General features: G+C 34.2%; 2 protein-coding genes across 2 annotated transcripts; both read left to right on the plus strand.

Annotated features, from left to right (window-relative positions):
* Positions 1-8,216: 8,216 nt before the first annotated feature.
* Positions 8,217-43,820, plus strand: LOC139841827 (uncharacterized). The gene is made up of 8 exons (XM_071832023.1): positions 8,217-8,327; positions 8,409-9,251; positions 27,216-27,306; positions 37,036-37,785; positions 37,875-38,119; positions 42,298-42,402; positions 42,911-43,005; positions 43,532-43,820. Exons 1-8 carry the CDS (start codon positions 8,217-8,219, stop codon positions 43,818-43,820), a joined length of 2,529 nt encoding a protein of 842 aa, XP_071688124.1.
* A 6,990-nt stretch (positions 43,821-50,810) lies between these two features.
* Positions 50,811-52,566, plus strand: LOC139877036 (uncharacterized). Its single transcript, XM_071864444.1, has 4 exons — positions 50,811-51,208; positions 51,311-51,589; positions 51,680-51,947; positions 52,102-52,566. Exons 1-4 carry the CDS (start codon positions 50,906-50,908, stop codon positions 52,290-52,292), a joined length of 1,041 nt encoding a protein of 346 aa, XP_071720545.1. The 5' UTR covers positions 50,811-50,905; the 3' UTR covers positions 52,293-52,566.
* Positions 52,567-72,089: the final 19,523 nt, after the last annotated feature.

Here is a 72,089-nt window from a genome sequence, read left to right on the forward strand (position 1 = left end):
TTTAAGGGTCAAGACCATCATTAATCACTTAAAAGCTAGTGATTAAGGTCCAACAACACTAACTGTTACATAATTAGGGTATTTCATACCCATATTTCCCAATTAGGTCAATCATTAGCCCTTTGACTAATTTAAAGTCAACACACCCATTTCGGGTTATCTACTAACCCATCTAACACCCATTTACTAATTAACTAGGTGTGCTAGTGATTAACTAACCAATTAGAACTCATAAACATCAATTAACATTTTGAAACCCTAGGTTAGTTACCATTGAGTCTTTATGACTCCATCTTACCCAAGAACACCCAAAATCACCAAATATGGGTTTTATGTTCTTTATTTACCCAAACCCTAACCCTTACACAAAATCAAAGTAAGGAAATCAAGATTAGAGCTTACCACTACAATCACAACGTAGCTAGTGATGAGACGAACAACTTTAAAGCACGCGATTTGACCCAAAAGCAACTTCTTCCTCTTGGATTTAAGCTTTCTCTCACTTAAAGGGTTTCTCACTCTAGAATTTAATGGGAGAGATGATAAGGTTGGTGGAGTGTTGAATATGCCTTCAACCACCATCCAAGCTGGCCTTTACAGCCCTAACTCGTCCCCATGTGAAAAGATAAGATTACCCCTCATTTAATCTTTTAAACAAAAGCTGGAATTCGTCAACAGTAGCAGTGTGCGGCGCGCACCACTACATGTGCGTGGCGCGCACAAAGAGCTGGGCAGAATCTGACTTTGGTTTAATTCCACAAAAGTGCCCATACTTTATGTAACATAATTACACTACTGTACAATACTGATTAGGGTCTTACAACTCTCCCCCACTTGAATCGGAGCGCGTCCTCGCGATCCAAGCCGCATGACAAGAGGGAAGATAAACTAACACGAATTCTTCGGGCTCCCAAGTAAACTTGGAACCTTTACTACGACGCCATTGAACTTTATAAGTTCTCACTTCTTTATTTCTCAACCTTTTGACCTTCTCATCAAGTATGGCAATCGGCTCCTCTATATATTCTAACTTATTGTTTAGCTCAATCTCGTCTAACGGCACCCAAGAAGAATCATCCGCAAGACACTTACGGAGATGAGAAACATGAAATGTATTATGGATCCCCGCAAGCTCTTCGGGTAATTCCAAACGATACGCGACTTCACCGACACGAGCTAAAACCTTAAATGGCCCAATAAACCGAGGAGCTAACTTTCCCCGCTTTCGAAACCGAATAATACCCTTCCATGGCGAAACCTTAAGCATCACCATGTCACCTTCTTGAAATTCGATCATTCGCCTACGTTTGTCGGCATACGACTTTTGTCTATCTTGCGCCTTTTTCAAAAGATCCCGAATCATGTCAATCTTACCATTCATTTCTAAGACCAAATCGGTACTCCCGATTTCTTTTTGACCAATCTCACACCAACAAATCGGAGTTCGACATCTTCGCCCATAAAGCATATCATAAGGTGGCATCCCGATACTAGTATGATAACTATTATTGTACGAGAATTCCACCAAAGGTAAGTGCTCATCCCAACTACCACCGAAATCAATAATACACGCCCGTAACATATCCTCCAAAGTTTGATTCGTACGTTCGATTTGACAGTCCGTTTGAGGATGATACGCCGTGCTCAATTTCAATTGTGTGCCCATATCTTCATGAAACTTTTCCCAAAACCGAGATGTAAAACGGGTATCTCGATCCGAAATAATAGATATAGGAACCCCATGTCGAGCGACTACCTCTTTGATAAACAACTTAGCCAAAGTCTCCGATGATATCGCTTCCCGAATGGGAAGAAACAAGGCACTTTTCGTCAATCGATCAACTATCACCCAAATCGAATCAAATTGGGTTCTCGCTGTCTTTGGTAATTTTGTAATGAAATCCATGGTAATGTGCTCCCATTTCCATTTCGGAATTTCCAACGGTTGTAACTTACCATACGGCTTTTGGTGCTCGGCCTTAACTTGCAAACACGTGACGCATTGCTCAACATACTTTACAACATCGTGTTTCATGCCCGGCCACCAATAATCTTTCCTTAAGTCAAGATACATTTTCGTCGCGCCCGGATGAATGGAATACTTTGACTTATGTGCTTCATCAAGTAGCACTTGTCGATAATCACCCATTTTAGGCACCCACACTCTTCCTTGAAAAGACAACAACCCACGCGAGCCCATAGTAATGAACTCCGATTGCCCCACAATTCGTTCCGCATGCTTGTTGTGAACGTAAGCTTCAATTTGAATCACACCAAGTTTTTCAAGAAAATCATTAGTAATAATCATACGTAACGATCCTACTCGTATCGCCGGATGTTGACTCTTTCGACTTAATGCATCCGCGACCACATTCGCCTTACCCGGATGATAAAGTATTTCACAATCGTAGTCTTTCACCACATCCATCCATCTACATTGACGATAATTCAAATCTCTTTGATCAAAAAGATGTTTCAAACTCTTGTGATCCGAATAAATCGTACACTTGACACCATACAAGTAATGGCGCCAAATTTTCAACGCATGAACAACCGTCGCCAACTCAAGATCATGAGTCGGATATCTCGTTTCATGTTCCTTTAATTGTCGAGAGGCATAAGCGATGACTTTACCTCTTTGCATTAGAACACACCCGAGCCCATTTAAAGAAGCATCACAATAAACCGTCATGTCTTCCACATCTTCCGGCAACACTAACACTGGAGCTTGACATAACTTCTCTTTTAACAATTGAAAAGCAATTTCTTGCTCGTTCTCCCAATTAAATCTCGCGTTCTTTCTTGTCAATTTCGTCAATGGAGAAGCGATCTTAGAAAAGTCTTGGATAAACCGACGATAATAACCGGCCAATCCGAGAAAACTTCGGATTTCTGTAGGCGCAGTCGGTCGTCCCCAACTCTTTACCGTCTCAATCTTCCCCGGGTCTACTTGAATACCATTTTCGTTCATGATATGGCCAAGGAATTGAACTTCCCTTAGCCAAAATTCACATTTGGAGAATTTAGCATACAACTTCTCCTTCCGCAATGTCTTTAACACACCCCTCAATTGATGTTCATGTTCCTTCATACTTTTCGAATAGACAAGTATGTCGTCAATGAACACAATCACCGACTTGTCCAACATAGGTTGGCACACTCGGTTCTTAAGATCCATGAATGCCGCCGGTGCATTCGTAAGACCAAAAGGCATAACTACGAATTTAAAATGCCCATAACGCGTTCGAAAAGCCGTTTTCTCGATGTCTTCCTCACGGACCCGCATTTGGTGATAGCCGGACCGTAGGTCAATTTAGAGAAATACGTTGCACCTTAGAGTTGGTCGAACAAATTGTCAATCCTAGGTAATGGATAACGATTCTTGATCGTCACTTTGTTCAACTCAAGATAATCGATGCACATCCGCATACTACCATCCTTCTTCTTCACGGAAAAAACCGGAGCGCCCCATGGCGAAGCACTCGGTTGGATAAAACCCTTTTCAAGTAGCTCTTGGGTTTGATTTAATAACTCTTGCATTTCCGTCGGCGCTAAACGATAAGGAGTTTTACCAATGGGGGTAGCCCCCGGAACCAACTCAATGCGAAATTCAACTTGTCTTTCCGCCGGAACACCCGGTAACTCATCCAGAAAAACGTCTTCAAATTCACTCACCACCAGAATTTCACGAATGGGTGGTGGCTCGTCACGAGTATCAACAACATGGGCAAGAAAAGCCATGCCACTGGCAACAAGAAAACGACGTGCCCGTGCAAAAGTGCATATCGGCACAAGTCTTCTTCGTTTATCGCCATGAATAATTAACTCTCCCCCACTAGGGGTCTTCACTCGAATAGATTTTTCATGGCATGCAATATCGGCTCTATTATGATCGAGCCAATCCATACCAACAATGATATCAAAATCACCCAAAGTCATCGGGATGAGATCGATTTTAAAGTTTTCGACACCAAACACAACATTACAATTTTTACACACATCAACCACTAGCACCATCTTGCCATCCGCTATTTCAACTTCTACCGGACGACTTAACTTAGCTAACAGTTTATTAAGTTTAGGCACAAATTTTGGTGACACAAACGACAAGTTTGCACCACTATCAAAGAGTATCCTTGCCGGATTGGAATTAACCATGAAAGTACCTGAGACAACTTCGCTAGATTGCTTGGCCTCCTCATTGGTCATCAAATAATTTCGACCCCTAGCCGTACCCACCGCCTTCTCTAATCGCTTAACATTATCGTTGCGCAATTCGGGACACTCCGGCCTCTTATGGCCCTCTTTGTTACAATTAAAACAAACAATTTTGTTGGAAGATGAGTTCGTACAATCACGGGCCAAGTGCCCTTGTCGACCACAATTGTAGCACGTGGGCCCAAAACTCTTAGAAGCCCCCTTTTTTTGCACTATCGACGCTCTCAGTCACACTCTTGTTCTTCTTGTTCGAGTGGCTAGTAGCTTCAAATTTTCGTTTGCCAAAGGTGAAGTCACTCTTTCTTGGAGCAAGTGACTCAAAACCCTTAGCGATATCAAATAGCTCATCAAAAGTCTTCGCCGAATTCCTACTAATCCTTTCTTGATAGTTATCATTCAAGGTTCGGTAGAAATCTTCTTTCAACATGTGATCGTTCCCGTCATACTCCGGGAAAAATTGGGTCTTTGATAAGAAAGTGGACTTGAGAGTGTTCAAATCCATTGACCCTTGCCTTAGTACGTAACTCGTCCTTAAGCTTTGAAAGATCGGCCGAAGTTCGGTACTCCTTGAAAAATTCTTCTTTAAACTCGTCCCACGTCAAACTCATACCTTGTTCTTCGCCATAAAGTCGGATTTTTGCGTCCCACCACAACTTGGCATCACCCCTCATCATGCTACTACCAAACCTCGTCTTTTTATAGAGAGGCCACTCACTAGTACGGAAAGCCCCTTCCATATCGGAGATCCATCGAGCACTCTTGAGTGGGTCTCGTTCACCTTCAAAGGTGGGAGGTTGAGCATCTTTGAAGTTTTTATAGTGGAAGTCTCGTCTTCCCGCGTTATCCTCTTTAAGAACAATCTTAACTTGTTCCTTGACTAGATTGGCTACTTGTTCGTCAATCGAATCTAAGAACATATTCTTAACATCCTCTAAGAAGGCCTCATGACGCCTTTGCATAATGGCCTCAACCTTAGCCGTAAACTCAACATCCTCACTCGAACCCCCTTCATTGGTCTCGGGTCCGTTTCTCGTCTTCATACTATAAAACGGAAATGGTTAAGCAACGAACGAGAAGACCTAACACATATGAATGTACATATACAACACACTACTCCATCTTGCTCAACAATCATCGTACATCACTTGTTTTGACACGATTTGAACCCGTAACAATGGTAGCTAATCATTGTTACGCGAGCACGTCGCATTAACTTGCTAGTACAACGTCTATCTTGCTTGATGCTTGCTAACACAACACAAAACAATTAGCGCAAGGTTAGTTCACATAAACCTAAGCACTAATCAACCCCCGGTCCGACCCGTCTCCTACAAGTCCTGCATGAAGCGCATATACAACTAAATCTAAGTCTAGGCACCTATCTCAAGTCGCCTAAATCCCTTAGACCATGCTCTGATACCACTTGTAACAACCCAACCCAATATACAATCGAACACGTGTAATAAATTTTTTTTTTACAGTGGAGTGCGCCACGCGCACACCTCAGGGTGCGCGGCGCGCACAGGCCCACATTCAGTTCTGTCCGATTTTGTCAATTTTCAATTAAAGATCTCCCACTTCCCGACATATTTAGACGAAACGCTTTTCACAATATGTTATAATGGTTAAAACTCACACGATTCAATAATAAAATGAGTTTTACAAAACGGGGCCCACATCGGCCGTTTTACGAGTTTCATACAAAAGTTCGAGTTTCGACCGCACTAGTTTAAATTCCAAATGACACTATGAGCATGGTGTTTGGGGTTAAACTACCCAATCTAGGTCAAACTCCAAAGCTATCACATCCCAAAAGCATCCCCCAAACAACAAGCGGGATCTCTAATCCAATCGAAGGCCCTTACCCTTGTCAACGCCGGAGCCTAAAAAAAGATAAACAACGAGAGGGTAAGCAAAGCTTAGTGAATGCAATAATTATACCCATATAAATATAACATACCTACTTGCAATCACTTACACATATACCGCATACACGCTAGCAATACAATTAGCATATCATCTCAAGTACAAAGCTAATAATCTCTAACAAACCGCTACTAGCGTAATCAATAACATATAATCGACATAATATAATATGCTACCAAAACAAAATACACAACCATGGTTAACCATTCTCGCGTCATGGTGCTACCGGCTCTTTGGTTCACACCATACGCATTTGTCATGATGCTACCGGCTCTTTGGTTCACATCACAACTCGAGTCATACTCACGCTAGAGTGCTACCGGCTCTTTGGTTCACACTCTAACAACGCTAAGGTGCTACCGGCTCTTTGGTTCACACCTTAACAAATCGTGCTATAGCGCTACCGGCTCTTTGGTTCACACTATAACACACGTACTATGACGCTACCTGCTCTTTGGTTCACATCATAGCACACTCGCACATACTATGGCACTACCGGCTCTTTAGTTCATACCATATCATACAAATAAATACATTACATACATATGCATATAATCATTCCACTCACCTTTAACGATTTGGTGACGGTTTTTATACTTCCGCAAGCTTCAAAGCAAAGTACCTAATATAATAAGTACTTCAATCAACCCACATAACTAGTTGGACTAAATACCAACAATTTCACTTATGTGCATTTAATGACTTAAATGCATTAAATGCCCCATTTTCACCAAAACCGCCCTTTAAGGGTCAAGACCATCATTAATCACTTAAAAGCTAGTGATTAAGGTCCAACAACACTAACCATTACACAATTAGGGTATTTCGTATCCATATTTCCCAATTAGGTTAATCATTAGCCCTTTGACTAATTTAAAGTCGACACACCCATTTCGGGTTATCTACTAACCCATATAACACCCATTTACTAATTAACTAGGTGTGCTAGTGATTAACTAACCAATTAGAACTCATAAACATCAATTAACATTTTGAAACCCTAGTTTAGTTACCATTGAGTCTTTATGACTCCATCTTACCCAAGAACACCCAAAATCACCAAACATGGGTTTTATGTTCTTCATTTACACAAACCCTAACCCTTACACAAAATCAAAGTAAGGAAATCAAGATTAGCGCTTACCACCACAATCACAACGTAGCTAGTGATGAGACGAACAACTTTAAAGCACGCGATTTGACCCGAAAGCAACTTCTTCCTCTTGGATTTAAGCTTTCTCTCACTTAAAGGGTTTCTCACTCTAGAATTTAATGGGAGAGATGATAAGGTTGGTGAAGTGTTGAATATGCCTTCAACCACCATCCAAGCTGGCCTTTACAGCCCTAACTCGTCCCCATGTGAAAACATAAGATTACCCCTCATTTAATCTTTTAAACAAAATCTGGAATTCGTCAGCAGTAGCAGTGCGCGGCGCGCACCACTACATGTGCGCGGCGCGCACAAAGAGCTGGGCAGAATCTGACTTTGGTTTAATTCCACAAAAGTGCCCATACTTTATGTAACATAATTACACTGCTGTACAATACTGATTAGGGTCTTACACGTTTTTGAATGTTTTGTAGATTTAAAACTTAATACTCTTGTTCGCGATTACTTAGATCACCTTCCTTTATTGCTTCAAGATTTAAAACACGACTTCGGTCCTACTCCTTTTAAGTGTTTTAATTCTTGGTTTCTTTACTCGGATTTTGATAGGATGGTGAAAGATGCAGCAGCTGAGATCATGGATAATAGAGAGGAGTCTTACCATGGAAAAATGAAACTTATGAAGAACAAGATAAAAAATTGGGTGAAATCAAAGAAAGCTGCCTCGGTTCCTAGAAAAGTGGTGGCGTCCAATAGAATTAATGAGATTGATTTGTTGTTTGAAACATGTAACGAGACAGAAGAGGACCGAATTGAAAGAAGAGAGCTTGTGTAAGAACTCGATAATTTAAATAGAGTGGACGATTTGGATATCATTCAGAAAAGTCGGGTGAAATGGGATGCGGAAGGTGACAAAAACTCCAAAAATTTTCATTGCTTGTTAAAATAACGGAGAAATGATCAAATGATTAAAGGCGTTACAGTTAATGGTGATTGGCTAACGGATCCGAACGTCATTAAACAAGCGTTTTATGAGTTTTCTGCTAACAAATTTGCAGCTCAACCGACGAGTCCAGTAGCTCATACCTAGACAGATGATCGAAGGCTTTCAGTTACGACATCAAATGACATTGAGAAAGATGTGAGCGAGGAAAAGGTTCGCTTAGCGGTTTGGGATTACGGTAGTGATAAAGCCCCCGGTCCCGATGGATTTAATTTCACTTTCATCAAAAGGTATTCGGATATTCTTAAAGAAGAGGTGGTTAAAACTGTCGTCGGTGCTTTTCAAAGCAAACAAATGCCGAGAGGTTCGGGTTCTACGTTCATTACTTTAATTCCTAAAGTAAAAAATCCCTCGTTTATTAAGGATTATCGTCCAATTTCTTTAATCGGGGTGATTTATAAATTCATCACAAAAATATTAACGAATAGACTGGCATCGGTGTTAGACGATATTATTAGTAATGAACAATCGGCTTTTGTGGCGGGAAGACAAATTTTAGATGGTCCTCTGATATTAAATGAAACGATTGAGTGGTATAAAAAGAAAAAGGAAAAACTCATGATCTTTAAAATTGACTTCGAAAAAGCTTATGATTGTGTTAGTTGGGAATTTCTTGATTTCATGTTGAAGATCACGGGTGTCGGTCACACATGGAGATCGTGGATTCGAATGGTTCTTACATCGGCTCGCACTTCGGTCCTAGTTAACGGGAGTCCTACAAATGAATTTGTGGTGCGTCGGGGGTTACGCCAAGGTGATCCATTAAGCCCCTTTATTTTCTTGATTGTTATGGAAGGTCTTCATATTCGCATCAAAGAAAAACTTCGTGTAGGTGCTCTTCACGGTGCTTCAGTGGGTAATCCCTCGTTTTCATTATCTCATTTATTTTATGCTGATGACGCGATTTTTGTTTGTAAATGGAAAAGAGATAATTTAGAAGCAATTCTTCATGCCCTTGATATCTTTCATTCGGTTTCCACCCTGGCTATTAACATGGTGATGTGCGTAGAGGTGTATACAAAATAGTTATATTTTTACTACAAAATGCTATTAAATACGATACAATTTTACACAAGTTATTTATTTATTTATAGAGTGGATATACCTAAACCTTGCTACAACACTTATAGGCAGTGTACCTAATCATACAGTAGTGTAGTTTTTAGTAAGTCCGGTTCATCCACAGGGAACTTGCCAAGTTTAACGCTATATTTTCAAAACTATATTTGTATAATATATATATATATATATATATATATATATATATATATATATATATATATATATATATATATATATATATATATATATATATATATATATATATATATATATATATATAAGTAGTATTATTATTATAAAAGGGGGATTTTACCGTTTAATGACCGGTTTGTTGATTTTAAAACTTTAGTCGCAGTTAAAACCTAATGTAAAATATTAAAAAAATAAATATAACTTAAATTAAAGCGTAAAGTAAATAACGAAAATAAAATTGCGATAATTAAAAAGTACAATAATTAAAAGTGCAATTAAATACAATGACAGTAAATAAAAGTGCGATAATTAAAAGTGCAATTAAATATGAAATAAAGAATATGAAATAAAGGAATTATGCTTATTTAAACTTTCGTAATCATGATGTTTGACGTGTTGATTTTAGGTTTATTACCATGGGTTAATTGTCCTTTGTCCTGGATTATTCGATATGTCCATACGGATTTGTCCATAATAGTCCATCAGTCATAAATATAAAGTGCGAGAGTCTTCATCAAATTATCCTTATACCCGAAGTCAAATATTCCAACTAATTGGGGATTCGAATTGTAACAAGGTGTTAATACTTTGTTTAATGAATACACCAGGTTATCGACTACGTGTAATCCAAGGTTTTATTACTTTGTTAACAATTACACCAATTACCCTTGAATGTAATCCACCCCTGTTTCAACTAGTCCATTAACTATTAATCTAGTTCCGTGTCCGGTAAAATGAACAATTATTGGTATTTATAGATATCCCGCCCACCGTACCCAGTCAAGCGTATGTGGTTATATATAAATACGTCAAATTATAAGTCTATATATTAAATTAACGAGGTATCATTTAGTTAATATAAAGCCCATTAATAGCCCATAGTCTAATTTCCACAAGTGTCGTTCTTTTATCCAAACCCCAATTATGGTACAAAGCCCAATTACCCAATTTTAATATTTAGCCCAAAATCACGATTACTTCGGCTTAAATAAGCATAATAATAACTTAGCTATGATACATTAATTTAAAAAGGTTGAACATAACTTACAATGATTAAAAATAGCGTAGCGTTACACGGACAGAATTTCGACTTACACCCTTACAACATTCGCTAACATACCCTTATTATTAAAACTAAAATTAAAATTAAAATTATAATTAATATATATATATATATATATATATATATATATATATATATATATATATATATATATATATATATATATATATATATATATATATGTTGATAGATGAAGAAGAAAAAGATGTGTTGATAATCGGCTAGAACAAGCAAAATTTATAGGAGTGTGGCCTGCTACAGGAGCCATGCGATCGCATGGAAATTACTCTTCTAGGCCATGCGATCGCATGGCCAGCTGGGAGAGTTCACATGTGCTTGTTTTCTTCTTGCCGACGGTTTTAAATAAATATATATAATATATAAATAATATTAAGAATGATTTAAATATTATATTATATTTATGTGCATAGTTGACTTGTAATTTTTAGTCCGTTGCGTCGAGCGTTGAGAGTTGACTCTGGTCCCGGTTCCAGATTTTCGAACGTCCTTGCGTACAATTTAATATCTTGTATTTTGCGTTTTGCGGCTTGTACTCTTGTAATTTTGAGACGTTTCTCACCAATAATTTGAACCACTTTGATTGTACTTTGTACTTTTGAGCTTTTTGGTCGTTTGCGTCTTCAATTCGTCGAATCTGTCTTTTATCTTCACCTTTTATTTTTTAAACGAATATCACTTGTAAATAGAACAATTGCAACTAAAAGCTTGTCTTTCTTGAGGGATAATGCTATAAAATATATGTTCGTTTTTAGTATTGTCAAATATTCTCACACTTGAGCGTTGCTTGTCCTCAAGCAATATAGTATTGAAATAAAAATAATAGAATCACTTCTTTATTCTTCACACTTTGTACATCAGTGATTTCTATACGGCGGTATAAACAATGGTAGTAACGATGTGGTTTACAGTCCCACATGACTATGAAAATTTAGATCCTTAAGGAAATTGGATCTTTATGAAAACATTTGATCTTTTGAAAATACAATCTAGCTTTTACCCTAGATAAGTTTTCCGGAATTACCCTTCACCGGTGTTTGCAAAATATTTTTGCGGGTTTTGTGCGTTTCAGATTTGAAAATTTTAGCTCAAAATTTATGGTTTTGTGTCACCCACTTGCTAACCTTGTATTGGGAAAGCAACACGTCCAGTATACTTGCTCCGTATATTAACTTTCGGTAAACTACCGTCCGGTTGTAAAGGAAAGCGTTGAACAAGAAACTGTTAAGGCAATGTCCCGTGACATGCTTTTAATTATGGTCTATAACGTGTCGGATGCAATTACTATCCTTTGTAGGAGCAATAGTAAAGATCACCCTATAATTTTTTGGTCTGGCACAAGGTACTGTCTTTGACCATGCTATGCAACCACCGTTCTTACGGTTGATACTCGATTTGGTTCAGGTGACCTAATGAATTCCAGGTGAATTCCTAGGATTTTACGTTCAATGGTAATGAACGCATTAAAAATGGATTTTCAGAAAACAAATCGGTTTGTAGTTTTGATCAAAATATTTTCTCGTTCAAGCTCGAGTTTAGATATCATCGAATTTCATGAGTTTGTAATTATCAATCTTTAAAGATCAATCTCAAGGATTGAGTAATATTAGTCTTAAAAGCTGATTTTTGATCTTTAAGGAGATTATCCTTTCTGGGGATCTGATTCATTAGTCTTATCAAGCTAATTTGCACGGCGCCCTCCCCATTTTACGAGACAGATCCTCTCATGGTTAGGATAAGTCTGACCACTTGGCGACCCTGTTTGATGCTGAGGTCCGTGGATTTTCTGCTGATTTTAGAGATGACTTTTCTAGATTTTTCGTCAACCTACAGCTGGTCTGGACGACAACTTCTTGACCTAAATCAAGAAGCGCGTGTCTTTTTCGGAAGACTTTACTTCCTTTTAATGATGGAATTGATTCATCGTGTAGATCCATCTTTCTTTCAAATATATTACAAGAAATTGGGTAAAACTGATAAAATTGTCCAAAACAAAAGTATCTTAAGTTATTTGTACAAAAATATGTGATATATGTTTTAAATAACTTGGTAAATTTTTCCCACACTTGGCTTTTATTTTCCTTTCTTTGTCTTTTTATTGTCCTCTATTCCATTTTAAATGAATTCTAACATTTTGGGTTGTTTCTCAATTTATGTCTTTTCCGGGGTAACACTAATTTCGGTGTTAACACCTAGTTTTATCGTTCATAAATATGTATAAACATGATTTTGAATTCATTTATTTGAAAATTTTCAAATTTTTTTCTAGAATTGGGTAATCAGTATATAAGACTAGGGATGTTCTTTATTATCAGAGAGCACTAGATTCTAATACAACTACTGTGTTACTAGTATTTTTAATGGTAACCAAGTGTATAAGTTAAAAAAATTTTAAAAATCCGAAAGAATTTAACCCCTTCCCACACTTAAGATCTTGCAATGCCCTCATTTGCAAGAAATCAGTAACAATTTAAATTATTGAGGGTGATTAGCGTAGAAAAATGATTAAATTTTACCAAAGTTTCCAAACATATTGGCGTTTATTTGTTGAATGATAAATGGTGCACATCATTTGTTCATTCCGTCTTGTTGTTACATCACATTTATTTTTCGTTTTGTCGTCAAAATTGGTAGCTTTTGCTGAACTTAATGCCAGTCTTTGAAAATGCGCTGTTTTACCCTGTTGTATACAATTGACAATATACATACATACAAATATAAACATGCATGGTAATTTGAAATGGGACTTAAAATCCCACTTTCAAATAAAATATGAAATATTAGTACAACATAATAAAAATATTAAACATTACAATAAAAGTATCAATATTTGTATGTTTAAACATAAATAAATAGAAATAATAAAAAGATAAAAATCAAAGAAATCACCAACAGGAACTAAATCAATCTGGATAGGGGTTCCAGTTCATGTCGTCGGTCGGGTTCCATGGTTGGTGATAGGTGTACTGGTAGGCCTGGTTAGGGTTGTAGAGAGTATATGGTGGTCTCATCTCGGGCTGGTGTGGAGGATAGTAAGCAGGTCGGGTCGGTAAGTGGTGATCCTGAGGTGATAGCCGGCTCATGATCTGACGCTGATGATAGTCTCATCTATCATGCTGTCGTTGCCTGGAATGCTCGTACTCATTCCGGGCTTGCCACTGCTCGTACCGTCTATGTCTCTCCTCGTTTGTCATTTCTACCTCATCTACACGCTGGTAGACGTCAGTCATAGCCTCCCTAATGACATCCCTAATGTCATCTGCTTCCTCCATTTCCTCATCTGAACCTCTCTCTACCTGAGGATGATTATCAACATATGGTATTGCCTGATTGCGTCTGCTCTTTAATACCTTAGCACCCTGATAGACCCTCAATCCTAAAGGCTCAACCTGTTCCCTACATTTCAAAAGTGGACCCCTTTGATCCCTATCTACACCCAAATACTCTCCAATGAGAGTAACAAAAATACATCCTCCTATTATTCCCCCTTCCTGTATTCCTTCCACCATCTTAGACAAATAAAAACCAACACAGTAAGGGATATTAACAAAGCCTCATGGGTCTCGAATACACTTTAGGTAAAATAAATCATGTAAGGTCATTTTCTCCTTGTTGTGACCTCTCTGTGTAATCGAGTTAGCCAGAAATCTAAGAATTATACGAAGTTCGGCTCTGTGAATATGTAAGTAGGTATGTGTTCCTGCGCGCCCAAAAACATTAAAATCTGACATACGCCTCCAGACGACGTTAGCATCAAAATTCCTATATACCCTTTCACCATGATAAATCAAATTCATACAATCGGGTAGTAGTAATTCAGCGGGCGTATATATCTGTAAAGCCCTGGCCATTTCCAGCATGGACATCCTGTACATCCTACGGCCAAGTATAAATCTAAGAAAACTTCTATCATCTAACCTATCTACATCCGCATTTAACTCTATAGTACTCATAAGCTCAACGCACCATTCCTTATATACAGGCCTACGAATGGTGAATAAATGTTCCCAATCGGGAAAAGAAGAGCTGTCATACCTTTGGATCAGATGCTGTCTAACTGAGTTAGCAAGTTGGACCCTTTCCAAAGGCTCCCAATCAATTACCCTCGGCACTTCTACATTTTTCGGTACCAGTTTGAATTTGTTACTTTGATATGTTGGGTAATCTTTCCAGCTTCGATCAAATCTTAGATTGGGATGCAACTGTTCTTCATGAATCGTTGGGTGTTGTACTATCGGATGCATTGGAAATACTACGTAAGCATCAACATATTCTTGATGCGGATCATAATAAGGTACGTGTTGATCAGGTTGTTGTTGTTGTTCCTGTTGTTGCTCCGGTTCATATTGCATTTCTGGTTCAGGTTCTGGAGCAGGTTGTCTAGATGATGATGATGCACCATCAGTATTAGTGAATCTCTGCAAAACACATTAAACACAAATTTTGTGCATCCAACTATGCATTAGTGTTAGCAAAATAACAACTTGAAACAATTAAAATAACATGTTTAATCAAAATTAAACTTATACACATTTTCACAATTTTAACAATTCTATACTTTTTCAAATAAGCATATATGAAAATGTTTACAAAGTTCATAAGCATTCAACTCAAATAACATGTTAAAATAACCATTACTAGCAATTAAACAAGTTTTAAATGGCATTTACATCAATTTAATCAAGTTCATGAATTTTATACCTAAAAAGTCCACTTTAATTCTCAAAAATCATGTTTAGGATCAAAGTTTGGATCATTTAGCTACCTAAACATGTTACACTACTTAATTTAGCAATACTTCATGACAAAAAGCGGCCATAACCTGTTTATATCAAAAAGCCCCAAATTGCTCAAGAACACAAACCCTAGATTCCTAAAAATTTTGAAGTTTTAGGCTTCAAATCATGTTAAATAGCATCAATCTAGGTTATACATGCATAAAATACTAACAATTTAACTCTAATTACACTAGAAATTAACAAAATCAAATTAGGAAAATTATAGCTCAAGAACACTAAAAATCAAATTTAAAGAGGTTTAGGGGTGAAATTGTTACACTTCTTGATAAATTTCTTATCAAATTCATGTTTAGAGCGGATTATAGCGAGAAATTTGGTTGATTTTGGTGAAAAATTGATGAAAATTGAGAGAGTTTGGGAGGTATTTGCGTATTTGTGTGTGTGTTTGTGAAAGAGCAGCAGCTCGATGAGCTTATGAAACTGTCCAGATTTTCTTGGCCATGCGATCGCATGGCTTTGCTGTGCAATCCCCATGCAATCGCATGGGGGTCTGTTTTTTTTTTTTTAATAAAACCTTTTACTTTTAACACAAAATAATTAAATTAAATTTTAAAATTTTGCTTTCCTTTTTAGGACGAGGTTATTTCGGATCGTTGTCCTAGTCCACCCCTCGACAAAATTTTAAAATTTGTCACTTTTTAAGCGTTGTTTTAAAAGTAAAGATTTTTGGGTTTTTTTTTTTTTTTATGTTTTTGGCATACTTTAATTTAACAAGATTAAAAATAATGATAATAAAAGTTCTCGTCCCTCCCTTGGGTAGAGCAATTTCGGTTCAACGACCTAGTTTTCAACACATGATGAATTTTAAAAATCATTTTTTTAACTTAGTGAAATAAAGTAAATTTTTGTTTTTAAATTCACACCAAACTTAAATTTAAAATGCATAAAATTAAAAATTCATATAAATATCATTTTTATACATACAAACTTATATTAAAAATATTAATTTTTTAAATATTTACAAACTTAAATATATTGATTTTAAAAAGTTTACAATATTAATTTAATATTTATATATTAATTTTAAAAACAAAGTAAAAATAAAATTACAAATCTTTTTGGTCTTTTATCCCACTTTAATCAATCAAATATTATCAAAAATATACGCCCCTCTTTTCGGTAAAGTAATTTTGATTCAACGACCTAGTTTTACTCCTGACGAATTTCTGAAATATTTTGGGTTGATTGATTAAAGATATTTATACCTTAAGAATAAACGATAAATTTCGCAGTGATGTAATAAATTTTTGTATGATATCAATAATTTTGGTTATGCATACCTAATTTTATTGAATACCAATTTAATACTTTATAGCGAACGATTCAGCGTTTATTATCAAAAGGTTAAAAGCAATAAAAATAAAAATAAAAACTGTACATACTTACCTGTGAGAAAGAATTCTCAAAGACCCGCTTTAGCCGACTCATAGGAGAGTCGTGTGATTTGGTTTTCCATAGCTACGTAAGCATAACCTCGAATCTTCAATATCTTTTCTTCTAAACATATAAACGGTCCTTCTCTGCATAGAGTAACAAATTCGGTATTTGAATATGTTTGATTATTTGAACATTTACCTTCGTGTGACCATTTTCCGCATTTATAACATCTTTCAAGGTGTCGTGCTCTTCTTTTTGTTGCGGATTTTGATTTTCCTTTACCAAAATGTATCTTATGATAATCTTTCCTGAGTTCTTTTCTTACTCCGTCCATTTTTTCTCTTATGAATGATACCAGTTCACTAGGAAGTGTGTCATTATTACGTTTAGTAATCATAGCGTGTAGCATTAGACCATGGTTCAGATCAAAGGAATTCTTCATCTCGTAAAACCTAAAAAAAATAAAAATTCAGAATGGGGGGAGAAGACTAGTTCTTTAGGGTCTGCTAGGGAAAGACCATTCGGATTCCATTCTCGGAAAATACACGAAAACAGAATATCTAACTCTAACAGAAATATAAATAACCCTAAATAGATTCGATTCTCCCCATACTTAGTTAGATTTGGTGTCGAAATTGTGATTAACTTCATTTTCAATTGGACTATCAACAACTTGTATATCTTTGACTTTTACTTCAAGCCAATTGTTGATTTCCTCTGTAACTTTCACAAATTCAACTAACATTGCCTTTTCTTTTGGCAATAAATTGGATACTAATCGGTTACATAACTTAAAGTTTCCCTTAATCCTAGCATCGTGAATCCGTTTATAAAGTTTCTTCGTTGAACTGTTAAAAGCGGGTTCATCTAATTTCGTATCATCAACGGGTTTCTTTGTGATCGGATCATCATTAAGTGTTTCTTCATCTTCCCCACACTTATGTGTTTTTATTGGTTTACCAGTTTTGGTTGGTGAAGATCTAAACTTTCGGTTCACAAAGGTGATCGATTTATCACCATCCCTAAGTGTCATTCTACCTTCTCTTACATCAATGAACGCCTCGGTGGTTGCTAAAAATGGGCGACCTAAAATTAGAGGAATATCAAGGTTTTCCTCCATATTAATAACTATGAAGTTTGCAACAAAGGTCAAACTTCCCACGTTAACAAGTAAATTATTTGCTATTCCAACCGGGTGTTTAATGGTTAGGTCAAATGATTGAACAACTATTTTGGTTGGTTTTAATTTACCCATACCTAATCTTTTGTATAAGGAAAGAGGCATAATATTTGCACTTGCTCCTAAATCTGCGAGTCCATTATATATAGCACCATCATTAAGCAAGTAAGAAATGATAAATTCGCCCGGGTCTCCTACTTTAGTAAGTCGAGTTGGTTTGTAAACCTTTTTCAAGTGATCTTTTCTTGATTCTTTCACTTCTACTTGAACTTCTTGTTCACATTTTTCTTCGTTTCTTGAAATGGGAGGTTTGTATAAGAATTCTTCTTCATCACTCCAATTTGAAGCTTCCCCGTCTTCTAATTTTGGTTTTTCATACGTTGTTGATAACATATTTATGTTTTCATTCTGAGGGTTTTCTTGGGTAGTGAAATTATGATTGACTTCATTGTCAACTTCCATCGGACCATGTATGTAATGTTTGACTCTGTGACCATTAACTTTAAATTCAATCCCATTTGAATTTATTAACTCTATTGTTCCGTATGGGAAAACTCTTTTAACTATAAATGGTCCAGACCATCTTGATTTCAATTTTCCAGGAAATAGCTTGAATCGTGAATTGAAAAGAAGAACTCTGTCTCCTTCTTTGAATTCTTTTGAACTTCTGATTCTTTTATCATGCCATTTCTTCGTTCTTTCTTTATAGATCAACGAATTTTCATATGCTTCATGTCTTAATTCTTCTAATTTGTTTAGTTGACTTAACCGTAGACGTCCGGCTTCATGCAAATCAAGATTACATGTCTTCAAAGCCCAAAATGCTTTGTGTTCAATTTCTACTGGAAGATGACATGCTTTTTCATAAACGAGTTTAAAAGGTGTGGTTCCAATTGGAGTTTTGTAGGCTGTTCTAAAAGCCCAGAGTGCATCTTCCAATTTTATGGACCATTCCTTCGGATTTGATCCTACAGTTTTCTCTAGAATACGTTTTAATGCTAGGTTGGTATTTTCAACTTGTCCACTTGTTTGTGGATGATAAGCGGTAGAGATTTTATGAGTTACTCCATATCTTTTGAGAACTTTCTCAAGTTGATTATTACAGAAATGAGTACCCCGATAACTTATTAAAGCTTTCGGTGTTCCGAACCTTGCAAAAAGACGTTTTAAAAAGTTGACTACAACTCGTGCATCGTTAGTTGGAAGAGCTTGTGCTTCCACCCATTTAGATACATAATCAATGGCAACGAGAATGTAGAGATTATTATGAGATTTTGGAAATGGACCCATAAAGTCAATACCCCAAATGTCAAATACTTCACATACTTGAATGACATTTTGTGGCATTTCATCACGTTGACTTATTTTTCCGGCCCTTTGACATGCATCACAGGATTTGCAAAGAAGGTGTGCGTCTTTGAAAATTGTAGGCCAATAGAATCCAGCATCGTAAACTTTTCTTGCTGTGAGTTGAGGCCCATAATGCCCTCCTGTTGGTCCTGTGTGACAATGGTTTAAGATTTGACTAGCTTCATCTCCGAATACACATCGGCGTATTATTCCATCGGGACAACTTTTAAACAAATGTGAATCTTCCCAGAAATAGTGTTTTATATCACTAAAGAATTTCTTTCATTTTTGGTACGACAATCCTTTTTCAAGGAATCCACATACTAAGTAGTTTGCATAGTCTGCAAACCATGGAATTTCACTATAATCTATCTTCAATAGATATTCATCAGAAAAGTTGTCTTGTATGGCTGATTCATTTAGAACTTCTAATTCGGGATTTTCAAGACGAGAAAGATGATCAGCTGTGAGAGTTTCTGCTCCCTTTTTGTCTCGGATTTCAATATCAAACTCTTGTAAGAGTAAGATCCAACGGATTAATCGTGGTTTGGCATCTTGTTTTGAAAATAGGTATCTAAGAGCAGAATGATCGGTATAGACCACCGTTTTAGCTCGAACGAGATATGAACGAAATTTGTCAAAAGCAAAGACAATAGCAAGGAGTTCTTTTTCAGTAGTTGTGTAATTTGTTTGTGCTCCTTGTAACATTTTACTAGCATAATAAATAGGTTGAAATCGTTTTTCAATCCTTTGTCCTAAAACGGCTACCATTGCAAAATCACTTGCATCGCACATCATTTCAAACGGTAGATTCCAATTTGGAGTTATCATGATCGGCGCATTAGTGAGTTTTTCTTTAAGAATATTAAAAGATTTGATGCATTCATCTGAAAAGATGAATGGAGCATCCTTTTCTAGGAGTTTTTTCATAGGAGTGGTAATTTTAGAAAAATCTTTTATGAAACGTCGGTAAAAACCGGCATGCCCTAGAAAACTCCTAACTCCTCTAACATTGGTGGAATGTGGGAGTTTAGCAATTACATCTACTTTAACTCTATCCACTTCAATTCCTTCCTTTGAAATTTTATGTCCAAGAATGATGCCTTCTTTAACCATGAAATGGCATTTTTCCCAATTAAGTACTAGATTTGATTGTTCGCATCTAATAAGCATTCGTTCAAGATTAACTAGACATGATTCAAATGTATCACCGAAAACTGAAAAGTCATTCATGAAAACTTCCATGCATTCTTCTATCATGTCGTGAAAAATCGCCATTATGCACCTTTGAAAGGTTGCAGGGGCGTTGCAAAGTCCAAATGGCATGCTTTTGTAAGCAAAAGTACCATAAGGGCACGTGAATGTGGTTTTCTCTTGGTCCTCGGGTGCTATTGGAATTTGAAAATATCCGGAAAAACCGTCAAGAAAACAATAGTAACTATTTCCGGCTAATCTTTCCAACATTTGATCAATGAAAGGTAAGGGAAAGTGATCTTTTCTGGTGGCGTCATTTAATTTTCTATAATCAATACAAACACGCCATCCTGTTACAGTCCTAGTAGGAATAAGCTCATTTTTTCATTTGTGATGACAGTCATGCCACCCTTCTTAGGTACGCATTGAACTGGGCTTACCCATGGACTATCAGAAATTGGATAAATTAAACCTGCATCTAGCAGTTTAATAATTTCTTTTTTAACAACATCTTGCATATTAGGATTTAGTCTTCGTTGGCGTTGCACATACGTTTTATGATCTTCTTCCATAAGGATTTTATGTGTGCAATAAGAAGGACTTATGCCTTTAATGTCATGAATCTTCCATGCAATAGCTGGTTTATGAGCTTTTAGCACAGAAATGAGTTGAGATTTTTCATTTTTAGTAAGAGAAGACGATATTATTATAGGTAATTCAGATTCACCATGTAAATAAGCATATTCCAAATGGTTTGGAAGTGGCTTTAACTCCAATGTCGGTGGTTCTTCTATCGATGATTTATATCGATATCTGTCTTCTTCTTTTAGCATTTGAATTTCTTCTGTTGTAGGTTCATATCCATTAGCCATAAGTGTAGCTAACATTTCAGTTTCATCAATTGGTTCAGTTCCTTCTCATAAAGAACATTCTCCTGTTCCTTGTAATTCTGAAAATTCTTCTAACAATTCTGCATGTGAATCTATAGTTTGAATATAATAACATGTATCATCTGCAGATTGCGGTTGTTGCATGGCTCTATCAACTGAAAAGGTAACACTTTCTTCCTCTATACTTAGGGTCAATTTCTTACCAAACACGTCTATTATTGCTTTAGCCGTGTTTAAGAATGGTCTTCCTAATATGAGAGGAACTCGAGAATCTTCTTCCATGTCCAGAATAACAAAATCTACTGGAAATACTAAAGTACCAGCTTTAACTAGCATGTTTTTCATTATCCCTCTTGGATATTTTTCTGATCGATCGGCTAGTTGTATGCTTATTCGTGTTGGTTTCAATTCTCCGATGTCTAGTTTAGCGTATAGTGAATATGGCATTAAATTTATACTAGCACCTAAGTCTGCCAATGCTTCTATTGAACTAAGACTACCCAAAAAACATGAAATTGTGAAACTTCCTGGATCTGATAATTTTTCTGGTATCTTATTCAACAGCATTGCAGAACAATTAGCATTCATAGTAACAGCCGAGAGTTCTTTCATTTTCTTTCTATTTGTGATTAGATCTTTCAAGAATTTAGCATATCTAGGCATTCCTGAAATCACATCAATGAAAGGAAGATTTACATTTATTTGTTTAAAAATATCCAAGAATTTGGATTGCTCGGCTTCAAGTCTTTCTTTTCTCATTTTACTCGGGTAAGGAAGTGGTGGTTGGTATGGTTTAACATAAGGTTTAGCCTTAACTGTGTTATCTTCATTAACCTTTTCAACTACCGGTTCTGTTTCCTTATCTTGCTCAGATTGTGGTTCTTGTGGAGTAGGAATAGCTTCATCAGAGATTAAAGGTATTTCAGGTGGTTTAAGTGTAATACCACTTCTCGTGGTAATGGCTTTAGCTGTTTCATTCTGGGGGTTAGCATTTGTATCACTAGGTAGACTTCCTGGTTTTCTTTCACCTATCAACCTTGCTAGGTTACTTACTTCTTGTTCTAGATTTTGAATAGAAGTTTGTTGATTTCTAAATGCTTGAGCATTTTATTTATTGGTTTGTTTTTGAGATGTGAAAAACTGTGTTTGAGATTCAACAAGCTTCGACATCATATCTTCTAAATTTGGCTTTTTATCATCGGTTTGTGGTGGTTTGTTTTGAAAAATAGGTCTTTGCTGATTGTAAGTGTTGTTGGATACTTGTTGATTTCTAGGACCTTGTTGGTTGTTGTATGGAACATTTCGGTTATAATTCTGATTTTGATTGTAGATTGGTCTTGGCGGTTGATAATTATTCTGATAATTATTTCCAGGCCTTTGGTTTAGATATGAAACATTCTCTCTTTGTTCCATTGTTGGTTCAATACTGAGACAATCTTTTGTCAAATGTGGTCCTCCACACTGCTCACAACTAATTCATATTGAGTGGATATCTTTAGTCATCTTTTCCATTCGTCTCTCGACAGCATCTATCTTTGCGGAAATAGAATCAAAGTCATGGCTAGAATCGGCTCTAGCCGCTTTAGATGATCTAATGATATCTTTTTATTGGTGCTACTCATGTGAGTGGGAAGCAGTGTTATCAATAATTTTGTAAGCGTCAGTTGCGGTTTTCTTCATAATGGAACCACCAGCTGCTATATCGATGTCTTTTCTTGTAGTGATGTCGCATCCTTGGTAGAATATTTGTACTATTTAACAAGTGTCTAAACCATGTTGCGGACATCCTCTCAATAATTTTCCAAATCTTGTCCACGCCTCATATAGAGTTTCATTTGGCTTTTGCGTGAACATAACAATTTCTCCTTGAAGTCTCACGGCTTTAGATGCCGGAAAGAATTGTTTAAGAAATTTTTCAACTAAAACGTCCCATGTATCAATCGCCCCTTCAGGTAACGATTCTAACCAATCTTTGGCTTCTCCCTTTAAAGTCCAGGGAAATAACATGAGATATATCTGTTCATCCTCCACTTCTCTGATTTTAAATAGAGTACAGATCCTATTAAAGGTACGAAGATGTTCGTTTGGATCTTCCTTCGGCGCACCACTAAATTGGCATTGATTAGTCACCATGTGTAGGATTTGTCCTTTGATTTCATAATCTGGCGCATTAATGTCAGGTTGAGTAATTGCGTGACCTTGGCCAGTGCGTTTAGCTCGCATTCGGTCTTCCATACTTAGAGGTTCCAGATTCTCCATGATTGAATTTGTTGAATCTGAATCACTAGAGGATTCTGATTTAATGGGTTGTTCCTCGACAATCTCCGTTTGAATGATTGGTGGTTCCGGAGGAAAGATTAGTGGTTCGGGATCTCGGAATTGTCCCTGAATATCTTCCGGATTCTCAATTGTGAGGTCGGGTTCAAAAAATGGATTATCGGAAATTTGAATTGGAGTACTTGGTCGACTTGATGACGATTCTAAAGAAAAATCAACGGCGACAATATTGGCTAGATGTCTTGATCGAGTTACAGGTGGTGAACGTATAAAAGGTGGTGAACGTTTTGCTCGGCGCATTCACTGAATATCCAATTAGTTATAAAAATAAAAATTATATAAGTTATCAAATTAATAGACTTTTCTGATTTTGCCCACGTTTTGAATAGCCAATAGATGCAGCAGGTAGCCAGGACCCTTTAAATCGGAAGCCCACAACTCGCCACTAACAAATCCAACTATTACTACGAACCAGAAAATTTTGGATATCTATCAATTTAACCGCTTAAAATAATTTTTCGTTTTGAAATTTTAGAGAAGAAATAGAAAATTCTAAGTCCTAAAAACTAGAGCGTCGAGAAATAAGAAAGAAAAAGAGTGCGTCGAAAAACGTCGAAAAATAAAAGGTCAAAAAATAATAGGCGTCGAAAAATAAAAAAAAGAACGTAGCGCGTCGAAACTTAAAAGTCTAAAAACTAAGAATTAAAAGTTGCGTCTAAAAGTATTAAAGCTTAAAAGAAATACTATCTCCAAAACGGCAATAACTTAAAAAGGTACTAAAACTTATAAAACGGCGTCGCAAAATTCTAAAGCACCTAAATCTTAGTCTAAAGAAAAAGCACTTAAGAGATTTTACGGCAAAGCCTAAAAATCTAGAAATAAAAATAACTACGGCAAAAACTATGACTTAAAACTAAATACGAACGAAAAATACAAATATTACGCTAAAACAAATAAAAAGTTACAAAATATAAAAATAAACTTAAAGTTGTAAAAAGTACAATTTTTATAAAAATATTATTTTTATATTATTTATTATATAAGAGTATTAATTTTATAATTTATAAAACTAATTAAACTAAATAATATAAATTAATTAAAAACTAAAACTAATTAATATATAAATAAAACCCTAATTAGGTTTATATTAATAATTAATATATAATTAAAACCCTAAACTGTCGGCTGAGGTTACCAGACCTGTCAACTCAAGTGATGCAATCGCATGGTTTGATAGTTAAAATCTCATGCGAACGCATGAGCCTCGGATCCGGTTCAAAAGTTGGGCTTCCACAGTGCCTTGGCCCGATTTCTTTTATTTATTTTTTTCTCTGTTTTTAAATTTATATAAAATATTTATATAAGTTAAATAAAACTTATATTTAAAAAAAAATAGAAATAAAAATACTTTATAATTTTATATATATTTAACAACTCTTAAAAATAAATATATAGATTTTTTTTATATTTTTTTTATATTTTTGTATTTTTAATATTTAAAACGTATTTTTACAAAAATAAACTAATTTTTTTTATATATATAGCGTTTTAGTGTCCCCGGCAGCGGCGCCAAAAATACTTGATGTGCGTAGAGGTGTATACAAAATAGTTATATTTTTACTACAAAATACTATTAAATACGATACAATTTTACACAAGTTATTTATTTATTTATAGAGTGGATATACCTAAACCTTGCTACAACACTTATAGGCAGTGTACCTAATCGTACAGTAGTGTAGTTTTTAGTAAGTCCGGTTCCACAGGGAACTCGCCAAGCTTAACGCTATATTTTTTTAAAACTATATTTGTATAAATATAAATATATATATATATATATATATATATATATATATATATATATATATATATATATATATATAAGTAGTATTATTATTATAAAAGGGAAATTTTACCGTTTAATGACCGGTTTGTCGATTTTAAAACTTTAGTCGCAGTTAAAACCTAATGTAAAATATTAAAAAAAAAATATAACTTAAATTAAAGTGCGATAATTAAAAAGTACGATAATTAAAAGTGCAATTAAATACAATGACAGTAAATAAAAGTGCGATAATTAAAAGTGCAATTAAATATGAAATAAAGAATATGAAATAAAGGAATTATGCTTATTTAAACTTTCGTAATCATGATATTTGACGTGTTGATTTTAGTTTTATTATCATGGGTTAATTGTCCTTTGTCCTGGATTATTCGATATGTCCATACGGATTTGTCCATAATAGTCCATCAGTCATAAATATAAAGTGCGAGAGTCTTCATCAAATTATCCTTATACCCGAAGTCAAATATTCCAACTAATTGGGGATTCGAATTGTAACAAGGTCTTAATACTTTGTTTAATGAATACACCAGGTTATCGACTGCGTGTAATCCAAGGTTTTATTACTTTGTTAACAATTACACCAATTGCCCTTGAATGTAATCCACCCCTGTTTCAACTAGTCCATTAACTATTAATCCAGTTTCATGTCCGGTAAAATGAACAATTATTGGTATTTATAGATATCCCGCCCACCGTACCCAGTCAAGCGTATGTGGTTATATATAAATACGTCAAATTATAAGTCTATATATTAAATTAACGAGGTATTATTTAGTTAATATAAAGCCCATTAATAGCCCATAGTCTAATTTCCACAAGTGTCGTTCTTTTATCCAAACCCCAATTATGGTACAAAGCCCAATTACCCAATTTTAATATTTAGTCCAACATCACGATTACTTCGGCTTAAATAAGCATAATAATAACTTATCTACGAGACATTAATTTAAAAAGATTGAACATAACTTACAGTGATTAAAAATAGCGTAGCGTTACACGGACAGAATTTCGACTTACACCCTTACAACATTCGCTAACATACCCTTATTATTAAAATTAAAATTAAAATTAAAATTAAAATTAAAATTAAAATTAAAATTAAAATTAATATATATATATACGTTGATAGATGAAGAAGAAAAAGATGTGTTGATAATCGGCCAGAACACGCGAAATTTATAGGAGTGTGGCCTGCTACAGGAGCCATACGATCGCATAGAAACTACTCTTCCAGGCCATGCGATCGCATGGCCAGCTGGGAGAGTTCACATGTGCTTGTTTTCTTCTTGCCGACGGTTTTAAATAAATATATATAATATATAAATAATTTTAAAAATTATTTAAATATTATATTATATTTATGTGCATAGTTGACTTGTAATTTTTAGCCCGTTGCGTCGAGCGTTGAGAGTTGACTCTGGTCCCGGTTCCGGATTTTCGAACGTCCTTGCGTACAATTTAATATCTTGTATTTTGCGTTTTGCGGCTTGTACTCTTGTAATTTTGAGACGTTTCTCACCAATAATTTTAACCACTTTGATTGTACTTTGTACTTTTGAGCTTTTTGGTCGTTTGCGTCTTCAATTCGTCGAATTTTTCTTTTGTCTTCACCTTTTATTATTTAAACGAATATCACTTGTAAATAGAACAATTGCAACTAAAAGTTTGTCTTTCTTGAGGGATAATGCTATGAAATATATGTTCGTTTTTAGCATTATCACATGGCTAAATCGGCTTTATATGGGATTGGAACTAGTGACAGGGAATTTGATTCGATGGTGGAGATCGCTAGATGCACTAAAGGTAAAACTCCTTTTACATACCTAGGTCTTCCTATGGGTGTTTCGATGAATCGTGTTAATAATTGGAACAGTTTTATTGAGAAATTCAAAAAAAAAAGTTATCCGGGTGGCAAGTGTAGCGACCCGACCAAATCATGTTTGACGGCGCCGTCTACCTAGGTCCCGTTACGTGGTTATAAGTCTTTTAAAACAACGTTTGACCAAAAGATATGTCGCATTCATTTCAAATGTAAAGATTGTTCAAAGTTTACAAGAATAGTTCCACCACAAGTTACGTTACAAAGTTATAAGTACAAATGAAACTTATGCGACACAATTTAAAAGTAGCCAAAAGACGCGCCATGTATGCATATATACTCGACATCCAATGCAAGTATCAAAATAATGAGCGGAAGCATGTATCATGTATCGTTCAAGGACCTGAGAAAAACATAGAAATCTGTCAACGAAAACGTTGGTGAAATCATAGGTTTAAGTAAGTAAGTACAAGTGAACCACAAGATTTGTAACATTGGTATAATAGTAATACATTCCAAAAGTTTGTTTCACGAGCACCCAATTATCAATGCTTAACATTTCCTTCCATAGAACCCCATCACAATAGTGTTAGAACATACACTGTTTCACGAAAATATATTCCATTCGTAAACGGTAGCGAACCGTTTGAATGAGGGTTTGTCAAACCCATATGGATCCATACAACATAAGTTCTCGCTTACACCCGGCAAGTGTAACTAATGATAATCGAATTGAGGATTTTGTTCTAAACTCGTATGTAGAATGTTTGTTTTCCTGTACTTGTGTTCACTTAGTAAAAAGAACGTTTATGTTTTCTCATCCCAAATGTAAGTTCAAAAAGAGTAAAAGAGGGACTATGATCTCACCTTGAGTGCACGTATGTAAAAGTACTTCAACAAGTAAACGTGTGCAAGAACGAATGCTAGTCTTGACCTAAACAAGTAGGTCTATATCAATATCGGTAAACACGATAGGTTAAAGTGTTCAATTAGTCCTATGGCTCATTACGACTCGAATATATAGCATGTGAATCACGTTGTCAAGTTTCACGCAAGAATCAAGTATAAAATAAGATTAGAATGATTGCATAAGTGTTTTGTTATGTTTGACTAAAAGTCAAACTTGGTCAAAGTCAACGAAAAAGTCAACGGGGTCGGGTCGGGTCCCGAACTATTTTCCTGAGCTTAGAAATCATATATGAGCATGTTGGCCAAGTTTCATGTTGATCGGGGGTGCGTAGCATACTTAGAATTAAGCGAAAATTGACATTTTTGGGCAGTCTGCCTCAGATGCGCCGCATCCAAGGCAGATGCGCCACATCTGTGTCTGGTGCAGCAATTCTGGGGCAGTTTAACACTTAGACGATTTCAACTTCAAACGATTATAACTTTTGACTCGTTAACATTCAAAACACGTATCTTATATCGTTGGAAAGGTAATTTAAAGAGGAATACACTAAACACATTTCATAAATCAATTACATCATTAACAACAATGAAAATCTCAATAAATGATAGTTAAATATTCAAAATCGAAGTTTCAAGTTCATAAAACGTATTTCTTGACTCGGGAATCCATTTTACACATACGATATGCCGTTTTGAAGGTAATGAAACATACAATACAACTAATCACTAACTAATAACATTTCATGGCATTCAAAGCATCAAAAGTTCGTTTTAGAGTTCATCAAACCCTAATCAAAATCGTGAATTCAACCATTTTGTAAATGAAGCTTTTCTAAATCAACCTACACATCAAAATGAAGTTAATGATGCTAGTAACACATTTAATACATGAACTTTAACATTTAAACAACATTTAATCAACCAAAAGCAAGGATTAAGCACACCCATTTCAAATGTTCAAACTAGTTACTCAAAACAACAAATCGAGCAAACAAAACATGTATTCATGTTATACTTGAGCCATAGACACTAACTAACAACTTTATAAGTTAAAAACATCAAGAACACAAAATCTAGTGATTTTAGAAAGTTACCCAAATGTAATGAAATCGGTATGGAATCGAAGAGGAAGTTGCAAGGATTCCAAAAATGTAATTTGTTTTGCAAAACACCCGCTAGCTCGGATTTGGATGATGATTCTTTGAAATGGGGTGTTGAGAGAAAATGGAGGAAGTAGTAAAATGAGAGAGAGATGAATGAATGGGTAAGAGGGGTTTGACCCTTTGACCTAGTCAAAGGTTTGATCCTTTGGCGAGTTTGGTCCCTCAACTTTCATTCGGGTGCGTGAATTACCTAAACGAGATAATTTAAAACGCGTATCAACGGGAGATGTTATAAATATATAACGAACTTTAAAATGAATAAACGGAAAGTAAACAGAAAAAGGCAGGATGTTACATTACCTACTCCTTAAAAGAAATTTCGTCCCGAAATTTAAGTAGGCGTAGTAGTCGTTGTTTCTTCCTCGGGATTTTGCGTTTCCGAAATCACGAATAGATGAGGATACTTCCTTTGCATTTGATCTTGTCTTTCCCAAGTAAACTCGGGTCCCCTTTTGGCGTTCCAACGGACTTTAACAATCGGGATTCGGCTTTGTTTCAATGTCTGGACGGAGGTGTCCACAATTTCAACCGGTTCCTCCACAAAATGAAGTTTGTCATCAATAGTAAGTTCCTCGAGAGGGATGACGATATCGGGTTCGGCAAGACACTTTTTCAAGTTAGATACATGGAAGGTAGGATGAATGGAGTTCAATTGAGGCGGAAGATCTAAACGATAAGCAACGGTTCCAATACGCTCCAAGATTTCGAAAGGACCAATATACCGCGGATTTAGCTTCCCGCGTTTCCCAAAACGGATTACACCCTTCCAAGGTGCGACTTTTAACATGACGCGGTCACCGACTTGAAATTCAAGGTCGTTGCGTCTTTTGTCGGTATAGCACTTTTGACGACTCCGGGCCGTCCGAAGCCTATCTCGGATTTGAACGATCTTCTCGGTGGTTTCGTGAATGAGTTCGGGTCCGATAATTTGTACGTCGCCTACTTCGGCCCAACAAAGAGGTGAACGACATTTTCGGCCATATAGCGCTTCAAAAGGTGCGACTTTAATACTCGCGTGATAACTATTGTTGTAAGAGAACTCGGCGAGAGGTAAGTGCTTGTCCCAAGCTTTTCCGAAATCAACCACGCAAGCTCGTAACATGTCCTCTAAGGTTTGAATTGTACGTTCGCTTTTCCCATCGGTTTGAGGATGATATGCGGTGCTCATGTCTAAACGCGTTCCCAACGCTTCTTGCAATGTACGCCAAAATCTAGAAACGAAACGGCCATCTCGGTCGAAGATAATCGATAAAGGTACACCATGTCAGGCTACGATCTCCTAAATGTAAAGTTGTGAAAGTTTCTCCATTTTGTCCGTTTCTTTCATGGCAAGGAAGTGTGCGGATTTGGTGAGACGGTCAACAATAACCCAAATGGTATCATAACCGCCCGTCGTTTTTGGTAGCTTGGTGATAAAATCCATCGTTATCCCTTCCCACTTCCATTGCGGGATCTCGGGTTGTTGAAGTAGTCCGGACGGTCTTTGGTGTTCGGCTTTGACTTTGGAACATGTCAAACACTTGGAAACATAAATAGCTGCGTCCCTTTTGATGTTCGGCCACCAATATAGTTGTTTAAGGTCGTGGTACATCTTATTGGCACCGGGGTGAATCGAGTATCGTGACTTATGGGCTTCATCTAAAATGAGGCTTCGTAGGTCCCCATAACTAGGCACCCAAATCCTTCTGGCGTAATATCGGAGTCCGGTCTCCCTAATTTCGAATCGAGAGACGAGAATGTTCAAGAGCTCTTGTGAAAGGTTTTCATCCTTGAGAGCCTCATCTTGGGCTACCCGAATTTGGCTATTAAGGTTTGTGTGGATGGTGATGTTTAAGGCTCGGACACGAAGAGGCACCGCTCTTTCTTTTCGACTTAAGGCATCGGCTACTACATTTGCCTTCCTGGGATGGTAACGAAGCCCACAATCGTAATCGTTTAAGGTTTCAATCCACCTTCGTTGTCTCATGTTTAGTTGCTTTTGATCGAAAATGTGTTGGAGACTTTTGTGGTCGGTAAAGATAGTACTCTTGGTTCCATAAAGATAGTGTCTCCACATTTTAAGTGCAAAGACAACGGCTCCGAGTTCGAGATCATGCGTCGTGTAGTTTCGTTCATGAATTTTGAGTTGTCGAGAAGCATAAGCAATGACTTTCGTTCGATGCATCAATACACACCCAAAACCATGTTTTGAGGCATCGCAATATACAACAAAGTCATCATTGCCTTCGGGAAGTGACAAGATAGGAGCGGTGGTTAGCTTCGTTTTCAAGATTTGGAATGCGGATTCATGTTCGGTTGCCCAAACGAATTTTCTTCCCTTATGAGTTAATGTGGTTAGAGGACGAGCAACCAAAGAAAAATCCTTGATGAATCTACGGTAGTATCCGGCGAGACCCAAGAATTGACGGATGTCAGTAGGAGTAGTAGGAGTCTCCCATTTACTAATGGCTTCGATTTTCGTTGGATCGACTTTAATACCTTGGTCACTTACAACATGACCAAGAAATTGAACTTCCTTTAACCAAAATTCACACTTGGAGAATTTGGCATAAAGTCGTTCTTGTCTCAAGAGTTCAAGCACAAGTCGGAGATGTTGTTCGTGCTCTTCTTCGCTTTTAGAATAGATCAATATGTCATCGATGAACACAATAACGAACTTATCGAGATACGGTTTGCACACGCGATTCATAAGATCCATGAACACCGCCGGTGCGTTAGTGAGACCAAATGGCATGACAAGGAATTCATAACTACCATAACGAGTCCGGAAAGCGGTTTTGGAGACATCTTCCCCCTTAACCCTTAATTGATGATAACCCGAGCGGAGATCGATTTTCGAATATACACAAGACCCTTGTAGTTGATCAAAGAGGTCATCGATGCGAGGAAGAGGATATCGGTTCTTAACCGTTAATTTGTTTAGTTCACGATAGTCAATGCACATTCGTAGGGATCCGTCTTTCTTTTTAACAAACAAAATCGGAGCGCCCCAAGGTGAATGGCTAGGTTGGATAAAACCACGATCAAGTAGTTCTTGGATTTGACTTTGCAATTCTTGCATTTCGGATGGAACGAGTCTATATGGTGCACGTGCTACGGGTGCGGCTCCCGGAATAAGATCGATTTGGAATTCAACCGGTCGATGAGGTGGAAGACCCGGCAATTCGTCGGGAAATACATCGGAATAGTCACTAACAATTGGCACATCATCGATGTGCTTCTCATCGGACTCGACTTTCTTAACGTGAGCAAGGATCGCAAAACAACCCTTACAGAGTAGTTTTCTAACTTTAATACATGAAACGAGGTTGAGTCTGGTGCAACTCTTATCGCCATAGACGATCAAAGGTTCACCATTCTCGATAGGGATTCGGATTGCGTTAAGATCACAAAGGATGTGAGATTTCGTTTTGGCTAGCCAATTCATACCGATTATTACATCGAAGCTACCTAGTTCCATGGGTATCAAGTCGATTTCAAACTCATTACCCAAAATGTTTAACGTACACCCCAGGTAATATGTGTCGGCACTCAATAGTTTTCCGTTGGCCACTTCAATAGTATAAGTGGTATCTAGTGGACGTGGTGGAGTATTAAAAGAATGAGTCAAAGTCTTGGATACAAAACTCTTATCGGCACCCGAATCGAATAAACAAGTAACATAAGTGTTGTTGAGAAGAAACGTACCCGTGACTAATTCATTATCATCTCGGACTTCCTCGGTGTTGATGTTGAAAGCTCGGCTGCGCGTATTGGGGTTATCTTTCCTCTTCGGGCATGCATTTCTATAATGGCCCGTTTGGCCACATTCATAACAAGTGCCCGTTTTTGGTGCATTGGGCCCCTTTCGAGCGATGGGGGCAACACTTTTACACTCATTGGCCTTATGACCAACTCCTTGGCACCGGTGGCAAATTAACTTGCCACATTCACCAAAGTGATGTTTGTTGCATTTGTTGCAAAGAGGTAGGTTCCCGGCATAACCCTTCTTGCCGTCGGAGGTGTAAGGCTTCTTAGCAAAGTTGTTGTTGCTTGTTTGGGGGGCTTCCCACTTTCTTTTGTTATTACCCGACTTATCCTCGGCTTTAGGTGCCGACACTACAATTTCGTCCACCGTTTCTATCAATTTGCGGGCCATGTTCAAAGCTTCTTGATGATTAGTGGGTTTGGATGACATTACTCCATGTTTGATGCTCTTTGGAAGACCATCCATGTAAAGTTCAACCCTTAAAGCATCGGGGTTCACAAGGTTTGGGTACATCAAGGCTAGTTCGGAAAATCGTTGATTGTAGGCCTTGAGATCGTTTCCGAACGCCTTCAAAGTTCTTAGCTCTTGTTCGAGCCTTCGGGTTTCTTCACGAGGGAAATATTCGACGATCATCTTTTCCCTTAAGTCGGCCCAAGAGAGGGCGTGAGCTTCATCGGTACCCACCGATTGTACATAAGTATTCCACCATGTAAGAGCGACACCGGCGAAGGTGTGAGTGGAGTATTTGACCTTGTCTTGGTCCCGACAACCGCTTATGCTAAAGACGGCTTCCGTTTGCTCAAACCATCGGGTGAGCACGACCGGTCCCCCGGTTCCATCAAAAGTGTGAGGTTTGCACCCCATGAAGGATTTGTAGGAGCACCCTTCGTTTGAGTTACCGGCTCCATTGTTGTTGTTGTTGTGGTTGTTGTTATTATTGTTGTTGTTGTTCGATGAGTGACCGGCCATGGCCGCATCTACGACGGTAGCTATCATCCGTTCGAGAGCTTGTTCGGGAGTTTCATTGCGGCGTACACGACGAGGAGCCATTGTTCCTTCAAAACACAAGAATATCATTGATTAGTATTCTCAATAATACTAACCGTGATATAGAATAAAGATAAAGAGAAAATTTTCCTTGACTCGCCTTAAATTCTTTATGCCACAATGTCGGAATGTTCATATGAGTCACCGTAATATAATCCCGAAAATTATATTACCCAGATTCATATGTGCATTCGACATCATTTCATATAGTCAAGGTGGCGTGTCAATCAAATTAAACAACGTGAGATTAAGATGAACTAAGAGTAGATATGAGTAGAAGCGTTCGAGTGTAAATGCACAAGTAGTCAAGTAATTCCTACTTCAAGTCTATATGCCGGTTGTAGTCTAGACTCACCAATGTACCCTATGACTCGAGGTTGACACCAATGAACTCTAAATCCCCCTACAACCAACGCTCTGATACCATCTGTAGCGACCCGACCAAATCATGTTTGACGGCACCGTCTACCTAGGTCCCGTTACGTGGTCATAAGTCTTTTAAAACAACGTTTGACCAAAAGATATGTCGCATTCATTTCAAATGTAAAGATTGTTCAAAGTTTACAAGAATAGTTCCACCACAAGTTACGTTACAAAGTTATAAGTACAAATGAAACTTATGCGACACAATTTAAAAGTAGCCAAAAGACGCTCCATGTATGCATATATACTCGACATCCAATGCAAGTATCAAAATAATGAGCGGAAGCATGTATCATGTATCGTTCAAGGACCTGAGAAAAACATAGAAATCTGTCAACGAAAACGTTGGTGAAATCATAGGTTTAAGTAAGTAAGTACAAGTGAACCACAAGATTTGTAACATTGGTATAATAGTAATACATTCCAAAAGTTTGTTTCACGAGCACCCAATTATCAATGCTTAACATTTCCTTCCATAGAACCCCATCACAATAGTGTTAGAACATACACTGTTTCATGAAAATATATTCCATTCGTAAACGGTAGCGAACCGTTTGAATGGGGGTTTGTCAAACCCATATGGATCCATACAACATAAGTTCTCGCTTACACTCGGCAAGTGTAACTAATGATAATAGAATTGAGGATTTTGTTCTAAACTCGTATGTAGAATGTTTGTTTTCCTGTACTTGTGTTCACTTAGTAAAAAGAACGTTTATGTTTTCTCATCCCAAATGTAAGTTCAAAAAGAGTAAAAGTGGGACTATGATCTCACCTTGAGTGCACGTATGTAAAAGTACTTCAACAAGTAAACGTGTGCAAGAACGAATGCTAGTCTTGATCTAAACAAGTAGGTTTATATCAATATCGGTAAACACAATAGGTTAAAGTGTTCAATTAGTCCTATGGCTCGTTACGACTCGAATATATAGCATGTGAATCAAGTTGTCAAGTTTCACGCAAGAATCAAGTATAAAATAAGATTAGAATGATTGCATAAGTGTTTTGCTATGTTTGACTAAAAGTCAAACTTGGTCAAAGTCAACGAAAAAGTCAACGGGGTCGGGTCGGGTCCCGAACTATTTTCCTGAGCTTAGAAATCATATATGAGCATGTTTGCCAAGTTTCATGTTGATCGGGGGTGCGTAGCATACTTAGAATTAAGCGAAAATTGACATTTTTGGGCAGTCTGCCTCAGATGCGCCGCATCCAAGGCAGATGCGCCACATCTGTGTCTGGTGCAGCAATTCTGGGGCAGTTTAACACTTAGACGATTTCAACTTCAAACGATCATAACTTTTGACTCGTTAATATTCAAAACACGTATCTTATATCGTTGGAAATGTAATTTAAAGAGGAATACAACTAAACACATTTCATAAATCAATTACATCATTAACAACAATGAAAATCTCAATAAATGATCGTTAAATATTCAAAATCGAAGTTTCAAGTTCATAAAACGCATTTCTTGACTCGGGAATCCATTTTACACATACGATATGCCGTTTTGAAGGTAATGAAACATACAATACAACTAATCACTAACTAATAACATTTCATGGCATTCAAAGCATCAAAAGTTCGTTTTAGAGTTCATCAAACCCTAATCAAAATCATGAATTCAACCATTTTGTAAATGAAGCTTTTCTAAATCAACCTACACATCAAAATGAAGTTAATGATGCTAGTAACACATTTAATACATGAACTTTAACATTTAAACAACATTTAATCAACCAAAAGCAAGGATTAAGCACACCCATTTCAAATGTTCAAACTAGTTACTCAAAACAACAAATCGAGCAAACAAAACATGTATTCATGTTATACTTGAGCCATAGACACTAACTAACAACTTTATAAGTTAAAAACATCAAGAACACAAAATCTAGTGATTTTAGAAAGTTACCCAAATGTAATGAAATCGGTATGGAATCGAAGAGGAAGTTGCAAGGATTCCAAAAATGTAATTTGTTTTGCAAAACACCCGCTAGCTCGGATTTGGATGATGATTCTTTGAAATGGGGTGTTGAGAAAAAATGGAGGAAGTAGTAAAATGAGAGAGAGATGAATGAATGGGTAAGAGGGGTTTGTCCCTTTGACCTAGTCAAAGGTTTGATCCTTTGGCGAGTTTGGTCCCTCAACTTTCATTCGGGTGCGTGAATTACCTAAACGAGATAATTTAAAACGCGTATCAACGGGAGATGTTATAAATATATAACGAACTTTAAAATGAATAAACGGAAAGTAAACGGAAAAAGGCGGGATGTTACAGCAAGCAAATTTATTATCTATCGGTGGGAGGGCTACTTTAGTGAAAGAGGTTCTTGGATCAATGGGAATTTATTACCTCTCTTTATATAGATGTCCCAAAACGGTTATTAATGAGGTTGAGAATATCCGGGCTTCGTTTTTCTGAGGGAGTACAAATGATAATCGTAAGATACATTGGATTCATTGGGACCAAGCTCTAGCATCAAAGGAAAATGGTGGTTTATCCATTGGTAGCATTCACGCATTTAATCATGCTTTGTTATTAAAATGGATGTGGCGGTTTTTTATGAATAAAGAGTCGATTTGGGTCTCGGTCATTAAAGCGATTTATGGAAGTGATGGGGGGATAAATGGCATCGTCAAAGGTTCAAGTGTATGGATTTCAATTGTCAAATTGTTCCATAAACTAAAAGCAGATGGGTCTCTTCCGAATAATGTTTTAAGAGTTAAAGTAGGGAATGGTAACTCCATTAGATTTTGGAAGGATAATTGGAAAGGAGATGGCACATTGGCTTGTAGATATAACCGTCTCTTGCACCTAGATGCGGATCCTGAATGCCTTCTTAGTTCTCGGTTAGTCAACGACAAATGGGCTTGGGAATGGGTCAGGGGTATCGGGCCTAGGAACCTTGCTAATTTAAATCAGTTAACTGATTTTTTGGGCATTTTTTGGGCTCATGCCGTCTTTGTAATGCTATGGATTCTTGGGAATGGTCCGTATCATCGGATGGTTTTTTTTAATGTTAGCGATACCCACAAATTCTTAGATGATGGTAGATTGCCTTCGATGGTCATCACATCATTATGGGTCAAGGAAATTCCGAGGAAGATTAATATTTTTTTATGGCGGGTCTCTTGGGATAGGTTTTCAACTCGGTTAATTTTTTCAAAGCGAGGTATAGAGATTGAGGATATCGGGTGCCTTACCTGTAATTGCCATATTGAATCAGTAGATCACATTTTTTTTAATGCCCGTTGGCCTTAGATTTATGGTCTAAAATTCGAGTTTGGGTTGATGTCAACATTCCGATTTTATGTTCGTGGGCCTCCTGGATCGAATGGTATAACAACTTACGTCTTTCATCCGATGCCAAGATCAAGTTATATGCGATTGTTGGTGCTTCTTTGTGGCACATTTGGAGATACCGCAATAGTGTGCTATTCGGCACTCCTCGTTTGAAGAAAGAGATTTTGTTTGATTCTATTCAAAAAATTTCATTTAATTGGATTGTTAGTAGAAGTAAATGTAACGCTAGCTGGAATGCATGGCTTGTCAAGCCATTGTAATTGTTGGGCCCCTCTCCTAGCGTCTTGCTAGGAGGGTGTGGTTGGTTTTTTTATAAAATTATTGCCGTTCGAAAAAAAAGAAAGTCATTCATCTCTCTCTCTTCGACGGATTAAGAGATTGCTTCCGAATGAACCTCCGACGAATAAGAAGGAAAAATTTTAAAAATAAAATAGAATAAAATATAAAAAATAAAACATTATACGCCATGAAAATGGTTGGATCAAATTTCTATGGGTTTTAAATCCTTCAAAGTTTGTACATATATTCATAAGGTGTTTTGTAAAAGATTGTACAATTTATTTAAAATTTGTACATATGATCTAAGGGGTGTTTTATCATAAGGTGATACATAATGTTTCAAATATTGTACATATGGTCATGAGGTGTTTACCATAAGGTTGTACATAATACTTAAAATATTGTACATATGGTCATGGTGTATTTTATCACAAGATTGGACATAGTGCTTTATATATTATACAATTAACATGTTAATATTTTTATTAAAAATAATTAATTATTTTAATGACATTATGGTGAATGAGAAATTTTTTCTTTATTTTTAATTTTTTTTAAGTTTAAATAGTGTTAGTGCTTACTGATTCTATCAACAGTTTATAGTTACCAATTAGCAACTTAACATAGCTTGAGAGTGATAAGTAAAAAATATATTCAAAAAAAAATATATATCAGATTACAACTAAAAGATATAGAATCAATGATAAGATTAACATGTAAAGCGCTAACCACACTCTCACATATTCGAATCCATTTGCAATTTCAAATCAATCAAGTAATTGTTAAAAGAAAGAAGAAACATTATATAAAAATCAAAATTTGAAATTAGAACATCACTTATTGGAATGTCAATTCTTAGTTAAAAAAGTTTATTACAATTTATACCATACTAGGTTTTTGAGCCAGTGCGTTGCACGGGTATATAAAAAACCGTGCAAAAAATGTAAATTACAGTTCATATTGATATTTAAATAGCAATACTAAAAAAATAGGAAAAGTATAAGAATTATTTAAGAGCCCGTGGTGTTAAAAAATTTTAAAAATTCTTTTGAGTTTAAGAGTTCGTGGTATTGACAAATTTTAAAAATTCTTTTGAGATTAAGAGCCCGTGGTATTGACGAATTTTATAAGTTCTTTTGAGTTTAAAAGTCTGTGGTGTTGACAAATTTTAAAAGTGATTTTGGATGGTGTTTGTGAAAAATACCGTGCAAAAAGTGTAATTTGCAGTTAATATTGGTATGTAAATAGCGATACTAAAAAAATAGGAAACATATAAGAATTATTTAAGAACCCGTGGTGTTGAAAAATTTTACAAATTCTTTTGAGTTTAAAAGCACGTGGTGTTGACGAATTTTAAAAGTTTTTTGAGTTTAAGATCCTGTAGTATTTACAATTTTTAAAAGTGATTTCATGTTTAATAATTCATTCAATATTGTAACCGTCTCATAATCACCTTCAATTTCATCTTTGACAAATTTTAAAAGTGATTTTGAGTAGTGTTATTAACTTAATGCTTACAAAATTTTTTTCTCACTGTTTATATCTTTTAATATATAAATTATATACTACTTAATATTTAGAACAATGAAAATTTGTTATATTTGCCGTAAATATTTTAAGGGCTTAAATTGTAAATTCAAATCACTTTCATATATATACCATAATTAATTTGCCATTAATTAATTTGTAATTAATTAAATAATGTGTGTTGTATGGGTGTGTAAAAAATAGTGCGAAAAATGTAATTTGCAATTCATATTGTATGTAAATAGAGATACTAAAAGAATAAGAAAATTATAAAACTTATTTAAGAGCCCGTGATGTTGACAAATTTAAAAAAAAATTGAGTTTAAGAGTCTGTGGTGTTGACAAATTTTAAAAAATCTTTTTGAGTTTAAGAGCCCGCGGTGTTGACGAATTTTTTAATTTCCTTTGAGTTGAAGAGCCGGTGGTGTTGACATATTTTAAAAGAGATTTTGAGTGGTGTTAGTAACTTAATGTCTACAACTTTTTTCTCACGTGTAACCCGCGAGTTTAATTTTAGAAAAGTTGTTAGTCATTTCAGCAAAATAATGGTACTCGGGGGAGTCGTCATGTATAATTAATATTATAATAGTTATATTTGTGTGTTCATAAATATTTTAAGGAGTTAAACTGTAAATTCAAACCACTTCCATATTTATTGCTAAAAAGAAATGCTCTGTTAGTTGTGCATCGAAGCTCCGTTTCGAATACAATTTATTGCGTTTGGTTTGTAAAATAATTCCGAGTTGAACGGTGATGGCGGTGGAACCTAAATCGCGGCGAACAGAAAAATAAATATGTTAAAAAAATTGGTGGACTAATTTAAAATCTTATTAAATTAATACTACTTTCCTTTTTTTAATTTATATTCTATGTAGTCGTATTGTGGTTTTAGCTTGCAACTGATCAATGTGTGCCTTAATTGAATTATTATCATCCTACACAATATAATACGGAGTAATCTTTTTATAATCATAAGATAATTTAATTTAATATTATTTTATATAATACTAATAATAATAATAATTTAATAATATATAGATATGATATATAGATATAAACATCCAAAAATAATTTTCAACCACAATCAAGAAAAACTTTTTCGTTTATATATATATATATATATAGATAGATAGTTTAGATGATCTTTACAAATTTAACCACAGTTTGTGCTCTAATATGCTTTTGGTGTCACAAAGCATAAAATCCATTCTAAACATTGCAGTTAAGCTTAAAACACTTTTATATGCATTAGCTTTGAAAACATTTTCATGAAAAGATATAATTGAAGATTTTTTTGTTAAAATTTAATTATTGAATAAATGCAACCAAAACATGCAAATCTCGGTATATTACCAACAAATAAACACGCCAAGTAGCATAATATTTCACACATTGCAAACTTAAAAGTTTTATATAATAGTGTACTCACAGATTTGTGTATGCATATCATATTCTTTAGCATCAACACCAGTAGAATACCATCCAAGTATATAAAAGTTCGGAAATAATACATACCTCATAACTCATCTAGAGAGCGAATTTAGGTTTTTTCTTCTCATAACCAAACTCAGATCAGACACCAAATCATTAAAACGATTTTTACTCTTGCCTGAAATCTTGTATCCTATAAATATAAACACTTGTAAACAAATAGTTAATAACTTATGCAATGATTTATAATCTATGAACATAATTGCAAGCCTCATATTTAAAAAACCCTAAATCGATGTTGAATATGAAATTGAAATTATTACATATTGAATCTTAAAACAATCGCGATATAATCCCACCTTCTGACTGAATCTGGTGGTGGTGTCTATTTGCGGTGGTCATGCTGGTGTATGTTCTTGAACCCGGAGATGGTGGCTGCTATAGATGGAAGGAGTGGTGGTTTAGGCGATGGTGATCTGATTATTTTTTAGGGTTTATTTTGATTATGGTGATAAAATTGCAGATGATGAAGATTTGGTGAATTTTGAATTTGAATTCTAGATTATAGGAGAAAGCGTGCATAAGAAAGCTTAATCTTGAAAAGAGAAAGCCTTGAAAAGAGAGACCGTGTATACAGAGAAAGCTCAATTTTTTTAAGGTTCTTTTTAATACCCCGTATTTTTCTAACTCTTATTATTATTTTTTTGTTAATTATTATTATTAATAAAATACCTTAAAAAATAATTCAAAACAAAAATATTTATGACATTATCACATGACATCTCCTTTTTTCTAATTTATTTTGATTTATTTTTACAAAGAAAATTGTAGTTTTATAACATCATTTAATTGGTAATTTATAAGCATTATATAGATATAGATGATTTCAAATATAATATAATAATTAATAATATAATATAAAATATAATATAATTGTAAGTATGGAATTGCCATTGCCTCCCATGTCTTTGTTTTGACAGTGATGCAAGAGAAGAAAAATCTTGCTTTTGTCAGAGAAAACAGATCTCTATCCCACCCCCCTCACCACCAGTTTAGTACTATTTTCAATTATTTTTTTAGAAAAACATCATTAATTCATTCATTATAATTATATTATATTATAAATTATAAATTATAATTGGAGTTGAAACAAGAGGATAAAAGGGTCGGGTCTTTTTATGTGGATCAAAGAAACGGTTTCAATAGGAGAAAATCCCCTCTCATCAATCATGTTTTGCCAGATTTTACGGTAATAAGTATGTTTATAAATAAATCCTTTATATAAAATCAAACAACTCAAGATAACCTAATAACTATTGTAATATTTATATTTATTTTCTCTAAAAAAATTCATTTAAATCTTACTGATAACTGATAAAATAACATTTTGTTTTAAAGGCAACAGAATAACATATACTCAGGCCTGTTTCTTCTTGTATTAATGAACTTTTAATTGAGCTAATAACTTATTTGATCATCACCTTTTGTTGTTTATTTTTGGATTAATGATTTTGACTCATCTCAAAATAAGATGTAGTCCATGTATAGCTGCTTTTTTTTTCTCACTTTATTCCAAACCTACGCTCCGTAACATATTAAGAGGTAACAAGAAAATGACTAACGAAGCATTGCTTCAGTGGTATCCGGCCCATATGATCCTAGACCCCACGTTTGCAAAGATGGAAAAGGAAAACCATGCAGGCTTGAATTCGAGTTCTGGCAAGCTGTAGGGGTTTATGGTGATGGTGTTTCGCTAGGCTCCAGGAGGCTACGGGGGACCGCTGGATGGGTTGACAAATGTCAACACAGGGCTTGCATATCGCTGCCGAAACATATGTTTTTGGAAAAGGAGGTAACAAGAAAATGTCTACTTTTAAATTCTCGATTATTATCCATATAAATCTGAGTAAATTTATTTTATTAAACTTTCTTCTAAAATTTTTTTATTAATGTACAATTTTTATAAATTTGAAATAAATCAACAAATCGAAAATCAAACTCTGCCCTGCACATGACCATTACCCGCCGCACTCACCCCACTATCCCTAACACCTGTCAGAATTATTTTGCCCACAAGGTTATTTATGTCTTTTCAATTTCTCTCATGAGGGTATAACCGTCAACCTCAAATCTTGCCTTCATATCCCCACATATTTTCCACTTTTTTCATTTCAACCCAAGAGAGTAAAGTATGTACATGAAAACCCCTTAATAGTTCTATCTTTGCAAGAATTCTCGATTTTCTGCTTTTCTACTTTAATGTATTGAAATTAATAATGTGTACTTAAAATTATACGGTGTAACTGAAATCTTTAATTTAAATCAGAAGATATAAAAAAAAAAAAAAAATGATCAAGATTTTGTAAAACAATTTTAAGGTGTGATAATGAGTTTTTGATTAAAGTAGGAGGGGAAAAGGTGAAACCTATCCCCATCGCTTACATGCAAAGCATAACTGCCACGTGTACCAGGGCGTGGCGATGCAGTCCAACAAGTGCAGAAACGGAAGGACCGACGTGGAGCCCACTTGCCTTCCATTCTCCCGCCTCTTCAACTCACGAACCCTACAAAATAACGGCCGTACAACCAGAAAAACAGGGAAATATGGGTCCCACAAATCCCCACTCTCCATCCAACTCGTCTGTATCTTTTTTACTTGCATCTTAATCTTAAATAAATCTTAAATTACATAAGAAAAAAAATATACATTAATCGTTACAAAATTATTTTTATCGAAACGAAAAATCAGAACTACTACAACTACACACTAAACGAAGATGCACACACCAATAACTCTACAAGTTTACTTCAAATATACACCGTTTAAAAAAATATTATAAATGTATTGTGCTTTATATTTACTTTTCAATTTTACTCTTACCATTTTTTCCTCTTTTAATTCTATCTATATACATTAAGAGTATAATAGAACTTAAACTTATTATTGTTTTTTATTTATAAAAATAGACTATTAATTTGAGACATATAAAAATGAAATACTAGATTAAATTTTTAAATTCAATGGCAAAGAAACAATAATTTTGTTAATTTGTATAAAAACAGAATATTGTTATAAATTTAGTAGTAAAATATGGATAGTAAAATTTGTACTATATATATGTGGATAATGAACACACATATACATACCATTTTTTCTTACATATAAGAAATATACTCTCTCTCTCTCTCTTCTATTACTACTCTCTCATATTTAAGGATTGTATAGGCTTAGGTCAAAATTAGTTATAAGCCTACTGAATTATAACACGTTATCAGCACGAAGAGCTTAGTGTAATCAAAGGATATCTCAAACGATCACGAGTCACTAATCAAGGTATGAAATTATTAAGGTTTTTCAGACTCGGACATATCAAATTTTGGACTACTAACATTTTGAACTACTAATTTTTATTAAGTTCTTAGTGCATTTGTATTGTTCTTATTATATGGTTGGCTCTGCCACCTAAATTATATATGGTCGACACTGTCGCCTAACTATCATTTATGTTTACTAACTTTTATTAACTTCACTAACATTTATATTTATGTTATTTAAGTTATATATGGCCGGTTATACCGCCTGAATTATATTTTCTGTAATCTAACTCTTATTAACTTCACTAACATTTATATTTATGTTAATAAGACCTCATGATTGTACGCAACATGTCATTTGACAACACGGTACTTTATGTACGCAACACGTCATTTGACAACACGGTACCATGGGTCGAGATTAATTCCGATCAATACGAATACGACGGGGTCTTTATATGTTATCTAACATTTATGATTACTTATGCAATTAATCATTATTTATTTCATGCATACTAATGTTTATTCTTAAATTTATAATTTTAAAAGTTAAAATAAAAAAATAGTTTGTATTTTTATTAAAAGTAAATCTTAAAAGTTAAAATAAGAAAAAGTAGTTTGTACTTTTATTAAAAGTAAATCTTAAAAGTTAAAATATAAAAAGTAGTTTGTATTTTTATTAAAAGTAAATCTTAAAAGTTAAAATAAGAAAAAGTAGTTTGTACTTTTATTAAAAGTAAATCTTAAAAGTTAAAATACAAAAAGTAGTTTGTATTTTTATTAAAAGTAAAGTAAGAAAAAAAAGAGGATGGTAAAATGGAATAGTTTTTTTTTGTCAAAAATGAAGTATTGAAAATGAAGTGGTCTCCTTCTATAACTAAAAAAATATATATATACTTTTATCAAATGAATTTTTTTGTGGCCGACAATTTCAAACACGAGTCCGTGTTTAGTTTATCAAGAATATCTCTTGCTTTGGTGAAAGGTCACGATCACGATATCAGGTGTTGTGAAAGAATTAAAAAATTGGTCAAGTGGCCTTTTAAAAACTAGAAAAAAAAATTAAACAAAAAGTTTTTTTTATATATTTATAATTTACGGGTAACGTAAAAAAAAGGAAGTTTTTTTTTAAAAAAAAAACAAAGAAAGTGTTTAAATGAGTTTTACAGAAAGGGGGAAAGCAAAGTAAAAAAAAACTTTTTTCCAAACAAAGGTAAATGAAAGTAGGACTTAATACAAGAAAAAAGTAAACATCTCCTAGACGTGATAAAATCTATCAATGATAAGTATTAGACTTGATGAGCTAAATGTGACAAAAATGTTTCAACATGTCTTATGTTAATTTTCTAAAATAAGTTATTATTATTCCGAGTTTAACACATATACATATGTTAATTAAAAACAACCTTTTTGTTCTTATGTAGTGTTGGGTTGCAATTTTGGTTGTATGCCATAATTCCATCCAGTAGAGTGACAATAGAAAACTTTTGATGATAATCAATTAAAAACTTTTTTTTCCAAACTTGTCAAATGTTTTGTTAAAAACGTGACCGTTGAAAAAAGGAGGTTGAATAATAAAACTTAAAAAACAAATTATTTTTTTTAAGAGTGTGCATCAAAATGGCCCGTTTAATAATGGGGAGTAAAAATATAGTCAAATTGTTTCAACGAACAAGGGTTCAATTGGATGTCTCTTAAAAAAAATCCGCGGGTACGGGTGATGGATCCAATGGATCCGCATCCACGACCCGCGGGTGCTATCCCTAATTGTGACAAGTACAAATCAACTAAAAGTCTAAAAAATAGATGCTCTTATAGGGACCAAATGTTCACAATAATTGCCTAAGCTAGATATGAAACAAATAGTTCATAAAAAAAAAAAAAAAGGTCGTTGTGCGTTTTCGGGATGATAGCCGAAATACACTTACAAAAGTAGGTCAGCCGTCAATTCTTTATGGCTATATCAACGTAGATCAATAAAATCATTTATGGTTTTGATAAAAGATTAATTAAAAATTAATTTTTTTTTGGTCTTGGATTCTCGGTAACAAAAGCAAAGGTTGTTTTTGTTGCCACAACAAACAAGACAGAGGTTGTTGACTTTTGTTGTTAAACATGGCACAAGTGAACAATAACAATAGATTATTGTTTTTGAAAAGAATAATGTTGCGTTAATTTTATTGTATAAAATAAAATTAAAGAAAATTGGTTTCATTGATGACTATGAACAAACGCAAACAAAGTGTTTGTGGTATTTGGTGATTAAAAAAAAAGTGCATCTAAAGCTTCTACTGAAAATAATATGCATCTAAAGCTTCTACTGAAAATTAATGTGCAAGGTACAACGTATAACTATATGGTCAAATTCATTTGAGCCTTCGGAGTCACAAGTATATGATGTATATATATATATATTACTCAATTAACAAAATAGTAAATCTAAATTAATTCATATGAATAGTAAAACGAAATTAATTAATTTACTATTCACATAAAAAAGCGCATATGATAAAAAGCGCATCGCATATGATAAGCGCATATGATGAAAAGCACAACGCATATGATGAAAATCGCATATGATTAAAAGCGCATATGGTGAAAAACACAGTGCATATGATTAAAAGCGTATATGGTGAAAAGGATATATGATAAAAAAAAACACATATGGTGATTTATAAAAAAAAAAAAAAAAAAACACATATGGTGATTAATGGAAAGCACATATGGTGATTAATGAAAAGTATATTGTAAAAAAGAATCACAAATGTTTCTTGAAAGAATTCAAGGTAAGATATATGAACCAATTCATCCATCATGTGAACCATTTTGATATTTCATGGTTCTAATAGACGCATCTAGCGGATGGTCTCATATTTGTATGTTATCAAGCCGTAATATGGCATTTGCAAAGTTTCTTGCACAAATTATTAAATTGAGAACACATTATTCTGATTACACCATTAAAAGGATGAGACTTGATAATGCTGGTGAGTTAACATCTCAAGCATTTAATGATCATTATATATCTACAGGGATTGTTGTTGAACATCCAGTTGCTCATGTGCATACACAAAATTTTGTTTAGCTGAATCAATATATATACGCTTACAGCTAATAACTAGACAATTGATAATGAGTACAAATCTCTCAATATTTATATGTGGACATGTAAATTTACATGCTGCGACATTAATTCGCATTATACCATGTGGAAGTCGTAAATATTTTCACTTAATACTTGATTTTGGCCAAGAGCCAAATATTTTCTACCTTAAAATATTGGTTGTGCAGTGTATGTTTCAATTGTATCACCACAACACAATAAAATAGTTCTTCAAAGAAAGATGATAATATATTTTGGATATAAAACATCTTCAATCATAAGATATATTGAACCCATGATGGGTGATGTTTTTACAGCACGTTTTGCTGATTGTCATTTTAATAAAACATTGTTCCCTAGATTAGGGGGAGAAATAAAAATAAAAAATAAAATGATGCTTCATGATGCGAACATCAATTAAGGTATATTGAACTCGCACAAAAGAATGTGAAACGAAAGTTCAAAAATAATGCATATGCAAGAACTTGCAAATTAATTACTTTATGCATTTACAGATATAAAAAAGTGACTAAATCATATATACCAGCGATAAATGCTCCAGCTCGAACTGAAATTCCAAAAGCTGGCAATAATGTCACTGTTGAGTCTTTGCCACGCATCAAACGTGGAAGATCAGTTGGTTCCGAAGATAAAAATCCTCGAAAAAGAAAATCAGCTGATAATGAGGTAAGAGAAAGTGTTCAAGAAGAACCACAAATCAATATTCCTTCTGCAGAGGATATTGATAAATGTAAATACTAAAATTGCGATAAATTATGCAATATTATGGAACCGAAATGAAACTAAAATCTCTATGAGATATTTTCATATAATGTTACAATGACATCATGAATAAAGATGATGATCTGGAACTAAAATCTGTCATTGAATATACAAAATGGACATGATTGAGCTCAATGGAAAGGAGCAATAAGAGCTGAATTAGAATCGCTCGATAAAAGAAAAGTTTTCGGATCAATCGTTATCACTTTTAAAGATGTGAAACGTATGGGATACAAATGAATTTTTATCCGAAAAGAAATGTGCAAATGAAGTTACAAGGCAAAACTAGACTTGTAACTCAATATTTTCCACAAAGACCAGAAATGAATTAGGAGGAAAAATTATCCTCCTGTAATGGATACAATTACTTATTAGATACTTAATCAACCTGGTAGTTATTTAAATGCATCTCATGAATGTTGTTACTACTTATCTGTATGGATCACTTAATAGTGATATATATGAATATACCTAAAGGGTTAAGGTATCATAAGCATCTAATGTAAAACCCAAGGGAATATATTCCATTAAATCACAAAGATTTCTAAGTGGGTTTATACAAACGGGACGTATGTGGTATAACCGATTAAATGACTACTTGATAAAAAAAAGGGTATAAATATAAACTTATTTTGCACGTATGTTTTATAAAAACAATGTTCGGATATGAGATCGTAGTTGTTTATGTCAATGTTCTTAACATCATATGAACAAATAAAGAGATCTATGAAATCATTCAACTTCTAAAGAATTATTTTGAAATGAAAGATCTTGAAAAAACCAAGTATTACCTTGGATTGCAAATTGAGCATATGCCTAATGGTTTACTTGTACATCAAACAACTTATACCGAAAAGATTTTAAAACATTTTTTTAAAGACAAACTCATTGTTGTTAGATCACTCAATATTGACACTGATCTATTTCATCCATGCGAAGATCATGAAAATTTTAACAGATCGGAAGTTCTATATTTTAGTGCAATTGAGGTTCTTATGTATCTTATAGATTATACAAGATCTGACATTTCTTTTGCAGTTAATTTGTTGACAAGGTTCAGCTCAGCCCCTACCAAAAGACATTGTAATGGGATCAAACAAATAGTTTGATACCTTCGGGGAACTACTGATTTATAATTATTTTATTCTAACAACTCGAAACAAGATTTGTTTGGTTATACAGATGCAGATTATTTATCTGATATACATAAAGCTAAATCTCAAAACTGGATATGTATTCCTAAATGGAGACACCGCAATATCATGACGTTCTCAAAACAAACACTTGTTGCAACATCATCAAATCATGCCGAAGTGATTGCATTACATGAAGCTACTCGGGAATGATTTTAGTTAAGATCAATGATACAAATCATTATTGATTCTTGTGGACTAGAACGCTATAAAAGCCTAACAACTATCTATGAAGATAATACAGCTTACATAGTACAAATGAAAGAAGAGTATCAAAAAATGACAGAACAAAACATAAATGCTGACGAGGCGCTAAAGTTATAAACGGTCTCAACGGTCATAAGTTTGATGGAAAAGAATGGTATATTAGTAAGGCTCAGAAAAAGACTGAAAGAGAATAGGAATTGAAACAACAGTTTGAACAAACCATGAAGGAGACTGTAGACAAATCACGTGGACCAAACTTGTACATAAAAGATTTAGATGATACAGTTTCAGATGAAAACCTCAGATTCTTCTTATATACTCAAGATCTCGTAAAAGACAACCAGATTAAAATGAGATACGTTCAATCAACAACTCTGTTGATCTTTATACCAAAGCACTGTCAATCGCTGTTTTTCAAAACATACATTCACAATATTGGCATGAGGCAAGTTCAAAAGATGTGACGACTCAGCGTTGTCTACTTGAGGGGGAGTCAACTCTATGCTGCACTCTTTTTCCCTTAGCTAAAGTTTTATCCCACTGGGTTTTCTTTAGCAAGGTTTTTAACGAGGCAGTATTAATTGCTCTTTAAAAAAAATTACCATCCAAGGGGGAGTGTTGTAAATTTAGTAGTAAAATATGGATGGTAATTAGTCAAATATGGATAGTAAAATTTGTACTATATATATGTGGATAATGAACACACATATACACACCATTTTTTCTTACATATAAGAAATATACTCTCTCTCTCTCTTCCATTACTACTCTCTCATATTTAAGGATTGTATAGGCTTAGGTCAAAATTAGTTATAAGCCTACTGAATTATAACAAATATTAAATAAAAAATAAATACATCACCAACCCGACCCGGATATCCATGGTCTTTACCCTTGATACAATACCCTTGACCAAAAGCAAAAAGAAAAATCCTCTTGTTCCCCCACTTTTATCCATACGCGCGTGTCACTCACTCTTCCATCCACTACCAATGGAGTAATATTTATAGCAACACCAACACTTCACAACCTTCTTCATCATTAAATATCTCTCTCTCTTTATATCTTGATTGACGGACGGCGTGAGCCCCATAATTGCAACCCCCTTTTTAAAACCCACCTTAATAATTTTCCGGTGATATCATTTTTCAATGGCGCAAGAATTAGCCGACGGCGAGTTCTGGTTACCACCGGAGTTCCTTAACGATGAAGACATACTCATGGACTTCATTCCCCCAAAACCCATCTCCGCTAATAACAAAAGCTCTGCCCTTTACGGTTCTGACTCATTCGGGTCTAAGTCGGATCTGAGTTCTCCGGTGGAGTCTCTTTTGGGCTCAACCGAAACCGAAAGTGATGAAGATGAGCATCTTACCGGGTTGACCCGAAAGCTCGGTAACACCTCACTTAAAAATGATTTAAGTAATTTAAACTTTGAAAGTCACATATCAAAGGTAACATTTCATATCACTTTCATACTTATTTTTTTGTAGGAATTATTTTAATAAATTTTATACTAATTATGGAGTGTTTTGTCTGTTTCTATAAATGAACAGTCAACAAGGGTGATGGCCGGTTCCCCACAGTCAACTTTGTGTGGATGTATGAATGGGTCAAGTAGCAGGGGAAGTCCTAACTGTGTCTCACCGCCGTTAACGGTGCCGGAAGTTAACCGTAATGAACCGTCTTGGGATCTGTTGTACGCTGCCGCCGGTGAAGTTGCTAGGATGAGAATGGTAGAAGAAGCCGCTTCACGTTACTACTTAAATTCACAACCGCCGTGTAAAACTACCTCAAACCCTAACCTCCGTTATCAACAACTCCAAGTTGCTCAGGTAAGTAATTACCCATTTATTTCCATTTATTAGAACTTATAAATATATTACCGTATGATAATAATATATTTATTGTTTTTTGGAAAATAGTTTCAGCAATTGAAACAGCAACAAATGGCGAAACAAAAGCAGTATTTGCAAATGATTGAACAACATAACAGAAAACGGAATGAAAATGTTAATGGTCGGCCGTTATCTACTTGGCCAACTCAGCTGCACCCGGGTCAAAGAGTCTCCGGGTCGGGTATGCGGGCTGTGTTTTTAGGAAACTCTAACACTGCTAAACGAGAGACGACGGGTACGGGTGTGTTCTTGCCTCGACAAATTGGAGCGCCGGCTGAACCCATTAAAAAAAGAGGTACTATTCTTTTACTACTTTTTTACTTCACCTTTATTATTAAGTACTCCGTATTACGGAGTAATTAATTAATTCTAAGTTAAATTCTTGTTTCTAGATCTGACTTAAATTTTTTATATTAATATTTTTTTTAATTATTAATTATATTATGTAGGTTGCTCAACTGTTTTGCTTCCGGATAGAGTGGTACAAGCTCTTAACTTGAACTTGAAATCAAAAGAAGGTGCTGACGTGGCAGATTCGGAGATGGTATTCAGGAATAGTGGGATGATGAGTCAGCAAGGGGCAAGTAATAACCGTCAGCAACCGGCGGAGTTCCGGCTACCACAAGAATGGACTTATTGAAAATTTACGAAAAAATGGAATTGCGAATTGTAGGAAAAAAAGAATATTAGAGTAGCTGAGTAGTATAGATGTTGACGAAGAAGATGATTCAAAAATGGTTTATGGTTTGCTTTTTATTTTTAGAGATAAGGTATGAATGAATGACGAATAAAAGAAATTAGTTGCTGGGTTTGATATTTTGATTACCGGCAAGATCCTCCGTTTTGGGTTAGAATGAGGAATATTTGTTGGGTTTTTGGTTTACCTACTGTTTTTTTAGTGGCGAATAATATAATAATATTAATATTAATATTAATATTAATATTAATAATATTAATATTAATAATAATAATAATAATAATAATAATAATAATAATAATAATAATAATTACTAAATACTAAGAAGGTTATTATAGGGTTAAAGATTAGACTTGAGTTTAATACAAGTGTAACTGCTATTGTTTTAAGTCGCAAATCATTTGATTCAAGGATTTTATTCATGTACTGGTTGATTTTCAATTAGATTTTGCAATGTATGTATATTTTTAATCGCAATAGCTGCTATTTTATACTCGTACCGTATATGTTCATTAATAATTCATTGACACTGGCATTTAGGAGAGAGAGGTCACGAATGGTCGAATTACAGAATCTTTAAACTTGGACAAACTGAAGTTACAAAGAAATAAGGATTAATTCTGTATATATGAAATTTTTTGAGTATAGGGTCGAGTATGGCAATACTTTTTAATTTATTGCGGGTCCGGGTTCAGGTACGGTTTTAATCACAAACTCGATTATCCGGCCCGTATACCTGAAAAAGACCCGATTTCATATACTTAACCCGTATACCTGATTACCTGCCCCGTTTACCCGATAAAAGACTCGAATAGCCGTGGAATAACCCATTTATCCAATAGTTCGTAAGTAAATGGAGACCCGAATACCTGGTGGGAAACCCGTTTACCCGCTAGTTAGTAACTAAATGCGGACCCGATGGGTTTGAGTCCGGGTTTGGGACGAGTTTTTTTAATCCGGTTCGGGTCTGGGATTACCTAAACCCTGCCCAAATCTGACCTGATTTCATCCGTAAGTCCATATGTCACTAATAGGTTATAAACAAATGCGCTGATTGAATAATCCAATATTCCGTGTTAAATCATTCCATTAAGAGGTATTTAAATCCAACCCAATTGAACATTTCCTTCTTCTGTTCAAAACCCAAGAACCCTAATTTCATTGAATTTAATTTTACCACACAATCAGATTCAATAAAACCCCAATTTAATCATTTAACCATCGGGGAAATGTAAGCAATTACGATCTATGAACGTCAACAACAAGCTAAAGATAAAGAATTAGTTGTTGCAGTTTCCGGTACACCGTCGGTAGGTCATCAAATAAGGAAACGGTTAGCAGTTTCGTAATTGACTATTGTATACAATGTCGTAAATGACCATTGACCAACGTTGACTTTATATATATATATATATATATATATATATATATATATATATATATATATATATATATATATATATATATATATATATATATATAAGGTTGCAGAATCCGGTCGAGTTCTCACTTAGAATTCGTTTTGGTGTTGCTGCCGAGTTCTCGTTTTGGAATCGACTAAAAAATCGGTCAACGACCGATAAATGGAGTTTCTCGGCCAAAAATCGGTCAAATCTCGGTCAAATCGGCCAAATCTCGGTCAAATCTCGGGTATCATAAAAAGTATCCCAAAAGTCAACAATAGTCAACCACCGAGAACTCCCCGAGTTTTCCCCAAACTCCCAAAAATAGTCCCGCCGAAAACTCCCCGAGTTCCGATCTCTTCAACCTTATATATATATATATATATATATATATATATATATATATATATATATATATATATATATATATATATATATATATATATATATATATATATATATATATATTGCAAAAGGTTTGGACTGGCGGAGAAACCCTGACCCCGTGTGCCTTTGGCACCCATACCGCCCACCCCGTAAGGGCTAAGTATGCCTTGTAAAATACCTCCCCCTAATACCCACAAGGAACTTGCAGGCTGAGGAATCGAACCTGCACCCATATATTGCATTAGGGCATATTCCTGTGGGCCCAGGGATCATTAGTACCGGGTACCAACCGAGCTACTGCTCGTTGGTGTATATATATATATATATATATATATATATATATATATATATATATATATATATATATATATATATATATATTTGTCTTTAATTTGAACAAATGGTTATTATTAAAAGTGTGTGTGTGTGTGTGTGTGTGTATATATATATATATACACACACACACACACACACTTTAAACATAACCATTTGTTCAAATTAAAGACAAATATTTCAAATAACCATTAGCTCCTTAATCACCAACTAATTGATGAAATTCGGATTCTTAGGTAGAAATTCGAGGTTAAGACAGCAACTACAATGATTCCCCCCTCCAAAAACCCTATCATTAAGTATTTATAGTCGGCTACCCAATAATTCTGAACTGCAGGTAGGAACGACGTTTCTACTTAAGGAACGTCGTTCCTTATAACGTAGAGGAGGAACGTCGTTGTTGGATTTGGTATGCCATTCTTGATCACTTGAAGGAGGTACGCCGTTCTTAAATGTAGAACGTCGTTCTTAAAATGGCCCAAAATGTTCTGATGTGATTTTTCCAATTTCCTTTGTAATGGAACGACGTTCCATAAAATTAGAACGTCGTTCTTATCATGAAGCACATAGGAATGCCGTTCCAAAAGGAAGAACGACATTCTTGGTTGGCTCAAGGCTTGGTCAATTTTGCATCAAGCTAGGCTTTCAGCCTTCAACCACCAATTCAGCTCAAATCAACAATATCATGCACTATTTTCATCAAAACATAGCCATCTTAAGACGGATGTTGTGAGGATTATATGTATAATTTGAGTAACATCGATATATATAAGTAATTCTATTTTATATATAATCCATATTTGCATAACGTGCAAGTGTATATATTATAAGTATACCTCATATTAATATTAAAGTTATCACCTTTATACATATATATCGTATTTAATAATAAAGTTCATTCCTTTATATATGTGTACTTATACGTATGTCATTATTAACACTTATAAATACTGTTTTATAAAAAAGTTCGTATATTTATATGTTTATACATATGTATCTATGCACGCTCATGCACAATCGATTATGACTACTTATATTATAGCCTTCTTCAACACTTTCAATCGTATTAATGCATAGTATAATCTTTATGTTAGTTATCATCCTTGTTCCATGATAATAATAATCTTCATCACATTAATATCATACTACTAATATCTTTATTAATACTTAATATCATAATCTTATCATTAAGCATACTCGTAATTATATTATACTTAATCATAAACTTAATAATTATCATCTTATTATTTGATAACTAGAAAATAATAAGTGTAATCTTTAAAAGTTATAGTTTGATGTTTTTACCTCAGATTAGAGAACGAATAAAGATCGAGAAAATGGGTGTTTGGTCTTTGGTTCACAACGGAAACAGAAGCAGAACATATAGCAGCAGCCAAGTCGACCAGAATTTAAGCAAAAGCAGGGCTCACGATCACGACCTATGATGTGATGACCCGGAAATTTCTGACCAAATTTAAACTAAATCTTTAACGTTTTCGACACGATAAGCAAAGTCTATGAAGTTGAATCCTAAAATTCTTGAACTATTCAAATACCCTTCGATTGTTCTCAACGAATCGCGAACAATTATATGTAAATAGATACATATACTATAACTTGAAAACGTAACAAAGTGTTATGAAAACGATACTGTGCATTAAACTTATTGGTTTGATTATATGATTGATATATTTAACTACAGAGTTAAAAGATTATGCCAAACGATTGAATTAAAAGATATTTATTGAGTCCTTTAAGGATTATGATATTATTACGGGTCTCTGTTGTGAGGTCCACGTTGATTTGGGAAATCATTCATTCTTAACGGTATTCGGAATAAATGGTAAAGTGTTTGTTTAAATAACGTAATTTGGACACATACAATAATAAAGAATATTGACTGTTAGAATTAGTTATATGAATAACGTGCGATGTGTATTTTAAAACGTGTTTATTAATATTGAAAATATATATTAACTTGGTCATAAAACGATTTGATATTATATATACATTAGTAATTAACAAGACAATAATTTATAGAAGTAAATGACCAAAACACTCGAAATTTTAAGATATACTTTGAGTGGTATAGTTTATGGATAATTTAAGACTATATTTTGACAAAGGTATGTGTCACGAAACGTAAAATGCAAGTTTTCTAAGTGTACGAAAGGACATTTGAAAAACCGAAACCGGGACATAAGTCGAGTGACGACGTACGACTTATCGGAACAAAAATTACAAATCAACTATGCACGTGAATTTAATATAATATATAATTAATTATATAAATTAAATATATTATATTTATAATATAAAAACATGTCGACAAACAACGAGACAAAGGATTGTGAGCTGAAAATGGGAGCCATGCGATCGTATGGCATCCCCTCACATAAACCATGCGATCGCATGGTGGATGGGGACAGGTTAGGATGTATAAAACACGAGGTTTGCTGTCGAATTCATTTCTCATTTCATCAATCTATCCCTCTGTTCTCTATATATATTTATTATTATTATTATTATTATTATTATTATTATTATTATTATTATTATTATTATTATTATTATTATTATTATTATTATTATTATTATTAAGATTAATCTTATTATTAATCTGAGGGTTAGGAGTATTATTATTATTAGTATTATACATAAAATACTACGACGGAGTGCTGTTTAAGTAATTTAAAAACGGGTTTTACGAGCGGGGCAGAGCTAAGGAAATTATGGGTTATAGCTATGGAAGTTATGGGTATGGTTCGAGGGTATGCTCATAAAGTCAAACCTAGTGTTTATCATCTCCGTTGCGTCTACGTACTTTCCTGCAATATTGAATCACAATATTAATACGTGAGCATTCATATCTTATCTTTTATATATTAATTGTGTATCCATGTCTAGTGCTCGAGTATATATATTTATGCATGCTTGTATGCTAAATTTCTTCGCTAAACAGTTTATGATGAATCACGAATTAAATACATATATTACTGATAAAAGGTATATGATATGCATGTTTTTGGAAAGCTGACGAAAAATCAATAACTTTTCATTTAGAAATCGCGTAATTTCGATGAACGAATTAAAAGATATGGTCAACTGAATTATGATTGACGTTAATTGGAATTGCTTTCGAATCTGTAATTAATATTTAAACAACCTATTTACGAGATTGATAAATTGAGTCTTGGAATACTACTAGCCGAGTAAATGAATTCTTAAATAAGGCATGTCTCGTTTTATTGAACAATGGTCAAAATTGATTGTTTTATCATATTTTAAAGCCTTATAATAACTATAGTCTATCTCAAGAATTGGGAAACTATGTGTAATGTTAAAATGTTTCGATTATCATAATCATTTAACTATAGTATTGAATCAGATTGACTTTTTGAAACAACTTTGGATAACTTTTGTATGTCGATCTCGAGCATTAGGATTGTGATACACTATGACCTGACCTAGCTTAATAGACATTTATTGACCAACATATGTTCTCTAGGTTGAGATCTACGGTTATTTGGTAATTCGAGTTTCGGTCACATTTTGGTGAACGACTTTATATGCTGCTAAGGTGAGTTTCATTTGCTCCCTTTTTAATTGCTTATGCAATCTATATTTTTGGGCTGAGAATACATGCACTTTATTTTAAACGCAATGGATACAAGTACATACTAAATTCTACACTGAATTTGAACCGAAAATCCCTTAGCTTTGGTAACTAGTAACTGCCGGTTATAAGAACTATTATGGATCCATAGGGCTTGACATCCCCGTCTGTTCCAAGTATGGAAACCCTAGCCTGAACTATAAAATAGACGTATGCTATTTGAGTTTAGTACACGTTGATTTGCGTGTATTGTACATGTTGGTTGCATGTATGTTAAAACAGGGGTACTTATTATAGACGTTAAAACTTAGTTACCAAGGTGCTCAATCTTGTAGAATAATTTGATAAACGTTTCTGGATGAAACAACTGAAATCTTATGGTCCACCTTTATATACAAATTATGCGAAACACTAAAACTATGAACTCACCAACCTTTGTGTTGACACTTGTTAGCATGTTTATTCTCAGGTTCCTAGAAGTCTTCCGCTGTTTGCTTATATGTTATACAAGATATGTGCATGGAGTCATACATGCTTTATTCGAGAAAACGTTGCATTCACAAATCATCACCATCTATCTTATTTTGACTGCATTGTCAACGGAAGTATTATTGTAAACTATTATATTACGGTGATTGTCTATATGTAGAAATCATCAGATGTCGAAAACCTTTGATTTAAATATTCATTTATGGTGTGCTTTTTTAAAAGAATGCAATGTTTACAAAACATATAGAGGTCAAATACCTCGCAATGAAATCAATGAATGACGTGTTCGTCCATATGGATTTGGAGCGATCGTCACAGTTGGTATCAGAGCGTTGGTCCTAGCAAACCAGGTCTTGCATGAGTGTGTCTAACTGATAGTTGTTAAGATGCATTAGTAAGTCTGGACTTCGACCGTGTCTGCATGTTAAAAGTTTTGCTTATCATTTCTTGTCGGAAATTACATGCTTATCATTCTTAAGTCTAGACATGTTTTTCTGCATTTATTACATAAATAGTGTATAGAAAAAAATTCATATCTTAGCGTATCTGTTACTGTAAACTTTTCCTGACAACTTCCGAAAATTTCTTCGTGATTTATGGAATTTGGTATTATATATACATATGTAAATTATGTATTGAAGAATACCAAACTAAATTCTATAATCTAATTCATATAAAAAATCATCTCCCTAATTATACAAGATGGATCTCGTATCTAGTTCAAATTCCTTAAACTCTGACAGCTATTCCGATATGGATATTCACATGAATTTCAAAGACAGTGTAACTGGAATGGATCAACCAATCAACCATCACCTATTCTGGATGAATTGGGGATGGGTTCGTAGCCTACTTAATCATTGGAGACAAGAAGAAGGTGATCCCTTCCATCCACCACATTCCCCTCTTAGCGAAGAACCTGAAGCACTTACCGGCGAACTTGTTCGAGACACCATTTTCTCTCTCATTTCCAGAGTATCTCGTCACGATAATGTACTATCTCAAATTCTGAATCTTATTCATCCGCTCGTCCTAACCAACAATCATTCCGGTGTAATAGAAGAAGTCAACGAGCTTCGCGCTCGGGTAGTGGCTTTGGAGAATATGGTGCAAAGGTTACAAGCACCAGCAGCATCACCGGCATCAACAGTACCACCGAAAATAACACCAACAGTACCATTACCACCACCAACAACAACCGCACCGCAAACCTCAACTTCACAATCTGTCCCACGAGCATCAACGTCATACGCCCTATAGATACCAAGGAATATCAACAACAACAAACGATGAAGTATTGATTCATAACTTCATCGAAGAAATATTCTGCAGAGAATATGTAGTTTCTAAAAGTTTTAGAGATTATATATTGTAAATTAGTAGTGGGCGGATAGAAATAATAAAGTGAAACCCTGACAGGAATAGTGCGCGATTTACAAGCTAGACTTGTTATACAAGCAGCATCAACAGTACCGTCAGCATCACCAGCACGTCAGTACTATTAGCATCGTCAGCACTAGCAGCACCTATAACATCACGATTTCCACCAGTTCCATAATCACCAACATCATCACAAATCAACAACGCATATATTGTATTAACGAGTTATGAAGTATTAACTCATTTTCCCTGAAGAAATTATATGTATATTATATATATATATATATATATATATATATATATATATATATATATATATATATATATATATATATATATATATATATATATATATATATATATATATATATATATATATATATGTGTGAAATTTGAAATAAAAATAAATCTTTTCGTACTAAGCTATTACATGTGAATTATAACTGGTAGGTACTACTCGGTTAGTTCATGTTACTAATATGCTATACATCCTTCGTTAATGACTTAACAATCGTTAACTATAATCTCTGCTTCGACTTAATAGATTCCATTTCATAATAAATTAAGTGTATTATTCAAATACATGATTGATTTTACACTTTCATTTTCGATGTACTTGAAACTTTCCAGAAAACATCATCTGTGCCTTGTAAGGTTCACAAAAAAAAAAAATTCCACGAGCAACAACATCCTTCACCAAGGAATATCAATAAGAATAAATAATGAAGTATTGATTTCATTAGTGAAATATTCTGCGAAGATTATATGATCTCTAATGTTTTAGAGATTTTTCTTTTCTAATTCAAGCCAAAAATCAAATGAGCTTAATATGATATTAACTCATTAAATCTGTATTACATCTGAAGAAAATATACATACATATATTTTCATAAAGATTGTAATGAAAATTCTTTTGTACAAAATATTACTTGTGAAATCTTTAACGGGTAGGTAATACTCGGAAAGTATATAAGTTCACAATTAATATGTTACACTGTACATTCTTCAACTTTGATTCAAAAATTATTAACTATACTCACAGCGATATACAATCGTTTTCATACAAATTCAATTATATATTCTTACAGAACGGAATCCAAGTCAAGTTTTAACAAGTGACATCATTCTTAGATCTCTACATCTTTCAAAGCTATACTTTGACTTCAAAACTGTGCAAGATCCTTTAGAATTTTTATTACCGAAAATAATCTTGCAATCCCTTTTCAAAGTATCCAGTTTTATCACACTTTCAACCAGTCAACTTCGACTTTTTAGATTAGCCTTATTGTAAGCTTGACATATACGTTTTTGTTACTGGAGAACCTTTCATGTTCCACCATATTAACAGTAAACGTACCAGCAAATTCATTAATCTGTGACTTAAGTCTCTTCGAAAAACCATTATAATTGTTCATTGAAACCCTATCATGTACTCATTCACATCTTGTAATGGTAATTGCCATACCGACTACCAGGAATTAGCAATCAGTATTTCGAACTTCGCAGCAATTCTACGCCAACAGTTATATATATATATATATATATATATATATATATATATATATATATATATATATATATATATATATATATATATATATATATATATATATATATATATATATAATGTCTATCTTATAGACTTATATACTTCGAATGTGAAGTTTCTGAAAAACACCCCAAACTGCGAAACTAGTTCTCCGAACTTTGAAAAAATGCTGATGAAGCAGCAAAAACTGTAAATGACTTTAATAGTCGAAAGTTTAATGATAAAGAGTAGTGTGTTGGAAAAGCACAGAAAAAGAGAAAGTTTGGTGCTGGAAAACGGATTGAGCAAACCATGAAGGAAGCTGTGGACAAATCAGAAAGACGAAATCTGCCTTCAAAGAATCCAAATGATTCAGTGTCTGCTGAAATCATTAGCGAATACCTTACTCCTTACTCTAAAACCTTTGCGGTCAATATTCTTTATCATCATCTTATCTTAAATATTCTAAGATATCATCGTATCTCCCATTATAAATATCCTCCATATTTCTGAAGATATTTTCATAACCATTCTTATCTAAAATCATTACCTCTTCTCGCTATCTGTGTTACATCATAAAAGAAACTATTTTAGTTTCTAAAAATCTGAAAAATGGATGTTTTGAAGTAATGTTGTGAAATGTCCCGTTCTTATTGATTAAAAACGTTCCATATTAATTGATTTCGTTGCGAGGTTTTGACCTCTATATGAGACGTTTTTCAAAGACTGCATTCATTTTTAAAACAAACCATAACCTTTATTTCATAAATAAAGGTTTAAAAAGCTTTACGTAGATTATCAAATAATGATAATCTAAAATATCCTGTTTACACACGACCATTACATAATGGTTTACAATACAAATATGTTACATCGAAATCAGTTTCTTGAATGCAGTTTTTACACAATATCATACAAACATGGACTCCAAATCTTGTCCTTATTTTAGTATGCAACAGCGGAAGCTCTTAGTATTCACCTGAGAATAAACATACTTTAAACGTCAACAAAAATGTTGGTGAGTTATAGGTTTAACCTATATATATCAAATCGTAACAATAGACCACAAGATTTCATATTTCAATACACATCCCATACATAGAGATAAAAATCATTCATATGGTGAACACCTGGTAACCGACATTAACAAGATGCATATATAAGAATATCTCCATCATTCCGGGACACCCTTCGGATATGATATAAATTTCAAAGTACTAAAGCATCCAGTACTTTGGATGGGGTTTGTTAGGCCCAATAGATCTATCTTTAGGATTCACGTCAATTAGGGTGTCTGTTCCCTAATTCTTAGATTACCAGACTTAATAAAAAGGGGCATATTCGATTTCGATAATTCAACCATAGAATGTAGTTTCACGTACTTGTGTCTATTTTGTAAATCATTTATAAAACCTGCATGTATTCTCATCCCAAAAATATTAGATTTTAAAAGTGGGACTATAACTCACTTTCACAGATTTTTACTTCGTCGGAAAGTAAGACTTGGCCACTGGTTGATTCACGAATCTATAACAATATATACATATATATCAAAGTATGTTCAAAATATATTTACAACACTTTTAATATATTTTGATGTTTTAAGTTTATTAAGTCAGCTGTCCTCGTTAGTAACCTACAACTAGTTGTCCATAGTTAGATGTACAGAAATAAATCGATAAATATTTTCTTGAATCAATCCACGACCCAGTGTATACGTATCTCAGTATTGATCACAACTCAAACTATATATATTTTGGAATCAACCTCAACCCTGTATAGCTAACTCCAACATTCACATATAGAGTGTCTATGGTTGTTCCGAAATATATATAGATGTGTCGACATGATAGGTCGAAACATTGTATACGTGTCTATGGTATCTCCAGATTACATAATATACAATACAAGTTGATTAAGTTATGGTTGGAATAGATTTGTTACCAATTTTAACGTAGCTAAAATGAGAAAAATTATCCAATTTTGTTTTACCCATAACTTCTTCATTTTAAATCCGTTTTGAGTGAATCAAATTGCTATGGTTTCATATTGAACTCTATTTTATGAATCTAAACAGAAAAAGTATAGGTTTATAGTCGGAAAAATAAGTTACAAGTCATTTTTGTAAAGGTAGTCATTTCAGTCGAAAGAACGACGTCTAGATGACCATTTTAGAAAACATACTTCCACTTTGAGTTTAACCATAATTTTTGGATATAGTTTCATGTTCATAATAAAAATCATTTTCCCAGAATAACAACTTTTAAATCAAAGTTTATCATAGTTTTTAATTAACTAACCCAAAACAGCCCGCGGTGTTACTACGACGGCGTAAATCCGATTTTACGGTGTTTTTCGTGTTTCCAGGTTTTAAATCATTAAGTTAGCATATCATACAGATATATAACATGTGTTTAGTTGATTTTAAAAGTCAATTTAGAAGGATTAACTTTTATTTGCGAACACGTTTACAATTAACTAAACTATATTCTAGTGATTACAAGTTTAAACCTTCGAATAAGATAGCTTTATATGTATGAATCGAATGATGTTATGAACATCATTACTACCTCAAGTTCCTTGGATAAACCTACTGGAAATGAGAAAAATAAATCTAGCTTCAAAGGATCCTTGGATGGCTTGAAAGTTCTTGAAGCAGAATCATGACATGAAAACAATTTCAAGTAAGATTTCCACTCGAAATAAGATTGTTATAGTTATAGAAATTAAATTAAAGTTTGAATATGATTATTACCTTATATTAGAAAGATAACCTACTGTAAGTAACAAAGGTTTCTTGATCTTGGATGATTACTTGGAATGGATTTAGAAAACTTGGAAGTAAACTTGCAATCTTGGAAGTATTCTTGATTTTATGAAACTAGAACTTTTGGAATTTATGAAGAACACTTAGAAATTGAAGATAGAACTTGAGAGAGATCAATTAGATGAAGAAAATTGAAGAATGAAAGTGTTTTTAGGTGTTTTTGGTCGTTGGTGTATGGATTAGATATAAAGGATATGTAATTTTATTTTCATGTAAATAAGTCATGAATGATTACTCATATTTTTGTAATTTTATGAGATATTTCATGCTAGTTGCCAAATGATGGTTCCCACATGTGTTAGATGACTCACATGGGCTGCTAAGAGCTGATCATTGGAGTGTATATACCAATAGTACATACATCTAAAAACTGTGTATTGTACGAGTACGAATACGGGTGCATACGAGTAGAATTGTTGATGAAACTGAACGATGATGTAATTGTAAGCATTTTTGTTAAGTAGAAGTATTTTGATAAGTGTCTTGAAGTCTTTCAAAAGTGTATGAATACATATTAAAACACTACATGTATATACATTTTAACTGAGTAGTTAAGTCATCGTTAGTCGTTACATGTAAATGTTGTTTTGAAACCTTTAGGTTAACGATCTTGTTGAATGTTGTTAACCCATTGTTTATTATAACAAATGAGATGTTAAATTGTTATATTATCATGATATTATGATATATAATATATCTTAGTATGATATATATACAGTTAAATGTCGTTACAACGATAATCGTTACATATATGTCTCGTTTCGAAATCATTAAGTTAGTAGTCTTATTTTTACATATGTATTTCATTGTTAATACACTTAATAATATATTTACTTATCATTTAACATAATTAACCAAGTGTATCAATATCTTAATATGATTCATATGTACCTAGTAAGACGTTGTTATAACGATAATCGTTATATATATCGTTTTCGAGTTTCTTAAATTAATAGTCTCAATTTTATGTATATAACTCATTGTTAAAATACCTAATGAGATACATAATTATAATAAAATCATGTTAACTATATATATAACCATATATATGTCATCGTATAGTTTTTACAAGTTTTAACGTTCGTGAATCACCGGTCAACTTGGGTGGTCAATTGTCTATATGAAACCTATTTCAATTAATCAAGTCTTAACAAGTTTGATTGCTTAACATGTTGGAAACACTTAATCATGTAAATAACAATTTCATTTAATATATATATAAACATGGAAAAGTTCGGGTCACTACATGTTGTGAATTGAAGCATGAGTTAGTATAATATAATGACACTTGATCAACGTGATTATATTATAGTAAGTCATGCTGAGTTTCTAATGAAACATGACAAAGGTACACAGATCACACCCTCATCATGAACCATGTTACATAACTCTTTCATTCTATTTAATCTCTAAACATATCAAGAAAATATTTTCTTGAAGATTCGGTCTTTTCCAGATATTCTGGTAATTTGACAAATCAAGATCGTGCCATTACAATTTCTTTCTTAGAACATTAATTATGTTCATCCGAAATTTCATACCTACGAATTCTGGACCATTATCCGCTTGACTTAAAGTAGGGAAGAGAAAATGAAAGCATGATGCTCCGAAATATAATGGAAAATATAAAGCCTGATAACAACCCCGAAATTACAAACCGTGTATATCAATGCGTATAGTAATATAAAGACACGGGAGAATGAAAAACACTATAACCTCAAGGTAATGGTAGAAGAAAATAACTTCCTTTGGTGGTAGATGAAAAAGAAGAATGACAGATATGAAAGTTAGGAGTATATTAAGAATCAGAACTGGATGAAACATTTCACAATCTTTTGGAAGTATGAAATGAGGAAGAAGATGTAGGAGTGGTGAAAATAATGCAACGGAAGAGGTCAATTTATAGCGAAATATCAGACATAGCAATCAAGGCAGATTACGCATTTAATCAAAGGAAATCTTAATTTCCTTAATTCCCGAAGAATCAAATCTTATTTAGATTATGAAGATTTTCTATTCCTTAAATTCCAGAAATCAATCGTTACTACGTCAAAAGTTAAGACAAATCCTTATTCTTCATTTCACTTTATTACGATAACTTCCCTCATACGCTTCTAGTAATCGGATTGTTTTGTCCATATTATTCAACGGTGATAAAATTCTATTTATCAACTCATATTCGTCATGAAAACATTTTTATTGTTAGCCATGACGACCTCACTCAAATTTCGGGACGAAATTTCTTTAACGGGTAGGTACTGTGATGACCCGGAAATTTCTGACCAAATTTAAACTAAATCTTTAACGTTTTCGACACGATAAGCAAAGTCTATGAAGTTGAATCCTAAAATTCTTGAACTATTCAAATACCCTTCGATTGTTCTCAATGAATCGCGAACAATTATATGTAAATAGATACATATACTATAACTTGAAAACGTAACAAAGTGTTATGAAAATGATACTGTGCATTAAACTTATTGGTTTGATTATATGATTGATATATTTAACTACGGAGTTAAAAGATTATGCCAAACGATTGAATTAAAAGATATTTATTGAGTCCCTTAAGGATTATGATATTATTACGGGTCTCTGTTGTGAGGTCCACGTTGATTTGGGAAATCGTTCATTCTTAACGGTATTGAGAATAAATGGTAAAATGTTTGTTTAAATAACGTAATTTTGACACATACAATAATAAAGAATATTGACTGTTAGAATTAGTTATATGAATAACGTGCGATGTGTATTTTAAAATGTGTTTATTAATATTGAAAATATATATTAACTTGGTCATAAAATGATTTGATATTATATATACATTAGTAAATAACAAGACAATGATTTATAGAAGTAAATGACCAAAACACTCAAAAGTTTAAGATATACTTTGAGTGGTATAGTTTATGGATAATTTAAGACTATATTTTGACAAAGATACGTGTCACGAAATGTAAAATGGAAGTTTTCTAAGTGTACGAAAGGACATTCGAAAAACCGGAACCGGGACATAAGTCGAGTGACGACGTACGACTTATCGGAACAAAAATTACAAATCAACTATGCACGTGAATTTAATATAATATATAATTAATTATATAAATTAAATATATTATATTTATAATATAAAAACATGTCGACAAACAACGAGACAAAGGATTGTGAGCTGGAAATGGGAGCCATGCGATCGCATGGCATCCCCTCACATAAACCATGCGATCGCATGGTGGGTGGGGACAGGTTAGGATGTATAAAACTCGAGGTTTGCTGCCGAATTCATTTCTCATTTCATCAATCTATCTCTCTGTTCTCTATATATATATTTATTATTATTATTATTATTATTATTATTATTATTATTATTATTATTATTATTATTATTAATCTGAGGGTTGGGAGTATTATTATTAGTATTATACATAAAATACTACGACGGAGTGCTGTTTGAGTAATTTAAAAACGGGTTTTACGAGCGGGGCAGAGCTAAGGAAATTATGGGTTATAGCTATGGAAGTTATGGGTATGGTTCGAGGGTATGCTCATAAAGTCAAACCTAGTGTTTATCATCTCCGTTGCGTCTACGTACTTTCCTGCAATATTGAATGACAATATTGATACGTGAGCATTCATATCTTATCTTTTATATATTAATTGTGTATCCATGTCTAGTGCTCGAGTATATATATTTATGCATTCTTGTATGCTAAATTTCTTCGCTAAACAGTTATGATGAATCACGAATTAAATACATATATTACTGATAAAAGGTATATAATATGCATGTTTTTGGAAAGCTGGCGAAAAATCAATAACTTTTCATTTAGAAATTGCGTAATTTCGATGAACGAATTAAAAGATATGGTCAACTGAATTATGATTGACGTTAATTGGAATTGCTTTCGAATCTGCAATTAATATTTAAACAACCTGTTTACGAGATTGATAAATTGGGTTTTTGAATACTACTAGCCGAGTAAATGAATTCTTAAATAAGGCATGTCTCGTTTTGTTGAACAATGGTCAAAATAGATTGTTTTATCATATTTTAAAGCCTTATAAAAACTATAGTCCAATTTTTCAAGATTTGGGAAACTATATGTAACGTTAAAATGTTTCGATTATCATAATCATTTAACTATAGTATTGAATCAGATTGACTTTTTGAAACGACTTTGGATAACTTTTGTATGTCGATCTCGAGCATTAGGATTGTGATACACTATGACCTGACCTAGCTTAATAGACATTTATTGACCAACATATGTTCTCTAGGTTGAGATCTACGGTTATTTGGTAATCCGAGTTTCGGTCACATTTTGGTGAACGACTTTATATGCTGCTAAGGTGAGTTTCATTTGCTCCCTTTTTAATTGCTTATGCAATCTATATTTTTGGGCTGAGAATACATGCACCTTATTTTAAACGCAATGGATACAAGTACATACTAAATTCTACACTGAGTTTGAACCGAAAATTCCTTAGCTTTGGTAACTAGTAACTGCCGGTTATAAGAACTGGTGGGCGCGAATAGTTGTATATGGATCCATAGGGCTTGACATCCCCGTCTGTTCCAGGTATAGAAACCCTAGCCTGAACTATAAAACAAACGTATGCTATTTGAGTTTAGTACACGTTGGTTTGCGTGTATTGTACATGTTGGTTGCATGTATGTTAAAACAGGGGTACTTATTATAGACATTAAAGCTTAATTACCAGGGTGCTCAATCTTGTAGAATAATTTGATAAACGTTTCTGGATGAAACAACTGAAATCTTGTGGTCCACCTTTATATACAAATTATGCGAAACACTAAAACTATGAACTCACCAACCTTTGTGTTGACACTTGTTAGCATGTTTATTCTCAGGTTCCTAGAAGTCTTCCGCTGTTTGCTTATATGTTATACAAGATATGTGCATGGAGTCATACATGCTTTATTCGAGAAAACGTTGCATTCACAAATCATCACCATCTATCTTATTTTGACTGCATTGTCAACGGAAGTATTATTGTAAACTATTATATTACGGTGATTGTCTATATGTCGAAAACCTTTGATTTAAATATTCATTTATGGTGTGCTTTTCCAAAAGAATGCAATGTTTACAAAACGTATCATATAGAGGTCAAATACCTCGCAATGAAATCAATGAATGACGTGTTCGTCCATATGGATTTGGAGCGATCGTCACATATGGTCTCGCAGTCGAGAGATGTTGTGCAACAGCAGTTTGAGCAGTATAGCTGCATCAGGTAGCTCGCTGGTGCAACAATAGTTCACGATGGTTTTTTATCAGCAGCAGCAGGTGGCGTTTAGGGGTGGCGCTCAGCCTACAGCTGATGGTGGAGGTGAGGGAAGGGGTGTTTGGTCAATTAGCACAAAAAGGGAGAGAGAGAGTTTGTGAGTTGTATGTGATTTATGAATGAGAGTGTTGAGTCCCCAATATAATTAAGGATTTAATTATGACAAAACAACAAATATGTACACTAAAATGTTATGTGTAGCCAACATAGGTTTGTTTATCTATAGACAACAAATGTTGCTGTGTCGAGTGTTAGTATGCTGCCTAGTCTACCAGCACAAGGTAGACAGTATTCTTCAGTTAGCACAGGATGAGTGCCCAGCAAATCATGAAGATCAAGTGACTCAGCATAGAAGAACCAGCATAGCTGGTACGCATCATATTACACTAAGACAGCTATGCCCCTTTACAAGCATAATGATTTCCTGAGTGGTGTACATCAATTGTACTATTCAACAGAAGTCGAAGACAAAGTTGAACAGAAAAGGACACGTGTCGGCGGCTAACAAGTGACCGTACAAGACCACGTGGGAATGCAGAAGTTTAACGCATGTGCAGACATGTGTAATACTTTGTCAACGCCTAGGGAATACAACATTCTATTTGTTTATTCAAATAGTGGTGCCAAACCGAATTGGGGTGTTCTTGCAAATAGCTACCAAAGAGGAAAGAAGAGAGCACACTCTCTGATGCAGTTATCCCCACAAGTACAGACATCCTATGTACCAATGGATAATAGAACAATTACATGGATAATAGGACTACTATAAATAGAAGTATCCACTATTGTAACAACTAGTGGTGTGGGTTTTATTTATTTAGAGTCCAAATTTGTAATAGCTTAAGATATCCTCAATAGCTATAACTTAGGTATAATCTGTATCAACCAACTGTCATTCTGCCAAGGACAGTTGCAATTCTTTGTGATTCATATCAATAAAGAATAACCGTTAAAAAATTACATTTGACTCTTATTTAAATTACTTGCTTGAATACTAAAGTGTTATAACTGTTAAGTTGATTAAGAAAATTGTATTCACCCCCACATTACTCCTGTTGTTAATCAATGGACCAACAAATGGTATCAGAGCTTCAGTCTTGATAATCTCATATCTTGGATCTGAATTCTCTCATGGCTGCATACACAAACTCAGCTTACCTTAAAAATGGATCATCCAATAGACCACCTAAATTTGATGAAGATGAGTATGAAACCTGGAAAGCTAGGTTCCTGCTCCATCTTGAGTCTGTTGACCCACTCATGTCTGGCATTGCTACAGATGGACCTTTCATCCCTACTGAAACACTTGATAGCGTTCCTGCTACAGCAGACACTCCTGCTATCCCAAGCATAGAGGTTGTTCTTCCCGCGGCTAGATGGGTGGATGAGGACAAACGTCGTATTGGACTTGACCCTAAGATCAGGACCTTGTTAGCTATCACATTACCTAACCATTTGTTCAAACTGATTAAGGGAAAATTGAATGCTAAATAGATGTTAGACTATCTTGATGTTACATATGAGAGTATGGATGAGGTTAGGTAAAATAAGATTATTTCTTTGAAAAGAGAATATGAAATGTTCTTTTCCTACAAGAGTGAGACCCTTAAGCAAACCTTCATTAGGTTTAATTCCTTAGTTACTGACTTGCTTACCTTGAAAATCACCTATACCGATTTTGAACAAGTCAACAAATTCATTGATTCACTGCCTGCTAAATGGAAACCTGTTACTGAACCTTTAAGAACCACTCAGACCTTAAAGAACTTTAACATGTCTTCTCTATATGGTACACTTTGGAACCATGAGAAGGCAGAAGCCAAACTTGAACTTAATTTGAAAGAAAACTTTAAGTCTGCTCCCACCACTTCAAAATCTACAAATTCAGATTATACTGCTCTTATTGTTGCTGCTAAAAAGAAAGCTCAAAAGGCTTTATTGGTTCAAAAGCTGATGGTCAGCTGAAGAGGAGGATAATGGTAATGGGTCTGAGGAAGCAGTGATGATGATGATGTTGAAGGGTTTGCTGAAGGTATGGTTTTACTGGCTAGGCATTTCAAAAAGTTCAATCGTAATAGAACCATTAAGTCATACAGAGGGAGTAAGAAGCCAAGTGCTAGGTATGGTAGTAAATCAATCAAGGACCCCAAACCTGAATGTTACAACTGTGGAAAGGTAAGACACTTTGCAGCTGAGTGCATGTCCTGAAAACCTTCATCACATGCTAATTTGTTTTCAAAAGCTGACAAGTATAAGAACAAGTACAAAGCAATGAAGGCCCAAATGAAGGAAAATTCAAAGACTGATAAGAAGGAGAAGAAACCAGAGAAGGTGCTAGTTGCTGAACATCATGACTGGGATGAGACCAGCTCATCTTCACCTTCTGATAGTGAAACTGATGAAGAGTATGGTGGTTACACTTCTGGTAAAAAGCTGTGTTTAATGGCTAGAGAAGTAGAGGAGTTGATAG

This window comes from Rutidosis leptorrhynchoides, chromosome 1 (genome assembly GCF_046630445.1).
Source record: "Rutidosis leptorrhynchoides isolate AG116_Rl617_1_P2 chromosome 1, CSIRO_AGI_Rlap_v1, whole genome shotgun sequence".
In the NCBI taxonomy this organism is placed as follows: Eukaryota; Viridiplantae; Streptophyta; class Magnoliopsida; order Asterales; family Asteraceae; genus Rutidosis; species Rutidosis leptorrhynchoides.

What these genes read in the sequence shown, in the direction of transcription:
- LOC139841827 (XM_071832023.1), top strand. Translation starts at nt 8,217, where the DNA reads ATGATTAAAGGCGTTACAGTTAATGGTGATTGGCTAACGGATCCGAAC. An exon ending in GTTAATTTTTTCAAAGCGAG is followed by an intron (nt 37,786 to 37,874) that starts GTATAGAGATTG and finishes CGTTGGCCTTAG; the next exon opens with ATTTATGGTCTAAAATTCGA. An exon ending in AAATTTCATTTAATTGGATT is followed by an intron (nt 38,120 to 42,297) that starts GTTAGTAGAAGT and finishes TTATAATTGGAG; the next exon opens with TTGAAACAAGAGGATAAAAG.
- LOC139877036 (XM_071864444.1), top strand. Translation starts at nt 50,906, where the DNA reads ATGGCGCAAGAATTAGCCGACGGCGAGTTCTGGTTACCACCGGAGTTC. An exon ending in TTGAAAGTCACATATCAAAG is followed by an intron (nt 51,209 to 51,310) that starts GTAACATTTCAT and finishes ATAAATGAACAG; the next exon opens with TCAACAAGGGTGATGGCCGG. An exon ending in AACAACTCCAAGTTGCTCAG is followed by an intron (nt 51,590 to 51,679) that starts GTAAGTAATTAC and finishes TTTGGAAAATAG; the next exon opens with TTTCAGCAATTGAAACAGCA.